General features: G+C 46.6%; 2 long non-coding RNA genes across 2 annotated transcripts; both read right to left on the bottom strand.

Moving 5' to 3' along the window:
- Window positions 1-33,186: 33,186 nt before the first annotated feature.
- Window positions 33,187-35,749, bottom strand: LOC126037410 (uncharacterized). The gene is made up of 3 exons (XR_007505690.1): window positions 35,643-35,749; window positions 34,362-34,415; window positions 33,187-33,292 (listed from the first exon to the last, which is right to left on the bottom strand). It is a non-coding gene; the product is annotated as an uncharacterized LOC126037410 (long non-coding RNA).
- A 14,096-nt stretch (window positions 35,750-49,845) lies between these two features.
- LOC126037409 (uncharacterized) lies at window positions 49,846-51,249 on the bottom strand. Its single transcript, XR_007505689.1, has 4 exons — window positions 51,141-51,249; window positions 50,700-50,811; window positions 50,258-50,370; window positions 49,846-49,929 (listed from the first exon to the last, which is right to left on the bottom strand). It is a non-coding gene; the product is annotated as an uncharacterized LOC126037409 (long non-coding RNA).
- Window positions 51,250-71,635: the final 20,386 nt, after the last annotated feature.

Here is a 71,635-nt window from a genome sequence, read left to right as displayed (position 1 = left end):
CCCACATGGCAGCAGGATAGGTATCAATACACACATGCACAGAACGCTTTGCACCAAACCACATGACATGGGTGAAATCCATTTGCCACAACTGCAATGGCAAAAGACCTCGTCGGTTAACCCCACAGCCCAAGCCGAGCCCTTCCTTTTGACAATCAGGGCATGCTTTAACGATACCTTGGGCATCAGTAAGTGGTAAGTCAAATTGCTTTGCTAACATCCTAGCGGGTTGGTGCAAGAACGCATGCGATTGCCGTGCTTTGTTGAAAACGATTCCCTGGAGGAGGCTCCCGTGGCGCTGCAACCAATTGGTCAACTCTGTCATTTCCCGTTTCTCATCTGCACAGTGTTCTCATACCCAAGAGTTCTACCAGAGGGGTCATATTGCCATTAGTGATACCGCAAAGATTCCGCACCCACTGGATATCTCCCACAAGCTTCTGGACATCATGTAACATTGAAATTTCTCATGTTATTTGAACCTTCTGAGGTTTAACATTGCTAGCATTTATGTGCCACCCCAAATACTTCCAAGGTGCTGCCTTTTGCACCTTTTCAGGAGTGATTATTACTCCGCGATGGCTTAAGATGTCCTGCAATTGAGTTAAAATCTCATCCTGTGGCAAGTTACTGAGGTAACTGCTTTCTTACAGGCTCTGATGCCCAGGCCACATACACCTGACGCATCGTGGGGGAATTGCGCATTCATTGCGGTAACATGACCCAATGGTATCTCTTATAGGGTTCTGCCTTGTTAATCGATGGTACCGAAAAGGCGAACCGTTCAGCGCCATCTGGGTGCAATCTTTTAGATTTATAATTAACAAATCCCATTCTTCTGGAAGCATAACTGGAGATGGCAAACCTGGCTGCAGGGCTCCCATACTGTGCATCACCACATTCACAGCTCTGAGATCATGTAACAGTCTCCGCTTCCCACTTTTCTTGGGAATGGTAAATATTGATGTATTCCATGGACTAGTAGAAGGAACAACTTGTCCCGCTCTCAACTGGTCCTCAACTAACCCTTGTATTTTTAGTAGCCTTTCAGAATTTAGCAGCTACTGATCAATCCAAACAGGTTCATCTGTTTTCCAGTTAATTTTCAGAATCGGCTACCCCTCAGTGACCGCTCCTAAAAAGGATGCGTCACTAACATTGCCTTCATTTGGCTCAATAAATCATGGCCTACGAGGCCAAACAATTCAGTTGGGGTAGTCATGACATACGGACACGTCGTAATGTGTTCACCATCGGGGAACACAAATGTAATTGGTAGCTGACTTACTAAGGTGGCTTGTGTGCCCCCTATCCCTGCAATACCAAAGTTTGGATTGATCGATGGCCATGATGGAGGCCAAATGCATTGTGAAATAATCATAACATCAGCACCTGTATTGATTGTCATCGGTTTCTTGACAACAACTCCATCGGGCCCTTCCAATTGCACTACCTTTTCTGGTTTACCTCTTGTTGCGTCCATGGCAAAGTATACCTGCGGTTTCCCTGTGGAGCCGAATCCACCATCTCCACGTTGTACTTCACCTGGGTTCGGAACACACGACCTGAATGGAACTAATTGTGCTATTCTGGTACCTTTAGGAATAGAAACAGGAGGGATTAAAACATGAATCATAATTTTCACAGTCCCACAATAATCTGCATCAATAAGCCCTGGGAGCACCAGAATTCCTTCTAGAGCTGTTGAAGATTGCCCCATTAAAAATGCACTAAGTCCAAACCCCAATGGTCCCTTTATGTTGACTGCGGTTTCCACATCCACTCTGGAGCTTCCTGCGGTGGCGGATCTGGTGGTTGCGAGGCTGCCTGAGGGCTGGCAGCTCAAGCCCCTTGCATTCGTGTCGTCGCGCGAGGGGCCTTCGCAGTCGGTGTAAAGTTTCCCTTCTTCCTGTATTCTTGGTGGTATGGTTATCTTTCTTACACTTGTTGCAGCACTTACTGTTAACAGTACCTGTACATTTGCTCCTAATGTGTCCACGTTTGCCACAGTTAGAACAGACCAAGGGTGTCTTACTGGCCTTGTGTTTCTTTGTAGCTCCTTGGAGAGCTGTGGCAGCATAGGCTACTTTCTGTGAGTCCACTGATCGATCCGTGTATTCTATCATATCAACGATGTCTGCATTTTTCGGCAAATTACACAATGCTTTGCGTGTCTTTTCAGTAGCATTTTCAAAAGCGAGTATTTTGAACGTGTTTTCTTTCATGCCCTCGTTCATGTCAGGGTGGTCATAAATTGTATTCTCCTGTTTCACCTGGGTAAAAGCATGGCTGTACATATTGTCTGGTACGGTAAGAAAAGCTTGATACGCCAAGATCTGTGATAGATGATGAACCTCAGTGACACATTGTAACTGAGCGTTCCCTGATGCGAAGGGTCCAGTACCCATCGGCATCTGCATGGTTACTCCCCATAGTGGATCTGTTTGTTGTCGTGATGTTGCTTGTTCCCTATCACAGAGCTTCTCCCACTGCCAGAAAAACACTAACATTCGGGCGGGTGTCAAAATCAACTGTGCTAGCTGTTTAATATCTTGAGGTATCAGCGTATCAGCAGAAAAAATGAATTGCAGTATTTGGTGAGTTAACGCAGATTTGATTCCGTACTGACTCACAGCATTCCTTAATTTCTCAATGACCTTCCAGTCAAACACCTCCCATTTTTTCTGTCCATTTGATGCAATAACTGGGAATGCTTAGAGCATAGTCCCTTCTATAATGGCATCTGTTATTACACCCCTCCAATGTCTCTGCCTTTCTTCTGCAGCGGCTATTACAGGCGGCTCCGCGTCTGTCACGGGTGCGGTTGGTTTCCCCGTCTCTTTTCCCCATTTCCTTTAACAATTCTAACATTGTCTCTTTTTGTTCTATTATTAGAGTAGCCAAGTCCTTGTTTGCATTATTTGAATCAGGGTGTATGCTAGGTATAATTTGTTCATGTTGAACGGTGGTATCTGAGGGCTGGTTTTTCGTAGGCAGATTTTTACTCACTCCCTGATTCTGTAGGGTTTCCTTTAATCGTACGGTTAGGGAGGCTTGGGAACTGTCGGATGGCTGATTAATATCGGCAGTCCCAGGGAGTGGAGCAGAAGTCAAGGGCACGAGAGTAGGCGAACAAGCTCCAAAAAGTCTCTCTCGCTGCATTATGTTTTTCTCCCCGCTTTTCCCTTTCGCTTGCGGTTGGAGAGAGAGAGCAGCAAAAGCAGACGCAGACGCTTTACGATCTGCTTTCATTTCTTACAGAGTTGTCTTAATCAATTTCCATAAAGTTACAAGATCTTTAACTTCTTTAGACCCGTCACTAATTTCATCCCATAGGGAGGTTCCGATAGCATTCCAGGTACTAAGCTCAAAAGCTGTACCCACACTAATTGAAAGGTTTCTGTCCTTGCTTCATTAGTTTTTTAGCTGATTTATCATCATCAGTTACCATATCCCATAATACGTCTCCTAATCTACACCATTCACTCTCCTTAAATAATAAATCCGGATTCTTAAAGCATCCCTTAACGCGACCCAGCGTGACTAACCCCGAAATTTGCTTAATGCAGTTTACTCCCCGCTTTTCTAAAAAGCACTGTAATAATTTTAGGGCTACCTCTTGATCCATTGCCGGCCGGCTTCTTGATACTCCTGGGTGCTACCTTGATTAAGGCACCTCGGTTAAAAAGTCTTTGCAGCCTTTTTCCAGTAGCCCTCACTGACGGCGAACCCCTTTTGGACGGTCCAGGCACGAGAGTTAACACACCAACCAAGACGATCAGCGTTCGGTTAATCTTTTGCCCCCCGGTCGCTGCTACCGGTGCTTCTCAGTGTCCGTCGCTCCAATTCCCCTTTCTTCGGTCCCCGTTCGGGCGCCATTTGTTGGAGCGGCGGAGGAATGCACATAAGTCGACCCAATATGAGTGATAGAAGTGATTCAACTTTATTTGCACGGATAGCTCATATTTATACAGTTTGCGATAATTATGCCTACTAGTCCTAATATGATTGGTACATTGCTAATGTTTATTCATTACTAAAACACACCCACTTGTGGTTGGCAGCTACGCGTGTTCAGTAACTTTCTCATGAGAACTTCTTCAAAAGTTACTTGTGAAGTTATGCCAAGGTCACACCGTCCCTGTCTTTCTCCTGATAACAGCGAGACCAGCTGTTGTTTTCCTCCCAATATCAGTAAAGCTAGCTATTTTCAGCCAAGGCCTAGTCTTGTTGCTCAAACTGACATTCTTTCACACAGAACTCTGCTCGCACAACTTTTCCACAGGCCCATGTCCTTTTTCAGCAAGCCACTTCCCAACAAAAGGTATTCCTAGAAAAAGTTTCCCGTTTATAAAGCAGGAGTTTGTTGGGGCTGAATTACAGTTCCTTTGTAACTGAATTGGGTCAATATTCCGAAAAAGGGGAATATGTTTATTTTTGAAACAGGTCGATACTTGCATGTGTTGTGCTGGCAAGGAGGAGGCTTCTTAAATGTAGAACTTGTTAAATTTAAAAGCACACCTCCACTCTCCATAGTATTGCTTCTATGTTAATTCAGGGTTAAGATATTCGTTCACTTCAGTTTCTGTGAATCTGTTAGGGCAGCGTGCTCTAAGGTGATGGGAGGGAGCAGGGGGAAGAAGGGGAGGAGGAAAAGCAAAATATCTGGAACCTGCTCTTCCATGACTCCTGCAAACTGTAATGTTATTTTTTTTTTCCCAAGCCTGAAAACTGTACTTGGCAGTGGGATTGTGGCTATCTTGTTAATATTCTTCCTTCCTTTCTTGTTTTGGCCTCTCCAGGAAGCGATTCGAGTAATCCTTGGAAATCTTGATGATTTACATGCATTTTCTACAGACCACTATCTTTCTGTGTACCCTTTCTTTCCTACTTGTAAAAGAAAAGGTCCAATGACTTGTATCTGTTGGGCATTGCTTAATTTGACATTCCTGCCTAGTAGTGCGCAGATCTTTAGCTGGAGTACGACTCCTCTGAGCTTCGCAGTTTTACATTAGCTGAAGATCCTCCTCAGTTGTTGCCTTCACCAGAGAACTGATGTATGTAAAAAGAATGTTTTGCAGTGTTTTCAGATGGCCACCCCTGCGTTCCAAATCTGATTTAGCCAGAGAAAACGAACGTGCATATATAAAGTCCCAGGAAGCCCACGTAATGCGATTGCAAGGAAAGCTAGTGCGTTGTTTCAAAAGGTTAATAAAATGTAAAGCGCTCCTTACAGGCGCAGCAGCGTTGGCCCTCTAGTAGAGAAGACCGCAGTAGTTTTCTTGTAAGGTACATTAGGATTAAGTATTGTAGTTGCTGTAGTGTAAAGGGTTACGGAGAAGTTACTCTCCTGAGGCTGTTGTTGCAGAGAAAAGTAAGTTAGTGGAAGGAGAAGCCTTTTCAGTCCTAAGGTGCGTCAGTTTGTGAATCGGATCAGGCCTTTCGGCATCATCTCCTCCCGTGATTCCGAGTGCCCAGGAGTAATGAACACCCGCGTGTTTCCGCCTCCAAGGCATCCCCTTCCAGTCTCAGCAGACTGCGTTATTGCCACCCCTGGTCCTAGCAGGCAAGAACGAGATCATCCTCTTTCTCTGTCAGAAGCTGGTAGGTATGAGAGCAACTTATTCCTGTTGCTGCCAGGAAGAGAAAGTAGCCCAGAGCATCGTCAGACAGGAGGCACCCAAACAAAGGAAGCCTCGTTGTTGGTTTGCTTCGCTAAAGCGCAGCCAGTTTTGCCTGCGTGCTTGAGGAGGGTTTGATTCACGAGCTTGTATTTCTGGAACTGGGAAGTCCATCCACCTGCTCAGGCAGCACCGGGCCCTGCGGAGAACTGCAAGCTCAGAGGCCTGGCGTGATGAGTTGTCCTGCAGTCTGTGTGTCGGGCTCCTCGCTGTAGCATACCTCTTAGTTAATCGCCAGCTGTGGGAGTCCTTGAAGCCAAACTCAAACGAACAATTTCATCCCTTAAAGGAACTGACTGTGTCATCTAGGCAAATCTTGGGCTTCATCTCTGGTCCTCAGGATGCAAATGGAGTAAAAGTATTCATGCTATCTGTTTCTTCCTGAGGTCAGAGGCACGTAAGAAGGCTGCTGCCTGGCGTCACCCATTCGTGCATGCATGAGCTCCTAGGTGTGCGAACTGCACCCCCAGGAAGGAACGTCTGTAACTGTGGCGTTTGTCATGTCAATTATCTTTTGTTCTCCCATTTTGAGGAGGACTGTGAAGTGAATGTAATGATGCTAGTCCTGTGAATCCTAGTCCTTTTCAGGTTTAAAAATAATTTTTAAAAGAATTACTTTTTAGTTAGGAAAGCTGATGAGGTTTTCTTCACAGGGTTGGGAGAGCCTGGCATGTTGTTTTTTGCGGGAAGATGTGAGGACTGAAGCCAGATGCAGTTAAGGAAACACAGTGCTATGAATGCAAGCAACTGATGGGAGAGTGTCACCTGGATGAGTGTTTCTTGTAATGTGTTACTAGCGTATGGTGTCTCCTCACATCTCATTTCTCCGCTGTGTAGTTCGATGTGTCACTTGTTCAGCTGCTGCTGCTCATTAAATATAAATCTCCATTGGCAGGAGCAGTTACAGGGTCGTGGATCTTGGACCAAGATCCTCAAAACCCCCTAGCTATGCGAGGTTTCCCTGCCGCACGCGCACTGCCTTTGTGTCCTGACGCTCTGTTTCTCCAGAAATGTCCGTATTTGCGTGGGGAGTTTCAAGGACCTGCCTGTGGACGCGACGGCCCCTACACCCCTGATGTATTCTTCTGGTGCTGCATCCTCTTCTTCGCCACCTTTGCCCTGTCAAGCTTCTTGAAGAAGTTTAAAACCAGCCGCTACTTTCCAACCAGAGTAAGTAGAAGGAGGTGGCCAGTGTCCATCTCCGCACTCGTTTCCCAAAATGGCTTTCCTGGAGCACTAAGCAGTATTTGCCCTGCCTTGGTCAAGCTGGGAAACGTTGGCCTTGCAGGCCAAGCTCTCCAAGAGCTTGGATGTCCCACACTCATTTCCATGAGTGCAAAATCATCGTAGCGTTTCCCACCTGCCTCGTGACCTGCCCCAGATTGAAGATTTTTGGGGTTTGATTTTTTTTAATTTTTTTTCTTCTCCTCAGGTAGTAGGAAGTCAGGTTTCCCAAAGTTTTGGGGGTTGGGGGTTTCGGTTTGTTTTTTTTCCCCTACCTTCTGCGCATTATGTGCTCGAGTGGAAAGTAGATTCGAATGAGGAGCTTCCTTTTGAGGACTAAAGGATGCCTCAGTGCCTTGTTGCCATTGTAGCTGTGAGTGTAGCTGTAGTGGCAGACATGTGTTTTCTTATTTTTAATATTATTATTATTATTTTTAGATTTTGACTTAAACCAACCCTTGTTGGCCTAGTTAAGCTTTTTTTTATTGTCTGACCCCAGATCTCACAGGGACAAACACAGCAGCAGTATCTAAGCAAGGGATCAGGCTGCATGTGCTCAGAGGGGTGGTGGGATTTGGTTAAGCAGCCTTAATGTTGTGGATGTCTGCAACTCTTGCATCTCACCTTACGGCCCTGTTTGCCATGCCCCTCTCACCTCTGGTTTCTCGCCCCAGGTACGGTCCACAGTGAGCGACTTTGCTGTTTTCCTCACCATCGTCATCATGGTGCTCCTTGACTTTGTGGTTGGGATCCCATTGCCGAAGCTCCAGGTCCCCCATGCGTTCAAGGTAACGGGGTGTTTTGGCACGTGGGGGTGCCACAAGGTGATGCCGGGGCAGGGCAGGGCTGAGTCTGGAGGAGATGCTGGTGGTGTGACCATCTCCTCTTCCACCTCCAAGTGCCTTGCTTCCTCCTGGAAACGAGAAGATGGCCCCAAAACTAGATACCTACAGGGGAAGTATCTAGAGCTGCTTGCAAAGAGGAGACTGGCACTGCTGAAGCCCCCGGGAGAGGGGGACATGAAGCCAGGGCTGGGAGGTGCTCTGACGCAAGGAGGGAGGGGAAAATGAAAGCCAGTGGAGTGCCTGGGCTGGGAGACAATGCTGATGTGTGGGCTTTGTTGCAGCCTACCAGAGACGACCGCGGGTGGTTCATCAACCCCATAGGACCCAACCCTTGGTGGACGGTGTTGGCTGCGCTCGTCCCAGCTCTGCTCTGCACCATCTTGATATTCATGGACCAGCAGATCAGTGCCGTTATTGTGAACAGGAAGGAGCACAAGCTGAAGGTAAGGGCCTGCGAGAGATGACCCCAGCCCCTTCTGGGCTGCAGGTCTGGGGAGAAGCTCTTATTCCCGATGCTTTCTGAAGGCATTGGTTTGGGACAAGGTCAGGCTGCGTGGCAGGATGCTCTCCTGGATTAACGATGATGCAGGGAGCAAGTGACAGGGCAGTATAGATGAGCAACCTTTTGGGGGAGCAAATTAATCTTGGAGCAATAGAGAACTGCGTTTTTGTTTTAAAATGGCAGCAGCAGCAGGTGTGGGGAATGAATTGTTTTGATGCGCTGCCAGGGATAACTCAGAGTCACACCTTCCTTGCAAGTGGTACAGTTTTCTTTGTGAGTGGAAAAAATGGTTTGGTGCTTTTGGGTTGTGGCTCGTTGTTTTTTGGAGAAGTATTTAATGCACAAGCTCTGCATATCCATTGTGTCTGAACTCCTGCCAGATTTTCATGCCAGGTGCTTGTGCAAAGCCTGCATACACCCTTGCTTGTTTCCATTTCTTGTTTTGAATTCTGAAGAAGTTGACTTGTGCTCGAGCAGGGTTTGAGTCTGACTTGCGACGTTATCCTTGCTCTTGTGCTATGGGATGCTCTGTTTCTTGTTTTCCTGCCTGCAGAAAGGATGCGGGTACCACCTGGACCTTTTTGTGGTGGCCGTGATGCTCGGGGTGTGCTCTGTGATGGGGCTGCCCTGGTTTGTGGCTGCGACCGTCCTGTCCATCACCCACGTGAATAGCCTCAAAGTAGAGTCTGACTGCTCAGCTCCAGGAGAACAACCCAAGTTGCTGGGGATACGAGAGCAGAGAGTCACTGGCTTGCTGATCTTTGTGCTCATGGGCTGCTCTGTCTTCTTCACTTCTGTGTTAAAGGTGAGAGGAAAATGCAAACCACCCAACAACCGTGAGCTTGTTGGAGGTTACAGAAAAACAGTCCCCTCTCTGCAGGCCTGAGTAGTTAGTTGTGGAGCGGAGGAGGAGGAGGTGGTCCCAACCCTTGGGGCTTGACCAACGGTGGGAACCAGCCTCGGTTAGGTTTTGCAGCCCTTCAGGCCCCCGTTTGGTGTGCTCGAGGCGAGCAAGCAACGCAACTGCTTGAATTTTTGGGTGTCTTTCAGGCCCACCCATGTTTATGGGTTACAGTTGAGCATATTCAGACGAGCACATCTGCTCTGTTTCAAACAGGCAGCCCTTTAGTGGCTGCAATTTGCTCCCCAAATGCCGCGGAGCAGCCGTTCCCAGGAGCTAAACACACTGAGGTCATCCCTGTGGGCTTCCTTGCACGTTCCTCCCACAAAGTAATCTCGTCTCTAGGCTAAAAGGAGGCCTGTGGCCTTTGCCTGTTGCCCCAAGAATAGGCAGAAGTGTTTCTTCTACCGCCAGAGAATGCGGCATAGGGTAGCACGGGTGAAATCGCCTATTTTCCTCCAACCTTTCTGGAAAATAGGATTATTCTGAGGAGAGATAACTCCCAAGTTCAGCCTAAAGCAGAGCCTTAGCTCACTCGTGTGCACAAAATGGCAAAACAATGGTTAATATCTGACCCATCTCTAAGCCTGAATGGAAGCTGGAAAGCTTCAAGCAATTTTAGGCAGTGCCTGTGGAAGAGGGTGGTAATACTGAAAATGCAATACAGAAAAAGAAACGATTGCATTCTTTCTTTTTTTTTTTCTTCCCCCCCCCAGTTTATACCAATGCCTGTGCTTTATGGCGTCTTTCTCTACACGGGTGTGTCGTCGCTCAGAGGAATTCAGGTACGGACTCTTTTACAGCGTGCAGCATGTCGGCTCCCTGGTATTTTGTCTCTGTAGCAGCAGGGAAAAAAGCAGTGGCATGGGAAAAACTTCTCGCAGAGCAAGCAATGAAACTCTTTTGTGTAAGAAAAAGATTGGTGGAGGCACAGGAGGTATGGGAGGACCAGGCAAGTTCAGCGCTCTCTGTTGCAGGGTTTAGGGCAGGTCAGTGTTTGGTTACGTGAAAAGCGGGGGAATTTGGTGCAAAGGGAAGGCAGTTTCTACCACTGGTGGAAATCCTCATGGGGGGATTCAGTGGGCCGAGAAATGCTAATAATGGAATGGCATGGCATAGTTGCCGTTTGGTGGGCAGCTCTCAGGGGCAAGCCGGTTGCTAGATGGAGCGAAGGGAAAATGGGTGCTGCTCCCAGGAGGAATGCAGTGGGATCCAGGATTTCTGACGGCAAGCGAGATGCTGCAAAGTGCCTCCACGTCTCGAGAGGGCCAGCAACTTGCCGCAGTCCCAAGGTGGCAACCTTTCCCTTTTATTTCGCAGTTCTTTGATCGCTTGAAGCTGTTTTGGATGCCAGCGAAGCACCAGCCGGTTTTCATCTACCTGCGGCACGTGCCCTTGCGAAAGGTGCATTTCTTCACGGCGATCCAGCTGACCTGCCTCGTCCTGCTCTGGACCATCAAGGTGTCCCGTGCCGCCATCATCTTTCCCATGATGGTAAGAGCTGCCACCGCTCGGCAGCGGGGTGTTTGCAGCGTTGGAGTGAGAGGTGGCATCGTCTCTGAGCTCACCGCATCTTCCCTCTTATTCGTGAAGGTTTTGGCTCTCGTATTTGTCCGGAAAGCGATGGATTTCTGCTTCTCAAAGCGAGAGCTCAGCTTTCTGGATGACCTTATGCCAGAAAGGAAGAAGAAGTTGGACGATGCCAGAAATGAAGCTGGAGAAGAAGAAGAGGTAAGGCTTGCTGTGTCCTCGGGGCTGGACATCTCCGTGTGTCTGTGAGATTGCCTGTTTCTCTTACAGCTTGTCTGGAAATGTTGGGGGAAGATCAGCACTCAATCGAAATAGATCCCAATAGCCTGTAACTTTTGTAACCTTTGTTTCCTCAAGTAGCAGTGAGCTGAACGCTTGAATACAGGTGTAATTTTTAAAACGAGTCATTTTTCACAAAGGTCATTATCATTATGATGATTATTATTAGATGCTGCTGCGGCTGCTGCTGCTGGCAAGACTTGCTCATAATCGTGTTTTGAACACACAGTCCCCCTGCCCCGAAATCTTTGGAGTGAACGGTTTCTCCCCTGCTGCACTAATACCTATAGCTGCCAAGGGGCAGAAGCGGAGGGCAGACTGCTAAGTTTGTGCTGGGCATTCAGCTTATCTCCACTTTGATCAAAGACAGAGAACGTGATTTGTCCCTTTTTTACATCAGGAGTCCAGGAGGGCCATGGAAGCTGCTGCTGCTGCAAGTTCAGTTCAGCTGAACGTGGGGAAGACCAGTGACGTGGATATCCCAAAGCAAAGCAGTGACAGGTAAAGCTCCACCAAGCGCCAGGAACCCCGGCAAGATTAGCTTGAAGGTGTTTGGCAGAGTTTTCTCCACTTGCCTCTTTGTGGGGCATCCCACAGAAACCAGCAGGCAGCTTGGTGGGAAAATCAAATTTGGGGGCAGGGCTGCAGGAAGTGATTGCAAGGCTCTGACCGCAAGCAGAGTGGCTGCAGCACTCGCGTTTGACCCCCAAACCTTGCCTCATCAGTGCTTTTACGGTAGCTGGAGATCCTCATACTTAACACATGAGGAGTTGCAGGCGTGATCTGTACCAGCAGTGGCTTAGGAACCCGGACCGGGGCTAAGCCCCAGCAAGAGCCTTTGCACAGAGCTGTTGCTCTGCAGCTCCCGGGCTTGCCTCCCAAAACTCCTCATCCAGCAAAACCTCCCACACTTATGCAGAGCTTTGATTCTCGGGGCTCCGCTGTTCCTCTTGCTGATGCTAATGCCCTTGGTGGCATCAGTTCCCATAATCACGGATTGTTATGTAAAATATTTATTGCAGGACTGATCCTTCTGAGATTGTTATCCTGGATGAAATGTCACAAATGACCGTATGGAAGGCTCTCACTTTGAAGACAGAAACCCTTTGAATCCAGGGAGGAAAAAGGTAAAGGATTGCACGTGAACGTGACCGTGCTCCTCTGCAAGCGACGGCGCACACCTACGCTTTTCCCACGCTTTGGCCGGCAAGGCTGAGCAAATGGCCTGTCCCTGGGAACAGGCAGGGAGGTCTGTGGCATGCAAACCAGCTCCTCTCTGCTGGGGTGGTCCCCCGAACAGGGCTGAATCAGCAGCAGCTGGCAGGTCTTCCACTGATGATGCTCTCCCTCTTTTTCTCTTCCCTTCACCTTTCCCCACTCCCGCTTTTCACGTTTAGGAATCTTGACTTTGAAGGAGAGGAGTGAGAGCGTGACTCGGGGATGTGCCAACGCAGACAGAGGGAGAAGGCGCTTTGTTTCAGTTGGAGGATTCCCATTAAAGCCATGCAGATGTTTTCAGTTATCCTTGGTGTGCTTCAGGCATTCAGTATCTCTAGACCAGCAAGCTGAGGGGAATGTCACAGTCAAGGGGAGTTTGGTGGTGTTAAGTCTGTGTGCGTACGTGCGTGTGGGGGTGTGGGTTTGTAGTGGTAGAGGGACTGCTACTGCTTTATCATTCAGTGCTCTTCTTTTAATACCTAATTCCTCCTCTTTGTTTTCCTTCTCTTTTTTCCAAATGTAAACTGGGAATGTCCAAAATAATTTTCTGTTATATTTGATGCATTCTCCACTTTCTTCTTGATCACGACTGGGTTTTTGGTCTGGTTTGGAGTTCTGGCTTTAATTCACTCTTATGTCTCTTACTGGTACAAGAGGGATGCCCTCTGCAGCAGGGCAGCATAGAGAGCGTCCGAGCAGTTGGCCTAAGGTGAAAGAAAAGCATTTGCTCCCTGCGCTCCAGTTTTACCTTTCTTGGTTGGTTTGGCAAGTATCACAATAATGTGTGATGAACTGACCGTAAACCCCATTCACCGTCTCCCTGTGCCACTGGGGGGGGTTGGTAGGGAATCTGGGAATGAAGTTGTGCCTGGGAAGAAGGGAGGGGTGGAGGGAAGGTGCTCTGAGATTTGGTTGTATTTCTCATTACCCTGCTCTGGTTGATTTGTAATAAATTGAGTTAATTTTCCTCAAGCGGAGTCTCTTTTGCCAGTGACGGTAATTGGTGAGTGATCTCTCCTGTCCTTATCTCAACCCACAAGCTCTTTGTTATATTTTCTCTCCCCTGTCCAGCTGAGGAGGGGGAGTGATAGAACGGCTTTGGTGGGCACCTGGCATCCAGCCAGGGTCAACCCACCACAGGGGGAAATGATGTACTTAAGAAATTATGTACTTAAGCCACACGAAAAAGGCCACAAAGCTCTTGTGAAACAAGATCCCCTTTGTATGATCAACGCATGCCTTGCTAACAACTGTGCCCCTGAAGAAGAACTAAAAAACTGAGAAGAAGGGAACATCCTACCCCAGGAGGCGCCAAAAAGTTGAATAATTGCTAATAGGCATGAAGTCAGAAGCATCTTCGCAAACTGGAGGAAAGGTAAAGAAAGGTGGCAGGGGGAGATCATGACCACCAACTCAATTCCACACCAAAAAGACTTACCCCCCCACTCTCCTTGAGCATGCGCTGTAGAAGAAAAGAACACTGGACCTTTAATTCCAAGCAGGGAAACTGTAGCCCAATAGAAACTGTGCGAGATAAGCTACTCCCGGCAATAGTTTTGGGAAGAACTTTGGAAATCGAATATGTATAACTGAACTGTATAAATTGCTTGCCCCTTTAGGCATGAGGGGTGCTAGCGTTGCGGATTACCACCTAGCCCCCATCTTTGCGTAAACATGAACTGGAATAAAATACCTCTGCTCTGTATTTATATTGGCATTTTGCACCCCGGGTAAACGACCCCACTTTTGGGACAACAGTGGGGCAGGCAAAGCACCGCATCCCGCAGGCCGAGGGGCTCAGGCACCCACGCCGCTGCCGGAGGACTGCCGGCAAGAGGTTTGGCATCTGGCGAGGGGCTGCTGGGCCAGGGTGCCCAGGCACCCACCCCACTCCCCCAGCCGCAGCCACGAGTGCTCTCAGTGCTGGGGCAGAGGCCGTAGCAGCTGCCTGTGCCCAAGCCTGTCCCGAGCGGAGGGAAGACTTTGCCGGCAAGGAGCAATCCAGTGAAGGCATTGCTGAAATTGCTGGGCTTGAAGTTGCTGCCGGGCCAGGAGGGGGCCGAGGGGTCCTTGTGCAGCACGTCCTGCTCCAGGGGCAGCAGCTCTCAGGCCAGCAGCAGTCTGCTGGGGGGGACGCTCAGCAGGGACTCGGGGACGGGGACCCATGATACCGAAAAGCCGGTCAAAGAAACTCTCTAAGACTCATTTTGGAGTTTTAGAAAGTAGGCATTCCTACCCCTACTTCCCACCCCGGCTGGCCAACGCAACGCGCTGCCTACCTTCTTGAAGGACAGCAGTGGTTTGATGCTGACGAAGCCCATCTTGTTCTTCTGGACATGTTTCAGGAGGAAAGCATCCTTGGCCAGGTTCTCGTCAGAGAGGTGGAATTCCACCTGGGACACAACCCTCCTGGCCAGCTGCCGGTCAGGGACGGAGTAGCTGCAGTCCAAGAGATCACCCCCCAGAACATCGCTCGCATCGCAGAAGCTCCCGGCAAAGCAGCAGGGACACGGGTGTGACTCGGTGGCCTTTGGGATGTGCAGCACTGCCCAGTCCCAGCCACAGCGGTGCAGATGGCAGAGTCTTGAGGAGCGGGGTGGCTCAGCTGCGCTCTGAAATGAAACGGAGTTTTATGCTTTTAGAAGCGCGCTTGCCTTCACGCCCCCAGCGTCGGTCCCTGCCACAAGTTACGCGGCACATGGCCTTGCACAATCTTGCAGCCAGAGGTGCCTCACGAACAGAGCGCAATCTCTTTGATTACCAGGATACAGGCCAGGAGAGATCTTTGGCCTCCGGTTCACGGCAGTTGTCCCGACTCCCCCAGGCCACACACTGTTCACACAGCGGGAGCGAGAGGCCTGTGTCCTTGGTACCCTTGGGGTGTCCTTGCTAGCGCCGAATCCTCCAAGCACGAGGAGGGGATGTACTAACCCCATCCCTGGGATCCCGTAGAGCGCAAACAGCCCCAGCGCCCTGACACCGGACGTTGGGCAGAATCCAGTCCTTTCCTGGGAGCACGTGGTGCGTCTCCTCCGGGGTGTCATGCACCCAGGGAAAGGGCTGCCCCCTCCCAGGGGGATCCAGAGCTGCTGCTTTTCCCAGCAGGAGACTGAAAGACCTGACAGCACTACTGGAGCGAGGGCTGTGGGAAAGCGTGCCACCGAGCGACACCGCGTGACCTTCCTTCGCGCCTTCGAGGTCCTTTTTCCTATTTCTGCCTCGCTCCGGTCAACGCAGCGAACAGAAGCGCGGGCAACGGTCACAAACGCATTTGCCATCTGGCGCAAGGAGGCTGCGGCTGCAGCTTGGTCCCCGCTTCGCTCAGCTGAATCAACTTGTTGTTCTTCCCCCACCGGAAAAATACTGTTGAAAGCCAAGAGCATTTGTACCCGCAGACCCCGAGAGCCGCCTGTAGGCCCCGGGGCCACCCCAGCCTCCCTTAACCCTTTCCCTCCCCAAGAGGAGCTGGGGAGGCTCTTGGGGGTGGGGCAGAACACAGGGAGCCCCCGCATTCCTTCCGGGGAGACACCAAAGAGTCCTTGGCAGCCAACAGCCAGAAGGGACCATGGCGCGGCCACCAATGCAGCTCCCACTGCCTGGGCCCTGGGGCCCCCTGGCGCCCCAGCTTTTCCAGCCATTCATGCTCCCCAAAACCTTCTACCCTTGAGGTAGGGACCGACCCCAACCCCTGCAGCCCAGGGACGCTCTTTGGGGGGGCAAGAGCAGAGGAGACCGCCGGCCATCGCTCCTGTCTCATTCTCTTAGGCTCAGCCAACCCGTGCCGCCTGCCCACGCGGGAGCAGCCCTTCCCTGCAGCCCGGGCCCCCCAGGCACCACCAGCAGGTATGGCACCCCAGTCTGCTCTGGCACCTTCGCCATCCCCATCACACCCGTTCCCCCGGCACTTTTCGCATGGGGGTTCAGCAAGCCCCAGTGAGCATCCTTGCCCTCGCCCGGGCGGCGCGTGCCCAGTAAAGCCCATCTGCAGAGAATTCCCCAAATATTTGGGGCCACCTCTCCCCTTTCACCTCCTAGATGCCAGTCTCCTCCCCGATTTGCAACCCCGTCCCACCAGCACAGCAGCTCACCCTGTGGGGATCGCCCCGGCCACAAGCTCCCCACGCCCCTGGCCCAGAGCTGGGGGATGTCGGCCATCGGGGCCGGCTTGGCGGGTGCCCCCAGAGAGTCCCCCCGGCCCAGCACGGCTCCCCCTCACCCACACAGGTCTGCAGAGGGCTCCATGTGGCTGCCTCTTCGACCCCCGGGTCTTCTGCATCCAGTGGACAACCACCGACCTGCCTCCACCGGCCACCGCCACGCTCGGCCAAGGCGCCACTTCTCTGCCGGGTGCTGCCCTGTGGGGTCCCACGGGCTGCGGGGCCCCCCTGGCCTGGGCAGCCACAGGGACCCCCCAGGGCCAACCATGATACCTCACACCCTACAAAAATCAGAGGAGTGGGGTGGCCCCAGACCCTCTGGAGCTGCCAGTGTCCATCCCTGGCTACCAGCACAGCGAGGGGCAGCTGGCACAGATCAACATCCCCAGCACGGCCACCCCTGTGGGGGCACCCCCAGGCAGCGATGTCCACACCAGCCCCTGCGCTGCCACCAACAACGAAGCCCTTGGGGACACTGCAGGCGACCTTGCAGTGTCCGAGGAGATGGTCCTGGAAGAGGCCCTAAGGCTCTTCGGTTGCTCCCTGGATGGAGTGGGGGTCAGCCAGGATGCTCCCAGCAGGAGCTCCGTGCCCGAGGACGCTGGTGGCACCAGCGCAGATACCCCAGACCGCGACTTCAGCTCGCTCTCGCTGCCTGAGGAGATGCTCACCCCCGACTACTGCATCCCTGAGCTCAGCGACACCATGCTGAGCCTCAAAATAGTCAACGGCGGCGGGATGGAGCCCCAGGAGCCGTGGCAGGACGCGGGGATGGACCTGCCACCATCCCCACCTGCCACGGCCGGCAAGTGGAGGAAGAGGCAGGCGCAGAGCTCCTTGCCAATGGCACCCAGCAAGCGCAGGGCTCTGGCAGCCAACGTGAGGGTGTGTGTGGGGGGGGGGGATTAGACAGGGGTGAGAGGGATGGAGATGGGGGGAATGGGGGGTGGGAGTGGAGGGGGGGGTATTTGTCGAAGGGGGGGCCGGGGAGGGTGGTAGGGAGGGGTTAGACCAGCTTGGATGGGACCTTTTCTTTTGTGTTTCCCATTAAAAGCTCTTTCTCCAGAACCGCTCCGTGCCTGTGTGGGACGGGGAGGGAGTGCGGGGGGCACCGGGAAACAGCCCCCAAGAGGTGCAAAAGCCCCGCCGAGCCCCAGATCCAAGCCAGCAAGCCCCAAGGGGAACCCAGCCACCCCCAGGCCTGAGTCACCACCAGCGCGGCAGGCGATGGTGGGGGGGGGACGGGAACGGGAACAACTCCCCGTTCCCCTTCCCCAGGGGAAGCAGCCCTTTGGTGGGGAAGCCAGGACAGACAGGTCCCTGCAGGACTCACGGACACGGCCCCACGCAGAAAGCAGCACAGAGCCCCTGCGACAACGACAGACCTTGGGGGCTGGGGGGGACACGGGCACACACGACAACAAGGGCTGCAAGGCCTTCGTCTTGAACACCACCAGCGTCCCCTCCAGCGGGGACAGGGCTCGGTGCACAGCCCTTCAAAGCCTCAAGACCATCACGGCCTTCCTCGGGTCCCACTGACCTCAGCCCCCAAGAGCCCAGCTTTGCTTCACTGACACAGCAAAATAACCCCAAATCACCCTAAGAATGGCGAGGGAGGGAGCTGCAGGCCAGGCAGGGACCCTCCTCCACTTCTCTGGCTGCGCCTTGGGCAGCTGCAAGACCAGGAAGGGGGGAGAAAAAGTCAGAAGGAAAAAAAAAATAAAAATCACTGCACCGGCCAGAAAGTGCCTGAAAACTTCATCCCTCTTCATTGCCCATTTCCCATGCGAGCTCCACAACCTGGGAGCAACGCAGCCAATAGAACCTTCGAGAAGCAGACTCACAGCCTGCTGCAGCTGGCCCTGCTCAAGCAGCCGAGGTGGGCTGGATGATCTCTAGAGGTCTCTTTCAGCATCCATTCTGTGCTGCTGTGACTCTGTCTCTATCATGGTTTAAGCTATAAAAATGAGAGCTATAAAAATGGAACGCTGTGTTAAGAGCACAAGGCTCTGCTAGCAACGACCTTGCTGTGGCTCCTTGCTGTGCTGAGCCCAACCGCGTTTTAATTTAAGAGTAGATTTTTAGTGTGAGCAAAAGTGTGATTATTTTATTTTGTAATTTATGTAAATAAAGTGGGTTTGGTTTGTTTTTTTTTTAAAAAGGATAAGTCCTGCAATAAATATTTTACATAGCAATCCGTGATTATGGGAACTGATGCCAAGGGCATTAGCATCAGCAAGAGGAACAGCGGAGCCCCAAGAATCAAAGCTCCGCATAAGTGTGGGAGGTTTTGCTGGATGAGGAGTTTTGGGAGGCAAGCCAGGGAGCTGCAGAGCAACAGCTCTGTGCAAAGGCTCTTGCTGGGGCTTAGCCCCGGTCCGGGTTCCTAAGCCACTGCTGGTACAGATCACGCCTGCAACTCCTCATGTGTAAGTATGAGGATCTCCAGCTACCGTAAAGGCACTGATGAGGCAAGGTTTGGGGGTCAAACACGAGTGCTGCAGCCACTCTGCTTGGGGTCAGAGCCCTGCAATCACCTCCTGCAGCCCTGCCCCTGCCCAGCTCCCTCCACACAGCCCCTGGCATGGGTCCCTGCAGCCCTAGAGACTGGACTACGGCTCCGCAGCAGCCTGGGGCCACCAAAGCTGAAACGCTGAAGCCCCGACAGGCTTCCAGCCAGAGAGGGTGGCTGCCCTCCTCTTCCCCTGGGGTGCTGAACCTGCTGGCAGCATCAGTCCCCAGCTGGTGCGTCTTGCGTACATCTTTCTCAATTAAATGTACAGTGGATATCTTCTCGTTCAGCTAGTCTGGAGCTTAAAAAGCAGCTTAAAAATACGGGACAGGGTAATTTTTGGTGGACATGGCCAGAGCCTGCATGTTCTTGAGAGAAACTTTGGAAGAAGACCTAAGCCTTAAGGCACTGCCCTGAGGGGGTCTCCTTCCATGACGCAAATGCTGCTCTGGAGCATGGCGAGCTCTGTCCCAGCAGTGCCCAGTGCCTTTCCCTGCCTGCTGTCACAGGATGGCCACACGGGAGAACTGTGGCCAAGCTGCTGGAGCACTCCGGCCTTACAACACCAGAAGGGCTCAGGAGGAGAGTGTGGCGGTGGAAAGAGCAGCTCTGGACACAGCAGGCGCTGGGGCTCCCTGGCAGTGCTGCTGTTCCGGGACTCTGCACACAAGCACTGCCCCTGCAGTTCCAGAAGTGGACTCGGAGAAAGGATTGTGGACAAACAGGTCGCTGCAGGATCCTTTGGGGCGGCTCCTCCTTCACACAGGCTCTGGGTCACACTAGATCGGTAGATACTGAATTAGAAATGGGATGGATAATGACATTTCTTTGTGGACAACATGATTCCAAGGAAGAAAACCTGGAAACACAAAACAAACCGACTACCAACCACAGGTAGTCATACTCGGGCCACGCTCGGAGCTGGGCACCCCAGGGGTAGATGGTGGCTGAAGAAACCCTCAGGCACAGGGAAGGGGAGGGAGTCCATGCTGACCAGCATGCTAGGAGGCAGCAGGCAGTGCTCAACAGCCCACCCCTCGCCTCCTTCTCGGAAAACACCCCACTGGACTCTGCTTAGTCCAACCTGGCCCCGCAGCACTCGACGAAAGGCAGAGCAACAGCAGAGCTGGCCAGGAAGCAGGGGGCTGCGGCTGGACCCCCCAACCCCTCTATTACTTGCTCTCTCTAGTTTCTGCAGTTGCAGAAGCAGTAGCAAGAAGTTACACCAACCCACTGCAGTAGCAGAAGCGGAGGCGACTTCACATGAGCCACTTCTTTGCTTAGACCTAACAAGTAAAACCACAGGAGACGTTAATTCCTGCAATGGAACGTCTTGCTCAAAGTTACTAACCGTACACAATCTCAACGCAGAGCTGCTCCTCTTTAAGGAGACTGATCATGCATCCCTCACCCCCTCCAGCTGGACCTCCAAGCCACACACACAGCAACCAGCTAAGAAAGCAGACAGAAAACAGCAAAGTTTGCAGGAAGTCTGGCATCAAGGAGCCTCCCTCACCTTCAAGTCCAAGGTATTTTCTGGCTCTGGTCATCTTGTGTTCAGCACAATCACAATTAAATACATTCAGTATTGGGTTTAGGGTCTTAGGGGGATGCATTGTGGCAGAAGCAAGAGAAAACAATGCATTTGTTACTAGGGTTTGTTTTAGTTTAGGCATTTACTTACCTGGGGTTTGTCGATAACCCTGAGGATCTTGCAAAGCTAGCACCGATTGCTTCGCTTTTCAGTAAAAACAAAAATGAGAAAGAAGGCCACATACAGCTTTTCTCTCCTTCAGGTATTCCAGAAAGAACTTGCCCTACTACCAGCTCCATCTGGCAAATGAATAAAAACCTCTGTCCCCAGATGATCAGTGATAAGACACTATGCCAGGAAGCGATGTGATGATGCAATTGCTAACAGCTAAGAAGCGCTGCTTCTAGCACTGACTCTTGGTGACCTGCGCTGGACCAGATTCAGACAGGACTGCTAGAGCCAACAGCAGCTGCAAAGTTATAACCACAGATGTTTCCCAGAGCATAGAAAAGCCTGCTGGAGGGATTCACCCTAAAGGACAGGAACCACGCTTGGCAATACTGTCTCTAGCTTGGGCTGCTTCCTTCTGAGTATTGTAGGGAGAGGAGTCTTTATGCATGAGGAACTTGCCTTTCAATCACTTTGACAGAAGACTTGCTCCATAAACAAAGGAAAACACTTCAGTTGAACTGGTGCAGTTTGAACTTTATTTAAAACAGCTGTAATCTAATCTGCATAGTGCTGGGGCAGCATCCAACCTCTGCAATAGCCAGGGAAACTCCAGAACAGCAACATCTCTCTGCACGCGGCCAAGCGCTGAGTCAGGGTACATTAAAATAAAGCGTGTAATCTGACCCATGCTGGATCAAGTCCAGGAAACTAGTAACCTGACTTCTTCCTAAACTTCTTCTTAACACCCTAAGAGTGAGGGGGGGGAAAACAACAACAACAACAACAAAGCACAATTAGAAGATAATTCTGCAAAGCAAGAGTTAAAAAAAATAAATCCATGTACAGGCATATACTTTGATATCAATTAGCTAGGTTAGTTTGAGACCAGCTGCAGAAATGCATGTGCTGACTAGAGGTTAAGGGCACAACAGCCTTTAACAGGTCAAGTGGAAGAATTTGTTTAAAAGCATGGTAATATTACAGGCTTGTAGACCATTACAAAACACTTTTCATAGTTGCTTTGCCGTTTATCTTATCACCTACTTCAGCTTTAATTCCTTCAAATTAACGATGGAGTTTTATTTACACAAGTGCTGAAGTTGTATACCTACTGTAACTAGTACACAGACTTGACAGTATTGAAAGACCATGGTTTTAACCCAGGTCACAAAACCAAGGTAACCATTTTATAAACTCAGGGTGTAGCTCTGCTAAAAGCCACTGAAGTAACATAGGTTCTCTTTCTTAATTTTAACCTGTGAGTAAACCTAAGCCTTGCACTCTTAAGTTTTGGGTTTTTTTCGAGGGGAGAAGGAGGAATAAGACCTCTCAAACCCACTAAGGCACATTTTCTAAGAGATGAATTGCACTTGAAGCAAGCTGGAAGCCAGAGGTAATAAGGAAAAAAGGTAAGTATACGGTCATGGTCATGCTTTCTCCACAAGTCTGGAATACCAGCAGTAGGGGGAATGCTGGAGAATGAAGACCGTGCAAGGTAGCTACATGCCCCTTCGGTCTTGTCACTAGGGTTTGAGGTGGATGCTTAAAATGATCAGAGCTCAGAATTGCGGTTTAAGCCAAGCAACTAATTTTAAAAGAAGTCAGGGGTATCTGTTGTCCGCACAGCAAAATGGGACTTCAGCTGTCAGCGCAGTTTGCAAGCTGCACTATTCAGAGGGTGTTAATTCAAAACCTGGAAATACTAGAAGCAGGAAAGCAGTGTTCCTAGTCTCCTCAAATTTACTCTACCATGACATCATCACTTTGTAGAACATACTTTTTCTGGCACTGCCCTGCCCGCCTTACATTTGGTTTACTTGTTTGGGGTTTTTAAGCAGATCCCACGTGCATTAAAAAAAATTAATAATAATTAAAAAAAAATCTTTTTGGAAGACAGTATTTTACAGTACATACGAAAATTCTCTGGAAAAACATACAACTTCATTTACAAAAACACCAAGTTATAAAGAAGTTACAATAGAGAGAGAGCACAACATTTGTTTCATGGGATCAGAATTTCTCCCCACCCCTCAAAAAACCCTCATGCACTTAACTGGGTAAGCAGTGTTACCAGTTTACAGAACCGGAACTTCAGACTACTACAAGTTTTCATGTAACCACGTAGAACAGCTTTCAGGGTTTATCTGAAAACACTCTCTGCATGCCAATTCCTTTCAAGACTCTCCCTTGCAGGTGGGTAGCAGTGCCACAACAGCCTTGGCTATTGCAATGTTTAAGTACATCTTCAGCTGTGTGTTCCGAGTTTAGCTTTCCTACCCAGCGACAACAAAAAAAGCCCTCAAGTCTCATGCTGGAGCAGTCTCAAGACAAAAATCAGATACAACGGCATGGGACACGTCTATCATCTCCATACCTTGGTAGCATCCTCTGCTGCGTTGTCTTCAATACCACAATTATTTATGGGCCTCCATGGGAGGCAATACTTGTGTAGCGCGTGGCCGTGTTAGGCAGGGGACAGCTGCTAGCTGAGGAAGCTGAGCACCATTCTGATAGATGCCCAGGAGTGTATGTGCCAACTGGGAAAATAGTTTAGGAGAAGAACAATATATGCACATGCACTAGGAAAGCACAAATGAATACAAGCACGTTCAGACACACTTGACACCACAACGTGGTTGCAGTAACTAGTTAACCTGTTTACCTACATTCTGAATCCAAGTCACAGGGCAGCTTGGTTTTTGTGGCTTTTTCCAAAGCTGTTTCAGCTAGTGACAGTCAAGACTTTTAAAAAGACTAATAGGGATAACTCTTACAAGAACATATTTGGGAAATGAAGGCTGAAAGAAGTTAAACTAAAAAGCATATTTTTGTTTACATCAATAAACGCGTAGAGTACTGATGTGAGGTAGTCTAGGCACTAGCAGAGTCCATTCAGCTTTTCAGTTAGCCCACTGAGTAAAACCCCTTCCTAATTACATTGTCTGTAGATCTGCTGCTGACATCTTCTGGACTGCCGCTGCCTTTGAATGCTGAATCCTGGCCAGTTAACTAGAAGAACAGAATACACAGACTCAAAATAATTGCTATACTGAAGTTACCTTCATATTTGAGTACAGCTTCCAGTCAACACATTAACTGTGTTAGTGGCCATTCTTAAAACAACATTTAGACAACACTACCCTTACCACACAGGAATCTCAAGCCTCGCAAGAAGTCGTACTACCCAAACCTTGAAATCTGTACCTGAAGTATTCAATAGTAGGTAACAGTTCTGCAAGCTGATTCTTTACAAGTGTCAAAATGGAGTTTTTTCTAGTTGTTCTTTGCCTCAAATCAGAGGTCAAGCCACACAAACAGCTGTTTAAGGAGAGTTATGTATAGCAAGAAAACAAATCAAGCATTAATCAAAAGCTCCCACAAAACCCAGATTTAACAAGCAACTCCACACGGTCGTTTCAGCAGTGGACAACCTGTTGAGTAGGCTGCTGATTTCTAAAGCAGCAAAACTATCAAGAGGCATTCGAAAATCATCTGCCAGAAATCAAGATTAGCTCATACGTCTACATTTATAACATTCATGTCCTCTTCCTTTTGAGATTTGCGTTTTTTTCTGAATGAAGAACTGCTTCCAGTTCATTGAGCAATGGGTCAGTGCAGTAATATACAAGTACAGTAGTATTTAGAGAGCCTGCCACCAGACCAAAACCAGTCACTAGTGCCAGATCTCGGGGGAAAAAAATTGTTTAATAGCTATACAGTACGTTCAAGACAATTTCTCACACCTACATCCTAGTAAAACTAGCATTATGCTTAAATTTAGATTCCTGAATCCATTGGGGATGTATATATGCATTTCTTCTCGGTTATGTCATGCATTGTACATCAAGAATTAATTCTACTTCAAACCCTCCCTGGCCTAGCCCCCCTTCCTTACCTTTTCTCCGTCTGCTAGTGTTTTGGGGCATTCTTCTGATGGAGGTGAATGAGGTCCTTCAGTGGTCACTGAATAAGGTCGTTTAGGTGCACTGTTCTTAGGATCTATAATTCCAGTCCCACTTAATTCATGCTGTCCTTGGACAAAACGTCCTCCTGGTTGAGAAACTGTGTTACGTCCTGGAATGGTGCTACCAACTGGAGGTCCCAATGTTCTTATTGCAACTATAGCCTCCACTTCTGTAAGAGACACCGCGCTTCTAGAGTTCAGCCGTGAAATTAAAGACTGCATTCCACCCACCACGTCAATACATACTTGAATCAGTAACAGGAATGGAGAGTCCCTTAGACACTGATGGCTCAGCTACACGAGGTAGCTTCTCTCTCTTGTTAGCACCGTTAGATTTCTGGTATGCAGCATTTCTGTAAGAGTCAGATGCTAGAGTTATAAAAAGCTCGTTTGTAAAATACTATACATTTCCTTTCCAGAAAGCCCATGCAAGACAAATGTCTGTCTTCTTAGTTCATTGTCACAGCTCTACCAAACAACAAACTCCCAGGCAATCTAGCACGAGATCTTCATTTTGACCGCTGAACTTCAGACCGCAAATTTAAACTTCAGCGTTTTCTTTAGTCAGTCTCTATGTACTTGCACTGTCTTCCAGCTTAGTACCTCCAGCACTCTGTACTGCTTTCCATGAATGGATCTGCTCTACCCATACGGGCATCCCATTTTATTTTAGTTTTAATGCCACTCCTCCAGTACCAAATGGTCTGAACACAGCAGGCATTACACATTTGGTACTCTTGGGCTATTACTCTCAAGATTACATATTCCTCCTGGGCTGAAGTAGCTTATGAACAAGCAGACCTCCCAGGAAGTGACACACACTTTTACTGCCCGAGTTGTCATACTGCTGCACCAAGGCAGCAGCAGCTCTAGTGTTGCTGTGATCAAGATCAGCACTTCGTTAGAACATCATACTGCTTGGCATTAACCATACTTTTTGTTAGAAAGAACAAAATTACCTACATGGAAAACACTCGGGCTTCAAGTTACACACTAACCCAAGGAGATCTACATTCAAGACCAAATAATTCCTCCGGTATCCACTTCTCCTTTCTTCCGACATGTCTTCATGGATATTAAATTCATTTTTTCAAGGATTTCTTTAACCTGCCTCCCCCCACGTGCCCAAAGGAGATGACAGCTTTGTTCCTGAAGCCATTAGAGCCCTCCACGTGCTTATGAACAACACAGATTCAAACAAGAAATCCCAGACCTCATTCCCATCGCGAGTCAGTTAAAAAGCAGCTTCTTCACAGCTTTAAGGTTATGGTGCTAACCTTTCTCTCTCCACCTCTCTCAGTGGAGAGGTGTCCACTTTAGCAATCTTATGTGATGAAGAGGAATTTTCCGGTGTTCTGGAGCCCGTGTCTCTGGAACTGTCCAAACAGCTTCCAGCTGAAGAAGTCCTTTTGCGCTGAAGCCCACCAGCATTTTGACTAGTACCTGGCATGCTTTGCTGAAACAACAACATCAAAATAATGAAGTCTTCAAGTAATTATTAAAGGAAAAAAAAAATATTGCCAGAAGAGCCCAATTTTTAATATACCTTCTTTCTTTTCGGTAAGGTTTCTGCAGGCAAAAAATGGTGGAGGTGCTTTCTCTTCACATGAGCTGCCTCAATCTTCACACCTTCCTTTAGCACATTGAGGTGGTTAGCCTGGCTGTAAACTAACAGGAAATTTAGTGTTGTAGCTTAGTGGGAATGTTTGCATTGGGTATTTGTCAAAGTTGTTGACGTGATTTACATTTGCCACAACATTCAAACACAGTGCCACTGGATGTAACGTACAAGACAAGCATCGGTTCGGGTAACAGTGCAAGTCTGAGGAAGTCACCCCACCTGGCCTGAAACTCAGACAAGCGTTTTGATGCCTCTTTTCTGTGCTTGTCTCATATCCCAAAGCATGAGCTAAAAAGAAGGTCCGCTTTTACTGCATTTACTCATGTTGTCTGAGCAACACAACACACAGCTCATGCTGGTACCATGGAGAAATGTTTGTTTGCACTGATGAAGAGTTTAAAGGAGTCCACTGCTTAGAACTTTTTGTCCAAACACACTCGTCACTCCCGAAGAGTAACCCGATTTCCTTAGTTTGTCATTACGATAGCAAGGCACAAGCCTCACAGCACACGTGCACTTCTGAAAGGCACAAGAGCAGTCAGCTTGGGAAGAAGTAAACCGACTTTGGAAAAGACCTGTACTTTCAAATGACTGCTCCCCCCCAAGCCCCTTTATTCTAGCATTATCTAACAACGCTTGCGATATGACTTTATTTCTGCATCTATCAAAAGGAATAAAGGAAGATGAACACGGAGCTTGACGTGCAAGACTGCATGTCATTACAATGTGACCACTCACTGCCTTTCAAAGTTCTGGGATGGTATCGTACAGAAACTGTTATTTTGGAAACAATACTGTCAGCAGGCATTCACAACTTCTTTTAGAGCCTGATACAGTTAATTCCCACTTCCAAAGTTCAGTAATTGACAACTGCTTTTGACAAGTGTAGCTACACCCAGTAAACGGGCATCTCTCTCCTGGCTTCACACCTGACTGTCCACTTCAGGAATCGCAGTTCCTTTCTGATCGTTCACTATGATCTGCAGAACTGTTATTTCACATATGGGATATGGTACATAGGGCTGTAGTACACACTTCTGTTTCAAGGTGGACTTACATTGCCAAGGTGTCAAAATAGTATGTTTCTAAGGCTAATCTTCTACGTGTCACGCTCTACAGAAATAGCTAATAGCTAATACCAGAAGGAAGCACAATTCACTTTGTGAAGCAACTTGCACTAGAATTAAAAATCGAAACCCTACGAGACTAGAGCAAAATAGAGGCTTACCTGTATCCTTGAATGACTGTATAACGCACGTTAAATCAACGTTAACACTTTCTGCATTCTCCACTTTCCTAAACACGATTCCAAGAAACCACATTGACACATATCCACTCCTAAAAAGACAGAGTCACAAATCTATCATTTATGCACAGATGCCAGTTATTTGGGTGCTAGCATCTACTCTCAAGAAGGGATTAAGCAAAACAGTTTAGTTGTACGCAGCAGCTAAAGATTGGAGTCAGCCCATACTCAAGTTCTCCGAGAACTCCTCCCTCAAGTTCTCCCTTCTTTAAAAAGATCCTACATGCTCAGAACCTTGCCCGGCAGACCTCGTACCTACAAAACAGTAGGTACATAACTGAACATCTCTCACAGGTAAGCTGAGGTGAAGGAATATAAACAAGGTACAATACATCGGCCAAACTCTAGTTCAGAAAAGTAATGAAACTCACTGTTTACAAAGTTCTCGGCTGCCAGGGAAAGACTGTGGCTTTACATGTGCAATAGATATAAATTCATTCCTCTCCAAGTTTCCAACCAGCACACGAATTTTAGATTCCACAAGGCCAATCCTGATAAGAACAAGAGACATTTACTCATTTTTGACTGTATCCAGCACAGTAGTTATCTGCCTTCTTATAATACAATGCTAATACCAAAAATGCTAACCAGTCAGTAAGTAAGTAGTAAGTTTCATTCAGCTCAGCAGATACTAGATATTTATATCACACACACTGGAGTTGGAGATGTTTTCAGGGACATTGGAGCTTCAAAGTTTCCAAAGACAGAGGCAGTAAGTAAGTTTAACTTGTACTCTTAACAGGTCAGACACAACACTTCAACATATAACCTATGATGAAAATGTCAACAAGAAGCAGATTCCCAGCACCTCTGGCTGCATTTTGAAGTGCAGCAAAGCTCCTTTTTACCCCAAAGATCAAGGAGAACAACTGTTTAGAAAAGGCTCAAGCACAACTCTTCCATTACACCTGAGTAAAGATGCTATTCTTCTTGCAGACTGATCTGTGAAAAGAGTTTACCCTCTTCCAGCCAAACTGAAAAATATCGTTCCTTTAATAAACAAACGATCCAGTCAACACAGTCTCATCAGAGACTTACCCAAGAAATGTATCATGACCACCAAGGCTATTCTTTTAAATGAAGTACTGGCATTTTACCCTTCTACCTAAAACACTGCTACCCTTGAAAGCAGTCAGAACTCTGTACGTTCTTCACAAGTATCTTATGTTGATGAACAACAGAGATGTGCCATCTATTCCCAAATCCATTCAAGAGTTGGTGCACTAAACTTGTTCTTATAGCAAACGGAAGCAAGTTTGTCTTCTGCTTTTCATTTTCCCAGATGCAAAACTAAGCCCCGTTTGCTGCCATTTCTGTCACTGCAAAAACGTCAGCTTTTACTGCAGCCAGAACTTTCCTCATCTTTATTGTGAGATACAATAAGCCTTCTCCACTTAAAACATCTCACATTAAAAACTATTTGGCTCTAAGCCCTCTGCCCAGAACTCCTTGTTGTATACCTAACTGCGACTGACATCAAGCTGTAGCTGACACGATTTTTAAGTGAACAAATTAACAAGTTCAGGTAAGAGGTATTACCTACTAGAGCTGTTTTTAAACAGGAAATAAGGTGTCTTTCAGAGGTAGCTCAAGAATTCAATCATTTGCCTTAGACCGCAAGCCGAACCCTGAAGTATAACCAAGGTGCCCTCAGAACAGGGGTCTGGTACACACAGCTATTTTCCTTGCTTACTTGAGCAAGGCAGGCAAAGCACTCGTTTCTTCAGAAAAAGAACACCACACACATTACAGTACCTTAATTCCTCACCGTTTCCCCTTATTTCAAGACTCACAGTTAGTCACCCCATTCACACAGGTTCAACAAGTTATTACTGGCATGTCTGCCTTGAGACAGTGACAAATACCACGTCAGCAGCAGTCATTTTCTCTAACCACAGTTGAAGGGGTTCTCACATTACCTTTCACAAAGTAGATCAGCACTCCTGCAATTTACCTATCCACTACCAAGCATGCCGAGAGGATCATTTCCAGCACTAAACACAAGATGCCTGAGCACACTACTAGATTAAAACGTAGTAAACACTATTTATCAGCATTCAGGTACTCTGTGCAGACGGTCAGGTTTCACCCCGATTAAACAGCCTTGTTTCACTTCACTGGAGAAAAGTAGGCTCTGGAACAGGCGGACTACATTACCAGAGCAACTTAGCGTTGAGTGCAGTCTAGTCCTAAATTAAATATTGCATCCAGTAAAAAAGCTATGAAACCAAGCCTTCTAAGGCTCTACAACAGTCATCTTCAAAGTGTCGGAGGGGGATGTACCCCAGGGGGTGCACAAGACAATCCACTGGGTCCGGGAAGAAAAGATTAGAACTTCAGTAATGTGTACGTAACTTGTAAAGAAGTAGACATAGACCGCAACTATGTGTTCAAAAATTACTTTTTTTTTTTTGTTTTGCTCACAGGAGTGCACAAAAGTTTGGAGACCACTGCTCTATAAGTCAGTAAAAGATCAAGCTCTCCAGTGTCCACTACACATCTGATGACATCAAGTAATCCCCATTTACTTCAGTCTCTGCAACAAGGAACATCTTCCTAACTGAAGTAGCCTTGGGTAAGTAGTCTCCTTAGACTCCTAAGGAGTCTGCTTCTCCAGATGGCACAGAGCATACGCACGCTAACCCTCTTTGTTCCTTCTCATCATGACTTAGGTCTTTAGCTTAACTTCTTAAACAGCAAGATAACTTACTTACGCTAACTTCCCTTCACAAGAAAGCTTTTAGTTTTGCTGAGGAACTGTCTACTTACCTCCCTACTGTATTCCATGCTGAGCTGCACAGTCAAATACTTTAGTTTTGTGAACTGTATTAACCAAATGAAGCGCAACACTGAATTGAGCGTCAATGATGTATTGAACCCACACTCAAAGCAAGACTTACCACTCTAAGTGATGCTCTTTAGTAGAGGCACTAGCAGTCAGCACAATATAATGTCTAGAAGAAAAGAAAAAGTAACATTCTAGCTCAGGACTTGATATTCCTTCAAATGAAACCAAAACGGCCTTAAATGTATAGAAAATGACTTCCAGACAAGACACATTATATCCTGCAGGCAGCACAGTATTAACTGAAGAAAAACTGATTACATCCTTCATAATCGTGTTCTGCTGCATTCTAAGTATCAGAGCTGGTATTTTTGTTAATAAAAACAGTGTCAGTGGCAAAACACAAACAGTTTTTCTATCTTCCCTATACTTATCCTTACCAAAATTCCTATGACTACCTCCAGCTTCTGAAAAACAAACATATCAATGCCATCTTGTATTTCGACTGCAAGCTAAAAGTCACTATGCTAACCAGTACGGCAATCATTTCAAGTTCAGGTAACAGATTTCATACATACTTGTATTTCTGAAAAAAGTCCAGTGGTTCAAAGAGCTTTGACCAGCCTGATTTTCCTTGGAGAATCTCATTCGTAACTGCAAGACCTACAATTAAGGTTGAAAACCTTACTACCATTTTGTTTTTAAGACTAGCAGAGCGTGATAGAAACTTTACAAGAGAAAGGTTTTGAACAGTAATTGACAGATCAAAAAGCAGGAATTCCCTTGACACAATACACGCCTACTACAACAGTTCATTGTAAAACTGCTCCCTTGTTGCCTGCAACAGGTAGACTTCCCAGAGAACTCTTCTGCCTAAAAGGGCACAACACCGCACGGAATATAACCAAGTCAGGTAATGTGGTTTCATATTGCAAGAATGACACCTTTTAAGCAGTTAATAAGCATGGAAAGAACTTTACCATGTCTGAACTCCTCCACCATTACCGCTCGCGTTGATGTAGATACGTTGTACGTAGAGTTCTGCTGCGGATAGGCTGGGGTGATGATAGGCATTACGAGGTATCGGTCTGATGGGTTCACCTGTGATGTTAAAACAATTGTGCTCAGCACCAGCAGCTTAGCTTAGAAGAAAGGTTCAAGGCTTCCAAATTCCATGTCTACATACCCTGGGGTCCCATACTGCTAAGTTAAGATTGCTCTCTTCCTGTTGTTTCAGCAATACAGGTCTTGGCCACTCCCTAAACAAGAAAAGCCAGGCACTGACTCTGCCATGTAATTCAGGGTAGGACTGAATGGTGTTGGTCTAAATCTTATATAAAGAACCACCTCAGAAAGTGTTACTGCTTTACGCAAATCAAAATAGTCATCAATAGCTCTTACCATTCTGAAAAAACCAAGAAGAACTTGTTCACCAGAGTAGAAGCCAAAGCGTTTGGATAGAGTTGACACGTTCTCGCTACTAGCACAGCACAGGAAACCCCACCAAGAAATCCCAGCACGTTGGAGTAAATGCCACGTCCTACAATGCAGACATTGTCGTTGCCCTGTAGTCTTCCCATGCCCAAGTATAGTCCTTCAAATTTACAGCACCACCTTCACAATCTATAGAATACCTAGCACCCTTCAGCCTCCAAGACAGTTATTTTTGCAGTGCAACGAGGCCAAAACTGTTGGTCCTTACAGCGATGCGAAAAAGAATCGTTACCACACCACTTCCCAAAATACCGCTACTCTGAAATTTGCCTGCACTGCTACAGCTACTGCTTCGCTCCAACTTCCCTTGAGAAGAAGGTTCTGCCATTCTTCTAGCACTTGCTCTAGTCACATGCGCAAACGGTATTTTCTTATTCCTTATCTATCAAGCTTTTATACTTCACTGGGCATTTTTTATCCTTTCTAGTCAGGTTCCTGGTAAGCAGTGCAGCACCTTGTCTTGTAGGCACTCCCCTCATCTCCCCACTCCACCCCCATTAAAAAAAAAAACACAGAATCTACCCCACAGACAGTCCTTGAATCTAAACTAAAACACAGGTTTTGAACTAAAACCTGATATTTAAACAGCTATCCAAAGATGAAGGACTTCTAGTGCCATTGTTTTTTCAGCACGAGGTGCCTCTGGAAAGTTTAAAGATCACAAACAATCACATTACTCACGTTTTGCCCACAGTTTAATTGCACGGAGCGTGAGCCGGAAGGTCTCTTTATTTGGCACTAGGTGCAGGATTTCGTCAGTAACTCTGCAGCCTGTAAGAAAAAACAGTTGAAGTACAGCACTTCCTGGTAACAGGTACGAGTCAGTTCTGTGCTGTACTGGATCAATAGCTTACAGTTTCTCCTGCAAGTCTATGAAAACAAGTTTGCATTACTTGCTTTGTATTACCTTAAAAATCAGAGGTTACACATAATCTTACAGGCACATAACATAACAAATTAGAGGTTACACATTCCGTATCACCTCAGGTAACTGGTACCCTCAACAGCTTTTTCATACTTTAGACTACAGCCAACAATTGTCAGTAAGGCCCTTCGACAGGATTCCGAAAGCTAGGTTTCTTTCGACAGCCAGGAACAATTAAACCAGTCAGCGTTAAACAGTGAGCAACTTCGGCTTCAGGTATTTTAAATATCCTTTTTTTTTTAATGAACTACCACACAATCTTCTCTATCAAGTGCTCTACCTATTCACCTGAAGCAGTTTCTGTAGCAAACTGGAACACCACACCCCCCCCAATCGAAGAAACATGAAACACAGGTCTATCTAAACACACAACTTGAAACAGCTGAATTTAAGCCCACTCGCCACCTCCTCAGATCTCAAGTATACAGGGGATCAGTTTCTGCATCCTGTACAGAAACTTGGGGTGTGTAACGTGCATTCCATACCAACTTTAGTAACATTTTCTTGTTAAAGATGTGCAAATATGCTTACCATTTAAGCTCCGTATACATCTTATATCCAGGCTTCTGAGACACGAGTTGTCTCTGAGATCAAGATTATCAGCAACAATTGGCACAGACAGTCTTGCAAACACGAGATCAATCTTAAGAGGCAAAAAGTGCCAACCGTTAGAATGCCCCGCAGTTTGCAAACAGCACACTGGTGGGGGACAGTTACTCAAGTCTAAAAAGAGTGGTTAACATCTGTATTTAGAATTATGTGACTATAGATACATCTCCCAAGAGATTTACTTGCCAGAAGACTCAATACAATTTCTAGAAGTTCCCAATTTTATTTACAAAGCCTTCACTGCATCACCCCTTTCTTTTTAAGCTAGGGAAAGGAAGAGGGCATTTTAAGTTGGAAAAGATTACTCTAGACTTAGAGTTTCAGTTAAAAGGGAACTTAAAATTATTCACAGAATTAAGACTTAAGTTCAGTCACCTCAACTATACTTCAGCAAAGGAGAGAGCATTTCCTTTATGCAGTAAGCCCTTTTGATCCTGAAGTATCTGCTTTTTAGTACAGTCTGAGGCAAGAAGATTATCCTGTGAAAGTCTGTACCAGATGAAGGCCACAAAAAGGTCACTGAATAAATCTCTTTGTGATAGTGATACCAAGCAGTAACTTGCTTAGGGACTACAGCAGGCAGGTCTTGATTCATTGTATAGGATGTATTCAAGATAGCTGGATTCCTGCAGCTGACAGACCCAGGCGGGAGTCAAATGAGTACTTTCACTTTCCATTTTCCAGATTGTTTGTCCCATGACCACTTCATTTTGGATGTGCAGCAAAACATTTAGTCTGCTCACACGATTCGTACAGTGAACTACACTGTACACATCCCTCTGTAGATACCTAGCTTGGCAGAGCTAAGAAGACTGAGCAAGGACACCGCCTCTGCTCCCACTCTGCATGATCCTAGGGATAAATGCTATTCAAGCAGGCTACCCTGGTCTACAGCACAGGCCTAGAAAAAGATGTCCCTGATGCTCCCATGCCTGCTAGGCTCCCTAGGGGCTTATTTTCCTATAAGCTCCCATTCTACTGCAATGTCTTCTCCTGGGATACTTTGCGGTCCAAAATAGCACAGTCACAGCTCCCTGGAAAAGTTATCCTATTCCAAAGCAAGAAAAAATTTACTCACTTAAAAAAAACCAAAAAATGCTTACCTCAATGCCATCAAACTCAAACTTGACAACTGGTACATATGCATCTTCAACTGCCTGGAAAGGAGAGGATAACTGTGTAAGAAAACATGGCTTGCTACTTTAATGTTTCTCCTGAACTACGATCAAATGCAGAATTTACACTGCTAACTACTCAGTATAAAGACTGAGTTGCTTCCAAACCAGAAGAATTGTTCATAAGCTGCAAGCGGTATAGCACTAAGACGGTATAATACTAGCTTTAACAAGTTATTTAGCCAAGAGATCCGGAGGCTGATCACGTATTGTAATGAACAAACAGTGCACAATGAGCCATCAGTATCAGAGGTTGTAAGGTACTTACCTTGGTGGTGAGGAAGAAAAGCAAGACATTTCTGTAGCTATCTTACTCCTGGTTAACATCCAGAGAAATCGAGAACATTCTGTCCGCGTTTGACAGCGCGCACTAGCCTCCTGTATTTTTATTTTCTACCATGCCTGAGATGCTATCAGCTACCTTATGGGACAGTTTTCAATTTTGTAGCCCACTCGTCAGAACTGTGCCACAGCCCACTGACCCTGTCTTCGGTCACCTAAACAAAGGCTCATTAGCTATGCACGTGAAGTCTTTCAAAATGTCTGCACAAGGAAGACCAGCCTGAGAGAAACACTTCTCAGGAGTTCGGTTCTATATGCAAAGTACACAGCATATGCACCGGAGGGTCATTTTACAAGGCAGTTTTGTACATTCACAGCACAGCTCCTATTGACTTTATGCAAAGCTGACTGTGCATCTCTTCTACAAAGTCTCGGGCTGAGTAGCCAGAGAAGAACAGGACCAGAGAAGAATGAATTAGAGGTCCTAAAGTACACCCAAGGAACACCATGGCAAAGGTACTGACAGAAACCTTTCCACATCACATTCAACTTCCTTAGCTCTCAGGCTGCCCCTTCCTCTACCTGCATGCAGTTACTTTCTTGCCAAGCCCCTTACTACAGCTAGGATGAAAGCAAGGCTCCTAGGCACAACCTTGCTTTTTGATACTATAGCCCACTCATTCCCAAACCATGGGTAGGAGAGAAGTGAACCACAGAGATTCGGATCGGACATACAGTCACTGGGGAAGGGAACCAAAAGCTTGACTTCCACACTTTCATGCTGCGTAGACAGTATTTTAGAAGGGGCTCAGAAACAAGGCCCTTTTTAATGTTGGTTTGTAAGACAATCACTACCAATAGGAGTCTTTAACAGGAATATTCTTATTGTCAGAGTTGCACAATCTATCAAGGAGAGAGCTTGCTTACTCTTAGGTTTTTTATTTCCTCCTGACGTTTCAGTTTTTCAAAGAACGACTGAAAGAAATCCGATCTTTCTACATGTCTAGGAGCAACACAAGCCACGTCTATGTCAGCACCTGCAAAGAGATGCCATTTGTTCTGTTACTGTTGGAAGACACTTTCAAACATTACAACTATGACCAGACACCAAAAGTTTACCTTTAGTGTGTACTCCAAGCCTGTAAGAACCAAATGTAAATATTTTGCCACCAACATTTGCTACTACTGAAGGGGGAAGATTCTGTGGGTAGAAGAGAAAGAGTTTTCTGGAGAACAGAAGATACACGTTGACCTACGTGCAAGTTTAACTAGCATAGAAGTTACTTAGAAAGACTACAGCAGCCTCCATAAACAATGTCTTCTCCCTCCCATACTGAGTTGTTAGTCTAATAGACTGATTCTGTTTTTCTGAAGGGAGTCCTGGCAACTCACAAACAACAACAACAACAAAAAAGGTAGGTAATGTAGCAGTCGCTTCATCAGTTTAAACAAAGACCTATTATCAGTCTTCCCTGCAGCAGACCCACATAAATGAACACCATCTAAGAGCCATACCAAAGGCAAGTCTAGAGTAATAATTTCAAACTAGATTGAGTGCTGTAGGCTGTCTGGGGCAAGTTTACTGCCCTGTTACCATCTGTCTCCCCCCACAATGTCTTGTTTCAGCTTTGTTAACCGCTACAAGTCAACTGACAGAGCCACTTCACAAACTTATTCAGTGCCCCAAGGACTTGAAGGTCTTCATCTAAAGGATCTTTTATACATTATTTCAATGGCTCTTACTACAGATCTCCTTGATACTTAAGAAGGAAGTTAAATGTTGAACTTTAGCATAAATCCTAGTAGTATCGCCTTTGAAAGAAACTAAAAGGCTTCAGCTGTTTTGATAAGAACCTATCAAAAAACCTTACCTGGCTCTCACCAAGTTCTGAAATCCATTCTTTGACCAAGTTATTCAGTCTGCCAAGAACGACCAGCCTGTAAAGAAAACTCATGTTAAGTTTGCCCTAAAAAAACCCCAGGACATTAACAAATTTTACAGTCTTGTTATACCTGTGATTCAGTTCTTCCTCCTCTTCAAATACCCCCAATGCTTTCATCGCTTCAAGCAGCTTCTGAGTATGAATGGAATCTCTATCCGTAGGAGGAGCCAAGCTAATTGCAGAAGTCATTCCATAGTGCCTTGGAGGCTGGTTCTGCAGCCTAGGAGTACTGGGGGAGAAAATAAAATACCGAAGACTCCACAAAAGAGAAAAACAAAACCCAACAAAACAACAACCACCACCTTACTGCAAAACACCCTTCCACTTACAGGTTTCCAAATCAGCTTCTGCCCTTTTGCCCAGCATTAATATAAATGAGGGAAGAAAGATCCTGCTTATGGTTTTTAGATAACTTGACCTAACTTAGAAGCAACTTCTTTAAAAATCACTTGTGGATATAAGAAAAGATCCAAGTTGCTACTATCTGAAGACAGCTTATTTGCATTGCGCTAGACAGTTGGAACTGATCGCCAGGAAATGAAAAGGTTTGAAATCCACTAAGGGCGACACTATGTACAGCACAAGTTTTTTTGGACCCATTTCAGTTTCACAGCACTTTTGACTTAAGGTTATTCCCATCAGCTTCCCGATCACATTAAACAAGACAATTTAACACTGGCTTCTTTTAGTTCAATGTATTGGCTGTGCTTCTACTGATTCTGAAAGGACATTAGAGTTGATTGCAGAGCAGGGACAAAGTGGTCTGTTAAACAGAGTTGTTGCAGTAAATTCAGCATTACCTTGGTTTTGTCTATGGAAGAGGATGAAGGAAAACATCAACCAATCTGCAGCTAACGTTGCTAGCAGAGCCTTGTGCTCTTAACACAGCATTCCACTTTTATAGCTCAGAGGCTTAGCTCTACATACATCTGGTTTAATCTAAATCCAAGAGATGTACATCAGCACGCAGAGCAGCACAAGTTAAGCTCTGCTTGTAGAAGGTGCTCAAATCTGCTTTCGCTAGCTCACTGCCCAGTCAGGCAGAGCATTACCAGCTGAAACCAGGAGAGAGAAAGGAGGGGCACCGGAGGTAAGAACTGTACTTAATGGATCAAGGGTCTCTACAGAAACACTAGTAGCAAAAGGGGGACACCCATTAAAAAGGTCTCTACAACTCATCATGCTTGTCAAAGAGTCCATATCCAGACCCTAAGGCTACAGGGATTAATGATGGCATTATTCAAACCGGCTATTTTCCTACTTCACAAATGGATGGCTTCAAATCTGAGCTGGGTTAGTCAAGAGACGCTTAGAACTATTTAAGGTATCTGACCCACTTTGGCTGGAATGGGATGAGGAAATGCTCAAAGGACAGCCTCAACACTTGATTTTAAAAAGATAGCTTATTACAACTCCTGATTTCTAATTGTTGCCTTTACTCTGCCACTGAGGGAAGATGGATTTCTCTCTCGCAGAGTAGCTTTGTCCAACTACAGACGTAGCTTTTAGTCACCTAGTGGGCTCCCCCACCCCCCTTCTCTATGAGCTCATTTTTCAAACTTTTTTTTCTAGGCGTTTTCCAAAAAGCTGGCGGGGGTGGGGGGGTGGTATTAGGACTGTAGTCCTATGAACTACTCTCCCCAGTCAGAACGGCTGTTTACTTTCAAGTGTAACTAGGCCCTGACCTAATTTGCCTTGCCTTCTTTATAGGCATGTCAACTTCCACTTCATAAGTCAAAATATTCCTAATAAGTATTTTCCTTCTTATGATACCATTTTCATAACAAATACAGAAGGAAAGCCAATGAAGCGGGAGTGTAGTGGCAAGCACTTCTTGTTCTGAACTGAAGCCTTTTTCTCCCTGCTCTCTGTTCATTTGAGACTACACTCATTTCTTGACCCTCCTACTTGCCTTCCACATCCTCACCCCCAACACTTCCCTCAGTCTGCTCTCCTCAGACTCAGCTTTGCGACTGTGGATGGAGGCTGCCCAGGCTTAAAAGAGACTCCCATCTCGCATGTGCCCACACTTCTTCACGCTTCTGATCTGCAACGTACTGCACAGATAGTAACTCATCTTCTCCCAAACTTCTTTCATCTTCTTCCACGTACGCTTCCTACATCGTTGCCTCACCATGATGTATTTGGCCTGCTCTTGTCCCCGACTTGTTATTCTCCTGCTTACTTGATTGGAGATTTTAGACAATCTGTGGGATGGATCCTGGGGTTTGTTTTGATTTATCTTAAGATTTTATAAACACAGGGCACCCTTACAATCTACCTATCTAGAACACATATATACTAAAAGGAAGGACTGACCTGACCCTGCAGTCACAGATAAAACAGACTCCTCTCTCGCCAACTGAGAGAAAGCAGCTTGGCTATTTGGGCTGACTACATTGAAGACATTCAAAATGGTCATAACAGAGCAGTGTTGACTTTTCCAAGAATTTGCTCAATCAGCATCAACTAAGTTGTTAGAAAAAAAGAATGTGGAGGCTGACTCCTACTGGGAAATCAATTTCTACAGTCCTGTTCAGCCAGGAACCAAAAGGGTGCCTTTCCACTTGATCCTTTAACTGTATTTAATTTTGATAGGTAATTCTGGTTTCCTCAAAAAAGACTTCCTTTGTCAGAGTCCTCTTCTCAATCAGGTGCTGGAGGTTTATTTTAAATAATTTCACTGCAAGCACAGATCCCCTTTGTTAAAGCCAGTTCAAATTAGGCCATTGAAAAATTAACGACCACTTGTATTCTCCACAACTATCTGTGCATACGTACTTCACTATGAATCAGCCGTTGCAGAAGTCAAGTGCTACGGCCTCGTTTAACAGCTTACAAGTAGTAATACATTGAATTTCTATATAATACTTACAGTTCCCAGCCTGGTCTGCCACCTGCTGAGCCAATTGTACTGCCTCTCCCCGGATGACCTTTTGGAGTGGAGAGAGGAAAAAGCAAAAAATCCCATGCAGTTTATCTGAAGATAATGTTTTGAAAGGAATTCTAAAGTTACAGTTCCTTACCAGTGGTGGGTATTGACTGTCCTTGGGGGCCCAGACGACTTGCTAATGCTGCTTGTCTTCGCACAGGAAGCCGACAGCCCTTGTGAATAAACGCAGACAGTTGGAAAAGAAGCTCTACTACAATATAAGAATCACTGCATATGTTGAAATAAAGCTTACCTTCTCTTCCAACAAACTGCTGACTGACAGAGAGGAAGATGTAGATGGTTCAGCGGCACTCACCAGAACAGCGGGAGGTCTAACAGTCATGGGTGGTGGTGGAGGCGGTGGCGGCTGCTGCTGCTGCTGCTGTTGCTGCTGAATCTGCTGATGGAGCCTTTTTGTGTAGCTAGTTCCATTTTTGAAGTTGTTCACAGCCTAGAGGGAGAAAAGCATTTACAAGAAGCTACGATGGAACTTCAGCAGATATACGAACAGAAGCCTTCACAGAGGAAAATTACTCATGTATTCCGTAAATGCCATCAATCCTCAAAGAAACCAACATACAGATGTATGAACACGTCACATTGAACACTGATACTAATGACTGGTAGCTCAGAGGACCTGTATTTCAAGTACTTCAGCGTTAACGCCAAATGTGAAAGCGAGGCAATCGTGTTCAGTAAGAGCGGGACCCGAATTTGCCAGATCATCTCTAAAGAGTCGTAAGCTTCTGTGACAGCAGCAAACAGTGCATTTGAAAAGTCAATTTAGCCTTATCAAATTACGCCTTGCTTAAGGAGATGTAAATTAATATTTTCTTCCCTTTCCGCTTTTTACAAAGAGCCTTTTCTTACAAGCACTTTATGTAAAAGTCGTCATGTTACCTGGCGTATGCACTTGTTGGGAATTAAAGCATCAGGTGAAACATCTGTCTCCTGACACGTTGGGCATACATGTTCCTCAGATTCCAGTAATGCTGTTCTAATACCTGCATAGAATTAGAATAATCAAAACAGTATTTAGCCAAACTAAGGAAGTTTTAGGGGTTCTCACCAATCATAAAGACATGTCTATGATTAATAGGTGAATATAGTCTTGAACTGAGAGCATGAAGCTATAAATGTTCAATAGTGTAAAAAATTTCTAGTATGCAGCAAATAACTATACAGTTTTGTATTTCACCATTGGAACATCTGCAGATGTAGCATAGGCTGTGTCTTGATGTTGCAGCTAGTCTTTTTCCCCACTATCTAGTACAGCGAGAAGTCCCCAACCTCAAGGTTAATGAACAAAACATGTTTCAAAAAAACCTCATTAATAGGTTCAAAAAACCATTAGGAGGTTCGAGTTCTGAAGGTTTTAACCAACTCTCCCGTGGAGAAGAATGTGGATTAAATGCCTAACTATCCGTTTGTTGCAGACCACTCTAAGTCACCAGAGTCGGCTATATAATTTTGTATGAGACAAAGGGCTGTGGACCAACTAAAAGCATTCAGTGTCTAATACTGTAATCCCCTGCACAGTTAGCCACTCTCCTCATACTCGTCCTTCCGCTTGTAAAGAAGACTTAACTAGATACCTAAAAAGGGGAAAAGGCTTCCTGGCTTTTTTCGCCCTTGATACCAGAAGAGCCCTTTCCCGTCCAGGGTATACTTCAGCATAAAATAGAACTGGTAGCAAAGTAATTTTGTTCCCTCCTCTTTCTGCTTTCAGAAAATCAGATGTGATGTTTAGAATTAACAAACACGGGTGTAACACTTACATTTGTCACAATAACTGTTGCCACAGCAGGGAATAACAGCTGCATCAGTCATTATGTCCTTACAGATGAGACATGACAACTCATCTGGAACGGGAGCATCTGAGGTGGAGGAAGAGGAGGAGGAGGAGGAGGAGGAGGAAGAAGAAGATGGCTCCTCTGGTAAAAAGGGAGGCTTCTCCATCCTTCCTCTAGCATAAGCTTCCCTGGAGGAGGGGTGGGGAAGGAAAAAGAAACGAGTTAAAGATGGGTAGAGGAAAACTTTTCCAAGCTTTGCATTTTCTCAAAGCAAGAGAAGAGATGGAATTCTTCTCGCTCCACATGAGCCTCCTAAAAGGTAGGCGCTTAGTTTAAACTACTTTTCTATAGCCACAACACTAGAAGAGGGAGGGAGGAACAATCTTCCTTCTGCAGAACTCTCCCATTCATTGGAGCAACTAAGAAAGAAGCTCAGACTAGAAAATTAATCTTTTCACAGCTAGAAAGCAGGTGAAATGAATCCCACCTCTCCTTTGCCAGAGGATACATGTAAATTGCAGGCTCAGCATAACGTTAGTCTCCGAGCAATTACATTTTATAAAAGCAAGAAGTCGATGTTACAGCTTCTACAAAAGGAGATCCAGGACGGAAAACCAGAAGTGCTACCACGGTCATTTTAAAAGAGCCACTCCTGTCAGCACACGGCAGTATTTTCTCACTGTATAGCAACAGGAAAACTTCAGCCTGTTTCACACATGGGATTTCAGAAAAGTCAGAGGGGGAGGAAATCTCAGTCCAACAGCCATCTGTTAGACTTGGCAAGAAGCCTTTGAAACATAAAACAGAAGCAAAATGAGCTTTCAGTGACTACGGTTAAATGGCATCAATACTCAACCAGGGACTTAGTGCAATTAAAACACGCAAATATTCAATAGATGGGGCAGAGAGAAATGTCTTGGTTTTGTACAAAATAATAAAAACTGTGAACTGCCATTAAGAAGAGTGGAAAACAGAAACATTTCCACTAATACTGAAAGATATAAAAACATGCACGAGTGTTCACCCAGAAAGACCTATGGATATATTGAATGTCTACGACCTAGGAAAAAGAAAATTTCACACTTCTAATTCCAGCTTCCCCTGGAATTTTGAAGGCCTTTGCAACATTGCCATACAACCTCTGCATTTCACCCCAACAGAAACAATTCTTAATATGAGGATTCATGTATTTGTTACGTAACTGCCAAGGCAAAACAATTAAAAACTAAGTAACACCACAAGTCCCCCACAATCTTACCCCATTTGTCGGGCAGTTCTTTATGTAGTGGCCACGTTTTCCGCAGTGAAAGCAAGTAGATGATGGCGGAGCGGACCCAAGGGTTTCTTCAGGTAACTAAATGGTTTGGGAGAGAAAACCAAAGAGGTAGGCATGTGTCTCTCTCGTTAAAACAAACATCTCTGCAATTTTTCCACAATCTGCAAAGATCAGATGGGACACAATCAACACTTACTTGACTGGGTCGTATTCGCAGCAGGACCCTATCTTCAAAGCTTTTATTTCACCTTCTTCGGAAGCACTGGCGTCAGCCACACTGGCAGTCTGTTTAACAGGCAATTATTTGACACGCACATTAGAAACACATTTAAGCCCACACAGCCAAAGACAACACCGCTCACCCGACCCTGCAAAGAGCAGCACAACGCTAGCTGAGGTTGCATGAAAACAGGGGCTTGCATAAAATATAGCTGTCCTGAAGATGTTCTGGGGAGTCCTTACGTCATTACAGGGTGTATATGTGCCTGTTAACCTACTTGAAAAGAGCATTCTAGGGCACTCAAAACCTTAGGCTCTCTTTGGGCCTCACATAAAGACTGGTGTAACCAATCCAATTTTCTTCCAAGCAGGCTCTGGCCATGTCCACCAAAAATTACCCTGTCCAGTATTTTTAAGCTGCTTTTTAAGCTCCAGACTAGCTGAACGAGAAGACATCCACTGTACATTTAATTGAGAAAGATGTACGCAAGGATCATTATTTACATTTTTGCAGCATTAAAAGGACACACAGCTTAAAGAGTCGGGGAAGCTGTTTTTTGCTTGTGGAAATTCAGCTTCTAACACAGAAGCATCATTCAACCTTCAGGCGCACAATCTCTCTTACATCCTTCACAGAGCTGATGGGGATAGGCACACCTTGCATCCCTGAATACCTGGGTCTGGGAAAAGACCTTGTCAGAGCATGCCTTCACAGCCTTAAAAAGGATGAGACATCCAGCAACCATCCTTACCATGTGTATTCTAAGATAAAAAGAAATACTGGCAACACTCTTTATCATGGGGACGAGGAATACAGCTGGAAAACTACTGTAAAAAAAAACATGGAACAGCAACACAGCATTCTGGCTGCAATGTGTGTTACTTCATGACAAATGACATGAAATAAAAACTGATGGTTGGTGGGACTTGTGCATTGTAACATGTAGCTGGGGTAGGTTCAGAATACTTTAACCAGGGAATCCAAAAGCTATTTGAAATGTTGGCATAAATAATTCAGATCGTAACTCAAGAGCAGAGCACAAAAAAATATCTCCTAAGGGAAGACGCATAACCGGCTCTTTCATACGCATGGTATCTCTTTCTGTGGAGGTGAAGCAGGCTGAAAACCACAGAAGACGGCCAGGAAGAGCAGAAAATTTGCTGCAGTAAATACACCAATTGCAAAGCACGTTCTAGCTTGACCTCACACCTATTTTAAAACAAATACTTAAGTGTGTCCAGCGTGTACAGCGTCGGTTTCTCTTTATTGGCTCATATTCCACACTGGATTAGCAGAGGAGAGAAAAAAACCTGCTTGAATATACAAAAATAAATTTTTTGCACTAATGATCACAGCTATTGCCATCTTCCATACCTGCCTCAGCTCTGACCTCTAAACCCCAGTGCCCTTCTTACACCAGGAACTCAGCCATCTTTTCCAGATGCAGGAGCACGTCCCCACAATCCCCAGGAGACCTGCATCTCTATCAAAAGGCACTTGGAGCTAAAAGATGAATTGGCTGGCACAGGTCTCACCCTGCCCAGCAGCCTGGAGATTTGGGTTCACAAATACAAAACACTTTAAAGCCAAAACACTCTCTCTAGCTGCTACTTTGCTTATTCTTGTTTGAAAGAAATACTTGTCAATTTGAGCATCTTTTCCACATCAATTCAAGCAGATTTGTTTACATTCAAACTTTAAATCAAAAATGTATAAAAACCCAAACTAAAAAAACTGCACCGTGCTCTTCATTTTTACCTAACTTTTTAAGCATCTTTTGCTCAAAATACTTCTGTTTTCATTATAATCCAGTATTATTTCTCGGGAGTTATAGAGCACTTTTTTCACTTGAGTGCAATTTAGTTAGCTTATCTCCTAAAAGTACTTCATTCCTGATGACTTAACAAGACTCACAGTGCAAAATGAGATGCAGCATCTCCCTGTGCAATGCTACGTGCCTTGGGCAGTGGTCCTCCGAAACAGGACAAACAGAGAGTGCCTAAGCTTATCAGGGATGAAGCAAAGAGGAAAAGGCATCTAATTAGACCTACTCAAAGATCCAAGCACGATCTTCAAACACAAACTTTCTTCCGCAACCAAATGTCTAAGACTGACTTTCCTTTCTGTTAAAATCAATCTATCAATCAATGAGAGACTGTACTTGGCTTCAGTAAGGGCTAACAGCAGAGTTGCCAGAGACCTGATGAGGAACACAGGAGACTGGGGTGTGATTCATCTGACTAAACGTGGATGTCTCTAATGTAGACGCCCACGGCCGAGCCAAACTTGGTCCCATTTTTAGGCAACACAGAGTTAAGTCCGTGTAACCAGTGCTTCAAGGGACCGTTTATCTTATCCTAAATAAACATTTATATATTTGGTCAGAAAGACCGCCCATTAGATTCACTGATTTTATTCACTACGTCTCCTTTAAAATAAAACAGGACCTCATGCCAGTCGTGCAGGCAGAGATGATTGCAACTGCGTTACAGATACACTGTTGAGGTCAGACAAATCACAGTCCACCTCTGCTCCATCCAGGTTGGCTCAAGACCGGGAATTCACATCTCCCTCACCTCCAAAACGGCTCCCGTAACCCCCAGAAGAAGGGAAACGGCAGAGTCGCCTGGTAAAGCTCTTCCTATGAGCAATGACACCAGTCGCTGGACCAGAGACAGAGAGCCAGTCCCCACCCACAGCCCACAGCTCCTGAAGGTCACCTAAGGAGATCTGCAGATTCCAACTTTACCTCTTCTCAAGCCCAAACGCCGAGGGATTTATGCCAGAGAGAGGAGCTCCAACGGGATCTTCTGGCTGCGCTGGGTCCGTTGACCCAACTGGGAGGGACCATTCAAAAACTGCCACAGGGACCCCAACATTCTGAAGCATGCGGGGGGGGCTGGGCTATGCAAATGACGGAACCCCCAACAGCTGCTTCCACCCCACTGCCACCCACCTCACAGCACCGACTGCTACAACACACCAAACCTTCGTGGGGTGATGCCCCTCCACGCTCAACTCCAGGACGCAAGCTTTGAGGGTGGCATGGGCTTGAGATGGCATCCTTGCTCCTGGAGGGCGAGATGGGCATGTTCACCCCCCTCCGAAAGAGGGAAAAATAACATCAGAAACTCTCAACCGGACACAACAATAGCTTGAACTCATTGAAACCCGACACAGAAGATGTCTCCATGAACTTCTCCTCCTACTTTTTAACAACCAAAACACATTACTATGCTTCAGTGGTACGCTTCAGACAACCATGATTAATTGCAAGAAATCACACGAGATCATCTGAACGCCACTGTGAAGGCTGTTTAATGTTTAAGCAAGCTGGGAAGAGATTTTGTCAGCCAGGAGTCCATCAGTTAGCACTTGCATCTTCAAGGGAACCAATTTTTGTAATACAAAACGGGTATTTTTATTCCTAAACCCATTTACTCTCAGCAGGGGAAGGTAATTCACTGTATACCAGCACTCAGCTGTTCACACACACTTCCCCAATTTTAAAAAAAACAAACAACCCAACAAGTTGCACTAAGCAGTATTTCAGATGGAAGGCAAATGTAGGTAATCCTTCCTGAAATAGAGGCAGCTCAAAGCAATTGTCCTCCTGTCCCACAGGGAGCATCCCAATAGAAGACTGAACGCTTTAGGACTGAAGGCCACTTTTTAGAGTACACAGCTTCGTTTATAAGGCCCAAGTACACATTTTTCTGTCCCAAAGCCTTGTTTTGACTGTCCAAATACTCCTTTTCGCGTCCCAACCCTTCTTTTTTGTGAACAAATCCTCATTTTGATGGTCCAAAGCTTTATTTATAAACTCCAGAGCCCCATTTCAGGCTCCGCAACCTTGTTTCTAAACTCAAATTTTGAGGCTCCGAACCTCAGTTTTAGGGCCCAATGCCTCATTTTCGGGGTCCAAAGAATCGTTTCCACAATCCACCCCTTCATTTTTAGGGTCCTGAAGCCTCATTGCAGGGGCCCAAATACCCATTTGTAAGGCCCAAGCCTTCCTTTTACAGCACAAACCCCACCGTTAGAGCCCCAAGCCTCATTCTTTACCTTCCAAAACCTCCTCTTCAGGGAAGAGAGCCTCCTTTCCAGGGACCACAGGCTCATTTTTAGGATCCAGTCTGCAACTAGGGAGAGCCCAAGGCCTCATTTTGAGGGTCCAAATATTCAATTGGAGGGCCCAAAGCCTCATTTTAGAGGCCAAGCTCCTCATCTGGGGTGCAAGGCATCTCTTGTTTAACGCACAACCCCTCATTTGGAGCTTCCAAAGACCCATTTCTAGGGCGCAAAGCCCTCGTTTTTGGTACTGAAGCATCCCTTGAAGGCACAAAACCTAATGCAGGGTTCAAAGCCTCAGTTTCATTTCCAAAGCCCCACTCTTAGGGCCCAAACCCTCCACTGGAGGGTCCAAAGGCCTCTTTTAACAGCTGAGGGCCTCCCCTGGAGTGACCCAAGCCCTCTCTTTGGGACCAAAGCCTCATGTCTTAGGGCCCTATCGACACCAATAGGTTCCCCTCCTTTGCAGAGCCCAAAGGGTCACATGTAGCATCTCCCCCACCATTTTTAGTGCCCAAAGCCTCATCTGGAGGGCCAAACTCCTCATTGTTCTGGTCCAAACCATTTGGCCTTTTATGACCCATAGCTGTTCTTTAGGGCCCGCAGTTTCACTTGGAGGGTTTAAACCCTCAGCTTTAAGGCACAAAGCCACGCTTTTAGGCTCCAAAGTTACACTTACAGGGCAGAAAGCCTCGTTTTCCCTTCCCAAAGTCTTAGTTTTGGCTTCCAGAGCCCCATTTCAGGCTCCAAACCCCCATTTTGAGGGTCCACGGGCTCCCTTGCAGTTGGCAAAGTCTCCTTTTTAGAGCCCAAGGCCACTTTTTTAGTTGCCGAACTCCCATTTTCAGTCTCCAAAGCCTCATTTTTAGGATCCAGCCAGTCGTTTTCAGGGTCCAAGCCACATCCTGAGTTTCCAAACCCTCATTTTTATGCTCCAAACCCTTCTCTTAGGGCCCAAAGCCTCATTTTGAAGGCCAGTCCCTTGTTGCGACACAGACAGGACTGTCGGGGGATGCAACGGGTCTACAAAATGCCTGACAGTTCGAGAACAGCGCGACCTTGAGCAGCTTGTAGTGTATCCTTGAAAGTCTGGGAAGATCCGAGAAGAGCGGTACAAAAACAAGATAGCGATAAGAAGAACCGTTACTAACTAAACCAATCATCTACTAACACATACTCTGAAGTAGGGGATAAAAAGGTGTGTTAGAACAATAAAGGAGCCATTTTGCATGATCTGTTACTTGTCGTGTCCGTCTCTACCGCGACACAGGACTACCAACGGGCCTGGGTAGGAACCCCAAGGCCCATCAGGAGGTCGTGAGGGGACGAGAGAATAAACACACAGAACAAGGCGCAGCCTTCAACAGCGCCCACCTATGGGACTCACAGAAGGCATGAGTACAGCTTTACAGAGCTGGACCAGCCCCTCCAATAGCCCAGCCACAAAGCTTTCTAAACAAGGCAGAAACATTGACTCCTTTTCTCGTCCCTACTTAAGATTCCCTGTAGAACTGGGTCTTGGCCTGACCGAGGCTGTAGGAGGGAGGAAGACGAGGGAAAACTTTGCAGGGAAAACACCCAGACACAGTATGGCCTGGCATCAATAAATGTAGGCACAAGCAAGCCCTTGGGAGCAAACTCTTTATTCTCTGCCTGGGGGAGCTGCCTGGGGGCTCTGTGGCCCTGGAGCCACACACCTCCTCAGGACATCCTCCACAAGGCTCCCAGCTACCGCCCTCTTCAACGACTCGGGCTGCACGGGCTCCTCCGGGAGAAGCTTTAAACGCACTGGTCTGTGCCGTGCTCCTGCCTGGGTAGGGCGCTTGGGACCCGCTGGAGGCATGGGCTCTCTTGGAAACTGGGGGCCCATGGAGGGAAGGGTGTCTGCGGTGCTCCCTGGCCGGAGTATACGCAGAGTTTCCAGTGCAGGCACTGAAGACCTTGCTGTGGCTCCTTGCTGTGCTGAGCCCAACTGAGTTTTTAAGAGTAGAAAAAATCACTGCACCGGCCAGAAAGTGCCTGGAAACTTCATCCCTCTTCATTGCCCATTTCCCATGCGAGCTCCACAACCTGGGAGCAACGCAGCCAATAGAACCTTCGAGAAGCAGACTCACAGCCTGCTGCAGCTGGCCCTGCTCAAGCAGCCGAGGTGGGCTGGATGATCTCTAGAGGTCTCTTTCAGCATCCATTCTGTGCTGCTGTGACTCTGTCTCTATCATGGTTTAACCCCAGCCAGCAACTAAGCACCACCCAGCCGCTCACTCACTCCCCCCCCACCCAGTGGGATGGGGGAGAAAATCCGGAAAAAGAAGTAAAACTCGTGGGTTGAGATAAGCACGGTTTAATAGAACAGAAAGGAAGAAACTAATAATGATAATACTAATAAAATGACAACAGCAATAACAAAAGGATCGGAATGTACAAATGATGCGCAGTGCAATCGCTCACCACCCACCATTCACACCCAGCTAGTCCCCGAGCAGCGATTCCCCCCCCCACTCCCCAGTTCCTATACTAGATGGGATGTCGCATGGTATGGAATACCCTGTTGGCCAGTTTGGGTCAGGTGCCCTGGCTGTGTCCTGTGCCAAGTTCTTGTGCCCCTCCAGCTTTCTCGCTGGCTGGGCATGAGAAGCTGAAAAATCCTTGACTTTATCTAAACACTCCTCGGCAACAACTGCAAACATCAGTGTTATCAAGGTTCTTTGCATACTGAACTCAAAACATAGCACTGTACCAGCTACTAGGAAGACAGTTAACTCTATCCAAGCTGAAACCAGGACACTTTTAACCACTTAACCTTCCGTGACAAATACCCCAAGAGCTCAAGAAGAAAGAGCAGAAAGACAGGAGACAGGTGAAAGCCTAGAGCGCCAGCTAGACAGAATGAAAGACCCTCTTCCTTCTCTAAAGCTTCAGCAAGGCTTCCTTCACCTGCTTGTCTTGGAGTCTTGGGTCGATCCCGGAGAAGAGAGCTTCCTGCAAAAGAGAAGAATCATCTAGGGTAGCCTCATTGGTCAAGTCTGGGGCTGCTACCTGGGATCTCCGGTCCTTATAAGAAAAGGCCAAAAGACGCTAGGAGACGTCTGGAAGGAATCACAGGGGATCCCGGAGGGCACAGCTTCCTCCAAAAAAGAAAAAAACCTCAACGGTAGCTTCCTAGGAGGAGTCTGGGGCTTCTACCTGACCCCTTAGTAGGTAAAGCAGAGGACAGAAGACTGTGGGAGATGCCTGGGAGGAGTCTCAGGTGCCTGTCGGAGTTGAGAGATTTCTCTACAGGAGAACAAAAATGTCTCGAGCTACTTACTTGGAGGAGTCTGGGGCAGGTAGATGGGATCTCCGGTCCCGAACGCAGAGGTCAAAACATTATGGGATGATGCCTGGGAGGAGTCTTGGGTCGATCCCGGAGAAGAGAGCTTCCTGCAAAAGAAAAGAATCATCTAGGGTAGCCTCATTAGTCAAGTCTGGGGCTGCTACCTGGGATCTCCGGTCCTTATAAGAAAAGGCCAAAAGACGCTAGGAGACGTCTGGAAGGAATCACAGGGGATCCCAGAGGGCAGAGGCTCCTCGAAAACAAGAAAAAACGTCAACGGTAGCTTCCTTTGAGGAGTCTGGGGCTTCTACCTGACCCCTTAGGTAGGTAAAGCAGAGGACAGAAGACTGTGGGAGATGCCTGGGAGGAGTCTCAGGTGCCTGTCGGAGTTGAGAGATTTCTCTACAGGAGAACAAAAATGTCTTGAGCTACTTACTTGGAGGAGTCTGGGGCAGGTAGATGGGATCTCCGGTCCCGAACGCAGAGGTCAAAACGTTCTGGGATGACCCCTGGGAGGAGTCTTGGTCGATCCTGGAGAAGAGAGCTTCCTGCAAAAGAGAAGAATCATCTAGGGTAGCCTCGTTAGTCAAGTCTGGGGCTGCTACCTGGGATCTCCGGTCCTTATAAGAAAAGGCCAAAAGACGCTAGGAGACGTCTGGATGGAATCACAGGGGATCCCGGACGGCAGAGGTTCCTCCAAAAAAGAAAAAAACCTCAACGGTAGCTTCCTTGGAGGAGTCTGGGGCTTCTACCTGACCCCTTAGGTAGGTAAAGCAGAGGACAGAAGACTCTGGGAGATGCCTGGGAGGAGTCTCAGGTGCCTGTCGGAGTTGAGAGATTTCTCTACAGGAGAACAAAAATGTCTCGAGCTACTTACTTGGAGGAGTCTGGGGCAGGTAGATGGGATCTCCGGTCCCGAACGCAGAGGTCAAAACGTTCTGGGATGACCCCTGGGAGGAGTCTTGGTCGATCCTGGAGAAGAGAGCTTCCTGCAAAAGAGAAGAATCATCTAGGGTAGCCTCGTTAGTCAAGTCTGGGGCTGCTACCTGGGATCTCCGGTCCTTATAAGAAAAGGCCAAAAGACGCTAGGAGACGTCTGGATGGAATCACAGGGGATCCCGGACGGCAGAGGTTCCTCCAAAAAAGAAAAAAACCTCAACGGTAGCTTCCTTGGAGGAGTCTGGGGCTTCTACCTGACCCCTTAGGTAGGTAAAGCAGAGGATAGAAGACTGTGGGAGATGCCTGGGAGGAGTCTCAGATGCCTGTCGGAGTTGAGAGATTTCTCTACAGGAGAAGAAAAATGTCTTGAGCTACTTACTTGGAGGAGTCTGGAGCAGGTAGCTGGGATCTCCGGTCCCGAACGCAGAGGTCAAAACATTCTGGGATGACGCCTGGGAGGAGTCTTGGGTCGATCCCGGAGAAGAGAGCTTCCTGCAAAAGAGAAGAATCATCTAGGGTAGCATCATTAGACAAGTCTGGGGCTGCTACCTGGGATCTCCGGTCCTTATAAGAAAAGGCCAAAAGATGCTAGGAGACGTCTGCAAGGAATCACAGGGAATCCCGGAGGACAGAGGTTCCCGTGTCCCCAGCGCTGCGATAAACAAAGTGCCTGCTTCTTAACTTCACGTTGGCGTTAAGGAGTTTTATTCTGGATTTCGGTAACGGTTTTGGCGACCCAAATGGGACCTTGCGAGTGAGACTGGACGAGATGGCGTGTCGATCGAGCTCCGGCCGGCACCGAGGTATTCTCGGGGAGAACCGTCACCCTCGACACGCAAAGCTCCTCGCAGCGCTCCCTGGAAAAAAGCTAAGGCGCTGCTTCTTTGGAATTTGTTTGGAAAGCCTGCCCGTGAGGCGCGGCGAAAGCTTCCCAGGGTTGGGGCTTGGAGGGTAGCCGTCTGCAGTGGAAGCCTAGGCGTCTGCCCGTAAGTCATAAGCGAAAGCTATTGCTGGGTTGGACTTTGTGTATTATTTGGGACAGCTGTCGTTTGCATTTGTTTGGTATTTGGTATTTGAATGTATATAAGTATAATGGCATTAGCAAAATTGTTTAAGAATAAGAGTGCAGGAAATAGAACTGCTGATGAAAAGTTACCAGAAACATCACCGCTGGGATGTTTATTGGCACGTTGGGGTGAACTGCAGGAAAAATGGTAAACAAACAGAACTTTGAGTTACAATACTATATTGCAATTACTGTTGTTTTGTAGGAGAGAGAGTAAATGGAATAAAGTGCCATATGTAGATTTGTTCTTTTTAAGTGAACGTATCGGACGGGGACCGGAGGGGAGTCTCCCAGCAGAACCTCTGGTTACAGCTAAACTGGGAGAACAGAAAATTGAATTTGAGTTGACACTAGAGTCACCTTTTCAGTTTTAAATACCTCAGAGGGAGAGTTAAGTTTTGAAGAAATTGGTGGTGTTGGTGCAACAAGCGAACGAGAAACTAGACCCTTCTTTAAATCTTTAACAATGAAATTAGGAAAGCAATGGGTCACTCGGCAGTTTTTGTATGTGCCAAATTCTCCTAAACTCCTGTTAAGGAGAGGTCTATTTGAGAACTTAGAGGCAGAAATTAAATTTAAAAATGGAGAGCTTAAAATTTTAATTCCAGAAACTAAACGTATCGAAGCAGCGGCTTTGTTGTTAACAGGATGTTTACCAAAAGCAGAAGATTATACCGGTCCAAGTGTAATGCTGTCATTCCAGTCGTCTGGACTGGGAAGTTCCCGGTAAATCCAAAAAGCAGAACCTGTGAGAGTTGATTTAAAGCCAGGATCGAATCCGGTAAGAATGAAACAATACCCCCTAAAACCGGAAAGTCGGAAAGAGTTAGTAATGGTAATACAAAAATTTTTAAGATACAAATTGTTAATAGAATGTGAATCCAGATATAACACCCCGATCTTGCCTTTTAAAAGGCTGATGAAAAAGATGATAGATTAGTTCAAGACCTCCTCAGAGCAATAAATCAAATAGTACAAGGTATTCATCCGGTCATAGCAAATCCTTATACTTTGTTAACAACCCTAACGGAGAAATGAGAATGGTTCACAGTGTTGGACCGAAAAGATGCCTTTTTCTATATTCCCTTGGATCCCAATAGTCAAGAGGTTTTTGCTTTGGAATGGGAAAATCCTGAGACTGGGAGAAAAACACGATATACGTGGACAGTCTTGCCTCAAGGCTTTAAGAATAGTCTTACCATTTTTGGAAATCAATTGGCACGAGAATTAGAGATTTGGAAGAAAGAAAATAATCAAGAAATCTTGCTGAAATATATGGACGATCTGTTAATGGTAGCTGAGACGGAAGAACAATGCACAAAGTTAACTCTTAACTTTTTGAACTTTTTGGGAATCAGTAGATATCGAGTGTCAAAAGAAAAAAACCCAAATAACCCAGAAAGAAGAAACTTAAATTTGAGTTTTAAAATCCTAAAAGGACAGAGACAATTGGGAACTGAGAGAAAAGAGGCAATGTGTCGTCTCCCCGAACCTAAGACTAAAAAAATGAATGACAAGCATTTCCGGGAATGGTCGAGTGGTGTCACCTGTAGATTATAAATTGTGGCTTGCTGGCCTGACCTTTATAGGAGCAGCTCAAAACCTCAAACGACGGATTGGACCGATGCCGAGAAAGCTACCTTCCAAGAATTGAAACAGGCTGTAATAGGGGTGCCAGCCCTAGCGTCTGCCAGATCTCACAAGAGACACTTGAACTTTCTGCTCGTGAAAGAAGAGGTAGAACTCTGGGTATCCTGGCCCAATATTTAGGGCCAAGTGGGCGAGCTGTGGCCTACTTCTCGAAGCGATTGGGTAACGTGAGTCTGGGATGCTCTGGTCGTCCGAGAGCCGTCGCTGCAACTGTGCTACTGATCCAGGAAGCTCGTAAGTTCGCCTGAGGAGAAAGGATTACTGTACGTTTCCCATATGATAACTGTTGTGCTAAAACGGAAAGGGGGGCACTGGTTATCCCCTAGCAGAATGCTGAAATACCAAGTGGTGTTGTTGCTGGAACAAGATGATGTTTACCTAAAAACTACTACCGCCGTTAACCCTGTTGCGTTTTCAACAACTGACCGAGTTAAAGGAGAACTGGAACGTGACTGCTTGCAGGCAATCGAAAGAGTTTACTCCAGCTGACTGGATCTCTGAGATGTGCCACTAGAAGAAACAGATTGGGAACTATATGCCGACGGAAGCGGTTCCATCTGTGAAGGAAAACGTTTTATCGAGATAGACAATAACTACTGAGGAGGTACTTGCGTTGCCAACTTTGCCTTCGATGATCTCTGCCCAAAAGGCTGAATTGATAGCTCTTACTCGAGCTCTGGAACTAAGTCAAGGAAAGCGAGTCAACACTTGGACAGACTCAAAGTATGCTTTTGGAGTGGTACGTGCGCATGGAGCGATACGGGGAGAAAGAGGACTGTTATCTGCACCAGGAACCGCCGTTCAGCACGCAGAACAAATACTGAAATTGTTAGAAAGCATTCAAAAACCAACAGCAGTCACGATGATGCACTGTAAAGCACATCCGTTAGGTAAGACCGGTCCTAACGCAGGTAACCGACTGGCTGATAAAGCTGCTGAAGAGGCTGCAGAAAAAGGCATCCTAGCACTAGTTCCAGAGAAAGGTATAAAATTGCCTAAAGAAACTCCAAATTATAATGAAAAAGATGAAGAATTAATTATTAGATTGCAGGCTAACAAAATGAAACAGGATAGGCTGTAACACCGACAGGTCGAATAATAGTCCCACCCACAATAATAAGAGAAAATGCCCCATTGAACATCACAGAGTATACTGGGAAACAGAAAGCGAAATATGACAAAGATTGTTTAAACAATTATAAGTGGATGTGAAATGTATATGTAAAATTATCCCCGAACCAGTAATAAGATCATCTTTGGGATTATTAAATAAGGAAATTTTTTAGAAGAATATTAGCAAATTGATTTTATAGAATTGCCTTGAAAATAAGGATATGTCCTAGTTTTAGTTGATATCTTTACTGGGTGGCCCAAGGCTTTCCCTTGTCGCACCAACAAAGCAAGGGAAGTAGTCAAAGTCTTGCTCAAAGAGATAATACCAAAATATGGGGTGCCTGTAAGAATGTCATCTGACAATGGCCCTCATTTTATAGCAAAGATTATGAGACAAGTTGAGCCAAGTATTATCTATGGATTGAGACTATCACACCCCACATAGACCACAAGCAAGTGTGTGGGCAGAGAGAGAGAGAGAGAGAATGAACTATATCCTTAAGCAACTGTCGAGTAAAATTTGTCAGGAAACCTCACTCCTCACATGGGTTAAAGCGTTACCCGTGGCTCTATTAAGAATCGGAGTATAGCCAGAAGAGAAAGAAAAGCCAAGTCTTTAGGAAATGTTGTATGAAAGACCATATCAAGAGTCCTGTGTTCTGAGTATCTTGAGTGCCTTTGGAGATATGTTTTTAAAAGGTGTTATGATTTCTTTAAGCAATTCTTTTCAAGAACTTTGTCAGTATGTCTCCACAGCTGGACCCTTAGAACTGGACGTAGCAGCGCATCCCTTCCGACCAGGAGACTGAATATATATAAAATCACCGAGAAGTGGAAAGGACCGTATCGAGTCATTTTAACAACACTTGTAGCAGTAAAGGTCTGGGAGAAGAACCTTGGCTTCATTATTCGAGAATAAAGCAAGCACCCAACAAGAAACTGGAAGTCTAAAGAAACTGTCCCTTTAAAACAGAAAATCTATAAGTAAGTTTCACGTTATCTATTTGGGAAAACAGTTGTGTAAAGTTTATAATGTTGGGGTTGCTATTAGGAATATTGTCGAGGGCAATAATCTTTTTGTGTGTTTAGAGGGTGTATGTGTTTTTTTTGAGGGGTTCTAAACATGAGATAAACAAAATGAAACAATTATTGTTTGAACTATTCATCTTGATATTAACCGGTTTTGTAATTTGAATTAAAAAAAATAATCTAGTTTTGTAACTGATTCAAAGTTTTGTAAAGACACAGAATTTAACCTCGGTAACAGCCTGCCTTTCCGATTCCAAAGTCAGATGAAAATCTAGTTCCGTGGAGAATACTGACATTGAATTTAACCAAAACTTGAGAAAAGAGGTAGAACAACGAGAATCATTTTAGCAGATTAAATTGGATGGATTTAAAAGGCAATTATTTTTTTTTTAATTTGAAAGAAGGAATTATAGCGTTGTGAATTATAACGTTACCAAACCATCCACCTCACGGACAAAAGAATTAATTTACTCGCCCTTCGGGAGAAACTTGTACAAGCATCCCTCGGGGCTGTCAGCTGCCAAAACCGTAGAGACAAGTGCAAAAAGGAACTTGGGATCATGTTTAAAATATAAAACGATGTTTAGAACTTACTGGAGTTCCAGGATCCTTGTTAGAGCCACCCAGAGTCGGGACCATCTGTGGAAATTTAGACCGGTTTAGACAACCAGAGAAACATCACACATCCTAAACAGAGCTGTATGAAAGTTTGTACTTGCAGCTAGCTCCTCTGACCCCAAACTCCCAAGACCTTCTCTAGTAGCTAAAGCTCCAAGATGGGGGTGTATTTGTAGAAAGGATAATAATACTTCACATGATCTTTGGTCCCCTCTTAATAACGGGAAAAATTTAGCTTGGAGTTGACAGCATTAAAGGACAGGTGAAAAGTTCAGGCTTAACTGCTTGGGTGACTAGTGATGCTATATGACCCACTCACCTCTTCATGAAGGAGAAAAGCAAATCGTGGTCTTGAGACTTAATAACTCTATCCTCTCTCTGGAAGAAATCTCCCTTGTGGCCTCGCTCGCGGGTGGACCTGGGGAAATTGAAAAGATGATACCTGGCAATCGCCAAGTCTTAGAACTAAAATAAGATGGGTATTAAAATCTGTATTTTGACCCCAGTTAACACCTCTTCCACATCAGATGACTCTTGACATCTGTCACTCAGTCAAGGCAGTGCCTGCTGCTTCACTTCACCTTGGTGGTGAGGGGTTTGGTTGCGGGTTTCGGTACCACAGCTGCGGGCCGGGGCTGGAGGAGCCGCAGGTGCGGGCAGTGAGAGGCTGATGGCGACGCCCCCTCCCTGGCAAGGGGAGGGGCTGCCGGGGGAGGGGCCGCCGGGAGCCCAGGCAGGAGCGGAGCTGAGCAGTGACCGGGCTGCGGCTGCCCCGAGGGAGAAGGTGAGCGGGGCCGGGCGCCCCTCGGAGCGCGAACGTCGGAGGCGGGGGTGCCCCGGGGGCGGTGGGGGTGCCCCGGGGGAGGTGGGGGTGCCGAGGCCGAGGGGGAGCCCTGGGGGCTCACAGGGCGGCTGAGAGAACGTGCGCGCGGGGGTGGGGGGCGGGGCGCTGACAGGGCGGCTGAGAGAACGGGCGCGCGGGGGTGGGGGGGGGCGCTGACAGGGCGGCTGAGAGAACGGGCGCGCGGGGGTGGGGGGGGCGCTGACAGGGCGGCTGAGAGAACGGGCGCGCGGGGGTGGGGGGGGCGCTGACAGGGCGGCTGAGAGAACGGGCGCGCGGGGGGTGGGGTGGGGGGGGGGGGGCGCTGACAGGGCGGCTGAGAGAACGGGCGCGCGGGGGTGGGGGCTCACCGGGCCCCGTGGCGGGGCTGCGTAGTCGGCCGGCGGGTCCCGGGGAAAGCCCCGAGGAGGACGGCGGGGTCCGTGTTGCACGCACGGAGCGGCAGCGGGGCCGCGCCGTGCCGGAGCTACCCGGAGCGGCGCTGGGGGCTCGGCGGGAACTGCCGCTGCGCCGGCGTGGGGAGGTGGGGGGGAACGGAAGCGGCGTCCCCTCGGCGTCAGGCAGCAGGGCAGGCTGCCTCCCGGGGCATGCCGGGAGCTGTAGTTTTCGCGGACTCGGCGGCCGGGCAGCAGCGTGGCTCTCGGGCGCGGCGTAGTCCTCGCGGCCCCCGGAGTCCGACCAGGTCAGACTCGGGAGCGTTGCCGGTTTCGCGTGGTTTTCCGCGGGCTTCCCGCTGCGCCCGCTCCCCGACCAGCCGTGCGGACGCGCCTCCCGGGCGCATGCGCCGTGCTTCGCGTTGGGGCAGCCCGGCGTTCGCTCGCCGGCGCAGGCGCCGTCCCCGTCCCCGGAGGTTTGTGATCTTGGGAAGCCCATGTCCTGGATAGCTGGGGTTGTGCCTTGCAAGCTTGTGGGTTGTGGCTTGCAAGCTTGTGACTCCCACCAAGTTCCCAACAAATTCAAACGTAGAAATTGTGCATCAGCCCTCCTCGCCCCCTCCGAGCTGGTCTGTTCTCTGTGGTCACCATTAGTAGCCTCGGTTTCCCACCTGTGGTTCTCCACAAACCCCGAGCCTCGCAGCTCCATGCTGAAGGGAGTGGGGAGCTACACACGGAGAAGGCAGAGGCCCGAGTTTGTCTTTTGGGGATGAGAAGTGGGGAGGAACTGCCATAAATGGGACGCATCCCTGCTTGAGGCATGGCTGTTTCAGCTGTGCACATGGAAAATCCTCAGATATGTTGCATCTAGCCCTCCTTTCCATTGACCCCAGGAGAACTGGCCTCCTGTGTCCCCCACGTTTATTTACTTCATGCTGCAGTGAAGTGGCTATTTTTCTTCTTTTTTCTGAGGATTTTGTGGATCTGGGCGTGGGAAGGAGTGCCTTAATGCTGGCTTTCTCAGCCTACTTCTGGGAAGCCAGGCATATCTGCAGATTAGAGCCGGGGGAGTGGCCCAGACGCCTTTTATTCCTCGGAGGGCAGTGGATTTGGGGAGTTAGAGCAAGGCATGCCTGGATGTTGGTCTCCCTGAGGGGGAGGGGGTTTACAGCCAGATGACTGAAGAGCCTCCCCCAATCACTCCTGGGGAAAGGGTTGGGGGGTGGCTTTTAATGTACCCACGGTATCGATGTGGCAGGTGAGCATACACCCCCCTCTTGGCTGGGGGATCTTATGTGGACGCCTGCTGAGCCAGGGCTGGAAGCCCCTCTGCACACCCTGGAGGAGCTGGGTGCAGACTGGGGACGTGAGGGCAGTCGTGACATGGGCACGGAGCGCCAGAGAGTCCTGCTCTTTCAGCAGTTAACGGTGCTACCGCGTGGTCAAAATCTCAAGTGCACCCGTCCAACTGTGCATTCTCTTTCCTGGGGTTTGTTTGTGGGACAAATAAACTGCCCAGCACTAGATGAGAAGGTTGTCTGCACTCCACCTCAAATCAGGTGCGTCACCTCTCCGTCGGGAAAGAAGTATGGGGCTGGCCATAAAAGGAACAGTAACTCCAACGTCGGGATTCTTTTTGGCTCTGGGCACAGAGCAGGTAACCACAGCGATACAGAGAGGGAAGGAGGTGCTGATGGGTTTGTACCTTGGACTTACACTGTAGAGGATGATCTGTTCAGGACATCCATGTCATAGAGTAGCTATTGCATGATTTATACTCGTAATCAGGTTCCTACTTGATAGCCTTAACTTTGCGTGGATTGCGTGTTGAACTTTGCAGTAGTTTGTTTGTTTTTACATTTCCTTAAGGTCTAGGCAAAGGTTTAGAAAGTTAGCAGACTTAAGGATAAGTATTTATTACTTTGTCCTGCCACGTTGCCATTTGAAACCCGTTCTGAGTGTTGGTGGTATTCAAGAAATTGGCCAAGATTTAGAGGGTGAATCTGTATCTTTAGGTGTACTGAGCAGAAAAGTACAATGGATCTTTTTAGTTGCCAGATAGCTTTCTTTATCCAGGCGGTCAATTTGTCAAGATCAGGCTGCAGTGTCCAGGGGGCCGGGGAGGGAAGGTTGGTGTTCAAGCTTCTCATTCCTATCAGCGGTGACTCCGCTTGCACCACTAAGTGGTGCTGTGTACATACGCTTAATTAAATCGGGAGCTGCCTGTGCCTGCCTGCTTGTGCAGTTCGGAGTGGTCATTTTAGAGAAGATGTTCTTTTGGCTGCATTTGTTCTCCTGTGATACAAAAACTTGACAATGATTGGGGGCAACTACTACTTTAGGAGGATTTCTATAAAGTAAGAAATTGCTGGTTTTATTTTGTCGTGATGGGCAAAACAATAACTGATTCAAAATCACGTCCACTGCAGCTTATGCTTCCGTAACACACCACTCAACTGATTTCTATGCGTAAATGTCTTCGGAGAGGAATCACAGGTGCCTGCTGTGACTGTAGGGACAAGCAGTATGGGCTCACAGGAACAGAACATGCTTTGCCTTCCCATCACCAGAAGAAAGAGAGAAAGAAAGAAAAGAGGTGAAGAAGGGTGCTCAGGAGCAAGAGGCTGCAAGGAAGTTGCTGTACATGATCCTTTTGCCTTGCTTTATCTGACAGAAAAGCTGCCTTCTGCTAGTTGGGTCTTGGCTTGAAAGACAAGGGGGAAGAGACTCCTGCCCCTCTCCCAGGGAGTGTGCTACTTTTGACTGGCTTGTTCTGACTATGTGATCTGCAATTACAATATTTAGGTTGCGTGCTGACAGTCTATACCACTGACTCCCTGAATGGTTTTTCATTTCTGTCCCTGCTTCCTTCTCCAGCTTTTTTCAATATATCAATTTAAAAAAAGAAAAAAAATAATAAAAATTTAACCTTACATGAACATCATGTGTTGGCTTTGGCCCCAAACACTTTATTTCCTAGAAATAAGTTGAGTCTTTTCATCAGAATACGTAAAAGATTTCTAGCCACTGTAGTACTATTGTATTGTTTGTTTTTTTAAATAAGATTCTGTCCAGGTTCCAGCATGTGCACTAAATTTCTACTGCAGTAGAAGAGAGTCTTAAGCTGAAGAGAGATTTCATGCTTGGGAGAGAAAAAGAGCAGATCTTGACTCAAAAGTAACTTTTCCAAGGGAAAGGTAAACTCTTTTGTTTCTTTGGGGATTTTTATTCTGATAGCACAAGCATCTTGTTCTCTCAGGATTTTGTAATCTCTGGGAAAAAAACCCTTGGTGTTGTGTCACTTTCCTCCTTCCCTGGTTGTGTTTTTTTCACTCCTTTCAGAGGAAGTGCTAATATTGTTATAATTTAGGAAGACATTTTTAACTTGTGACTCGGAGGTCTGCAGACATCACTGTAAAGACAGTTTCTGTGCATCCAAATGCTGTTAATCCCTTCAAATACTAAATGAAAGATGTGTAACTTGGAGCTGAGATGTCAGATTATTCCAGATGGGTCTGGTTTACTTTGCATTCAGTGTTCCTGTAGCCTGTTGCTTTGGAAGGTGCAGGTAATAAGCTTTTCAATTGAATAAATGAGCGGTAGTGGTTTTTTGTTTTCCTCCCCTAGAAATGTAGTGCTTGATCAGACTGCACTGACCTGTAGAAGTTGTGGGCACTGTGGTGTTCTCCAGAATGCTACTTGGGCTGCCACTACAAGTAGGCCATTTAAAATAATAACCTTAGACTTTAAAAACACATAAAAACTTCATGATGCTTAAAGTATAGAGCAGAGTAGTCATCAGGTTAAAATAACTTCATGCTTATGACATGCACAGTGATGGTTCCTTTCAGGTTTTTTGGTGGTTGTTGGTGGTGGTTGTTTTTTCTTCTTTAAGATGGCACTGGTTGCAGTGATCTTCAGTTTTACGGCGCAGCTAACTGTCTTAGTATAGATATGGTTCCTTTCTGCCTACTATTTCCGTTTACTGGCAGACATAGTTAAGATAGCTCTTTGGAGTTGTGGAGTGCGCGTGTGTATATAGATATATGTGTGTGTGTGTGAATGTGTCTGAAAATAATAAGGCCTAAAGTCCCCTCCCCACATCATTAGCTTTCGCTGCCCTGTATTTCAGTGTTACCAAGATTTTAAAGTGACCCAAGTATTGCTGTTGCAAATGTTTCCATGTTTGTCTAACTATTGTGATGACATAAAAAAAAATAAAATCAAAACACTAAATGTTTTATTACTTGCCCTATAAGTATATAGGCGTTCCCTGTCTAATATCTATTTCTTTTTTCAGGATTCACTGTATTTATTTTTTTTTACCCTATGAAACGGAAAGAGATTTCTGGCTTACTGTTGGCTTTTGATAGACGTTTTATCCTTGGGGAATTGCCCACCAATTACTTCATAGAGTTTGGAATTTAACTGAAGGACATTTTGCATGCCCGTGTTCAAATAGCGATGCTAACAGGCCACCATACGGTTCATGTTGATAGCTTTATGGATACTTAAAGGTAGGCAATAGTCTTATTTTTTAATAATGCTTAACCTTTTTCTCTTTGGCATGAACAAGCAAGTCTGCCTGGTTTTGTAGGACTTGCAGCTTTTCCTTAACATCAGACTTTAAAAAGGGGAGAACCAGTAGTATCAGGTACGCAGTTAGGATGGCGATTTTTAAAATACTAAGCTGCGTAACAGTCTCGGGAAGAACATGTGTGACTGGGCGTGAGAGTCTGTGGTACAGCATTACTAACCTTTGCTAAAAAAAGTTTTGAAGAATGAAGCATTTGCTTTATGAACGGTACTTGAGGACGAATTCTGATGCTGCTGCTAAAGTTTATTGAAAAATAGGCACTGATTTCAGTGATGATGCAGGTGTGGTTTCTGTTCATGCCTTAAATCTGAAAAGAAGAGAAGAGAAACCTCCATTTGAAGGAGGATTTTGTATGAAGGGTAATCAAACCAGTAACCTGCTTTAAGAACGACTTTAACATATTTGGAGCATCGGTTAAAGGCAAATAAGTCAAGTTTATCATATCCTCCTACATAAGCTGTGACTATTGAATACAGTCGGCAGTCCACCTCAGAACTTGCTGGTGTGCAACTGCAACGTGTTAAGTTGTAAGACTTCACAGCCACGAGCTGATGGGCCACAGTTCTCTCCGAGCATAAAGCGCTGTAAGTTTTAGTTTCTTGCACAGCAGTGACTCTTTTCAACATTAGTAACTATACAACAGGGTAAAAGGCAAATTTAGTGAATAATAATGTGTCGTTCTCAGAGTAGCTGTTTGCATTTCACCATGATGCAGATGCTTTTTATAGCAGTTGTGTTGGCACATGTGTTAGAATTCGGTTAATTCTCTCCTGAACTCATTTAAACTTTTGGCTTCAACTGCATCACTGGCAATATGTTTCAGAATAGAATAATTATTTCCTTTAAAAAAAAACGGGGGTGGGGGGGTAAGAAGAAGGGGTGGAGGAAGCGGGGATAAAAAAATCTGTTGTCTGCCAGTGCTGTGGGCTGCTCACTCATTTTTCTGTAGAACTTCTGGGGGTTTGTTGTTGTTGTTGTTGTTGTTCTTCTTCTTCTTCTACCTTAATGCTAATAGGCATTTCTACCTTTTCTACCTTGTTTTTCTACCTAATGCTAATAGGCATTAGCCTATCCTCTGCACCTTTGGTCATTTCCTGAAGTTTGTCTGTAGTTTCCTACATTAGTAGGTAAATGTATCTATTTTACTTTACAGAGTTTTGCTAGTTTTTTAAATTATACAAGAAATTTAAGTCTTGGAACAAATGTCTTTGCTTATTGATTTTTGTGAGTAGCTGCAAAAATCTTATGTATTAGTTGCCCCTTTTAAAATTAAAATAAAAATGAATGCTATGCAAGAAATAGGTTGCAAGTAACTGTTAGGGTCTTACTACTGCTCGCTGTTGAGAGATCGTGGGAAGTGCAGAGAATTTGTGTTAAAAGTTACGGGCATTTTTCAAGATAGTTTTCCAGGTCTGAGGCGTGCTGAAATATCTTTTTCCTATGATAGTGTGTTTAGTTTCGTTGACTTCAGCGGAACACACAGAATACATTGACTTAAACTAGCTGAGAATCTGATGATAAGGTTTTATACTCTACCTAACATAGTGTTGTGATGACCTGTCCCCTGAACTCAAAATTATGTTTGATGATCGTAACAGGAGGCCGGATCTTTGATCTGGAAATTATGCTGATAGCGACATTACAGAATCCAGGCTTGTAACTTCACTGGTTTCTTGCAGCCCCTCAAGTTCATGAAGGACAATAAAGACCCATTCTCTTTTGTTCTTGTGCTATAATCAGTGATGGAAGTATGACATTGTCAGTTGTAAGAAGTGGCTTAACTGCTGTTGGAGTCTGCTTTTATGCCTGGAAAACCTGTTGATTTGCATGGGTTTGCACAGCTTGTGCTAATGATATGGCTGGAATGAGACAGGATCTTGTGTAGTCTGCAAGGGCTGTATATGGTCCTGGTTTATAGCTGGGTGGGAGGGATTGGTTCAAGTTATTTCTGATTTGCCCTATTTAATATCTTTGTTTCCTAATGGCAACTGGCAACAGACAATGCGTATGGGTTTCAAGGCCCTGTGGAACCGAGAAGGTAGTTTGCCAGTGTTCTTACTGCTGTTGCAGACGTCGTTTCAGTGGATTGAAAGTGGCACATTCCAAGTACCTTTTCCTACCATTGCTGCATTTTGTTTTTTTTTAAATCCAGAAGAATGTTTCTGTACTTCCCTTCCCTTCCCTATAGGTGCATGTTGATTTACATTGCATGCTATTGCAGCGTTCTTAGTCTACCAGTTACAGATTACTCCTTTCAGTTCTTGTGCATTTCTGAATGTGTATCTACCTACTAAATTCACATTTATTCAGACATGATATGCGGCTGCGTGGTCCTTTGTTACCGGCTGGGCTGAAACCACGACACACTTGTATGCAGCTTTTTTTTTTCCCCCTTTCTTTTTTTCAGGTCAGTAATTTTGTTTCGAGTGTTCTGTTTCTCGAAATGAGCATTCAGTGATGGAGTTAAGTATTCTTTATTGCAGCGCTGGAAGAACGGAGGATCGCTCCTCCAAATGTGCTTTCTGGCTGGGACTAATTGTATAGGTTAAATACCTGCCTTACATACATATTCATAAAATTTCTGAGAAATAATATACATATTCATTGATTTTCCGAGAAGTCATTAGCATATGTAAATGTCCTTTATGCATGCGTGTTGAAGGTCTTCGGTGGTCTTCTGGAGTCCTCTGGTGGTCTTCCATAGTCTTCCTCACTTGTCCGCTGTTTGAACTTTGTTGTACGAGTTTGCGCAGTACGATCCCCTTCTGGGCCCCACAAACAACTTCTCTGCTTATCACCTAGCTTTTGGCTCAGTCACCACAAGAGACAGAACATATTTTCTTATCAAACAGAATACCTCCTCAAAGAGGGCATGTTATTTTGTCTTATATTACAGACACAGGAATCTTGTGCTTTATGTCCTTGGCTTGTCTACGTAAATCAACTTACAGAGGCAGTTGTTAACCTTCTAACAAATTCCTGAGTCTTTTATTTAGCAATACACTGAGTCTAAACATACGTTCTATTTCTACATCTACTAGGCCTAGTGTCAGTTTCTGCATCAGTTCAGGGGTAGAAAGATGGTTTAATAGTATGCATTGTTTGGGGTTTTTTTTGTTGTTTGGTTTTTTTTTTAGTCTTCATGCATTGTGTTTTCCTGCAATTCCCAACTTTATTGAAGAAGGAACGTTGGGTTTTTAACAGTTCTGCTGTGTAAGTTGTTATCTCTCTTAACGGGACTGATGGTGACATTGTTTAGCAGGGGTTAGGGTGAGCATCTTGTATGTATTTGTCTATGGAGTTTTAGTACTACTGATGAAAGCAGAAGGGCCGTGAGGCACAGTGCCCTTCAGGGTTTGGGGTGCCTTTCCTCATTGCCCACAGAATGCCACGTTGTCCTTAGAATCTTTGCAGCTGGTGGCAGGCCCCTCGTAGATTACAAGGCTTGGGACTTGACTTTCTTTTGTGGGCATGTAGCAGAGCTCAGAGTCTCTGGGGAGCTGTAGGTTAGGGGGTGCCCCCAGAATTTGGGATGTTGCTCAGAAGAGCGGCTCTTGAGGAGTAGCCACTGAAGGGGGTTCAGGAGTGCAGATTGAGGGCAGGAGGTGTCAGGAAGCAGTGGGGTTCCTTTCCTGACAGTTGAGGAGAAGAAAAGGGGTTTCTTAAGTTTTGGGACTGCTGGGGAAAGGGAGGAGGGTTCACCAGCCCTTCTCAGAGGAGTTTTGCAGTTGGATTTGAATGTCATAGAATCGTAGAATGGTTTGGGTTGGAAGGCACCATAAAGATCCTCTAGTTCCAACCCTCCCCCACGGACGCCGTCCGCAAGACCAGGTTGCTGAAAGCCCCATCTGACTTGGCCTTGAATGCTTCCAGGGAGGGAGCATCCGCAGGTTCTCTGGGCAACGCGTTCCAGTGCCTCGCCACCCCTAGTGAGAAACGTCTTCCTAACGCCTAAACTAAATGTACCCTCCTTAGGACTAAAGCCGTTACCGCCTTGTCCTATGGCTGTACTCCCTTGTAAAAAGTCCCTCTGCAGGTTTCTTATAGGCACCCTTTACGTACCGTGAAGTCTGCTATAAGGTCTCCCGAAAAGCTGCATGCCGGTGAGCGGTCCGAGAAGGTGAGGCGGTCGTCGGCCGGGTCGGTGTTGAATAGCAAAGTATTATGGGGCTGCTCGGTTCAGCCTTTACCTTCTGTTGTGGAGGTGCTGTGTGGGCTATCTTTGAATTGGATGAGCGTTTCAGGTGAGCTGTGGATTAGCGAGGAGGAGTGTGGGGCCGATGGCTTCTCACGAGTGCCACGCTAACGTGGTTTCTCTCGGTACCTTAGATACCACGAGTGATGATGGCTGCAGGGTCTGAGTCTGGAATGAGCGGGGAAGTGAACACGGTGGCACTTGTGAGGAGGGGGGAGTTGGGGAAGTAGTTGGCGTTGGCCAGCGGGATGCTTACTCCCTTTTCTGATTTGTTTGTGTTTGTTTTTTTCATTGCAGATGTTGAAGAGCAATGTTCCCCTTGAGGAACATCCCAGTTAGCCCGTGTGGTTTTGTGGAGGATGGATTTGGACCCTCAGCCCTCTGAAAGCTAAGTTGAGGGACCAGGCTGAGAGGAAGGGACAAAGCTGGGAATAGCAGGGAGGAGTTTTAAAGTTAGCGCAGGAGAGAGGGCTGTCCCAAAGCAGTCGCCTTTGCGCAGGAGAAGGGAGCGGGTTGCTTTTCAGCACGAGACCCGTGTGTGCCGGGCAGGGCAGTTCCAGCCCGTGTCCGCGGTGGCGTGTAGTTTGTGTAGTCTGTCTTGTGTGCTTAGACCTTCCTCGGGTCTCGATGTCCTTGTCGCGCTTTGCGCCAGAGGAGCGAGGCATGCGCTTCGGGTGCTGTCCCTAGGGTTTTGAATGCTCTTACTCATTGGCCCGGTGCCAATCGGGTGCTTCTTTTCTTGCGCTCGGAGCTCTAAAGCATGGATCGGTCTTGGTGGGTTCCGGTCAGTGCTCTATGGCAGCATTTTTTTCAGCCTGCATCGGCAGCTCTGCTCTCTAGCCGTCCGTTTTCTCGGAGTGGGACTTCTTCCCCGCATCCTGACATCCTTAGGTCTCGACGCCAGGCTTCTGGCGCATCTGTCGTCTGGGTTTTGACAGTGCTGTCTTGTAACGGGCCGCTCCGTTTGACTCCTCTGGGTCTGCTGTGGAGCCTCCTGGCCTCGCGGTTGCGGCCCCGTAGGTCATCTTGCCCGACGGCGCCTCCCGTCCGGGGGTCATTCTTCTTGCTGAGAGTTTTCTCTCTCGTTGAATCACCTCGTTGGTGGCGTTCCACGTGGTGACGTTCCGCACACGGTGTGCTTGGCTTGGAGCTGCTCTGCCTGGGGGGGTGTGGAGTCAGGGGTAGGTGGAACAGCGATAAGAGTCTACGGGTGAAACGTTGATGTGCCTAGACCGTTTAGGCGAGGGTTGTACAGTCGTCTCGGCTCGAGTAGCCATCAGCGGCCTGCGCGGACAGCCGTGCCGATAGTGTTTCACGGAGACAATTGGAGCCGTGTGGCAGGGGTTGCTGAGGGGCAGTGAAGCGGATTTGAGTCTCTAAGGTGTTAAGACTTGCACGTGATGGGCTCCAAGTTTGGCCCTGGGTTTTTTTGGTTGGTGGGGTGTAGGGTTTAGGGTTACTCCGTGCGGGGCCCGGATGATAGAACACCAGTATGATGATCAAAGTCGCCCCTTTATTGAGCTTAGCTGATCATTCTTACACAACTCTCTAAGTTGTTTAGAAGCTTTGATTGGCTGCTGCACGCAAGCATGTGGTGTCCACGCGCACAAGCGTAAGCGGTGATTGGTTACATCGATACTGTCCACGCGTAGAAACATAAGATACAGTTAGTTATACTCGCTCTGTACACGTGCATACACACAGGATATAATTGGCTATGTTAGAGCATGCAAAACTTGTCTTAGTCCAACTGGTCGAGATAAGCCCCTGAATTGAGGTCGGTTGTGCCAAGTTCCCTTTATCGTGGAATGTGCACCTGTGTTTTTCTAATTGGGATCTTTCTTCTTCTATCTTCTTGTTTGTTCTGTTCAGAGCCTTCAAAGGTGTCTGGAACTCTCTTGCGACCATGAGCTACTTTCAGGGCCAGTAACGAAGTTCCATATAATTGAACCCTACAGTGGGCAGGGGGGTGTGTGTGTTGGGTTTTTGTGTTGTTTTTTTGTTTGTTTTTTGGTTGTGTGTTGTTTTTTTTGTTTGTTTGTTTTTAAAATGACAGGCTGTAGCTGCATTCCAGATGGTCTTTGTAGATGGAATCAAGACCTCTGGAGTTGTGAAGCTCTTGCTCTGCATCCAGGTGACTCATTCAATATGTTTGGTTGTTTTTTTTTTCAGATGTGGAGGGACAGGATGTGTCCCACAGAGCGATGGGGGAAGGCAGCAGAGCACTGTAAGGAGTTGAGTCCGTGGGTGGACTCTGAAGGAAGATGCATCCGGTGGCTCTATGAGACTGCTTTGCTTTGCTGTGTTTTGCAGTTTTCTTGCATTGTATTGGTCTGTATTTGCCTTTGCCCTGTGGTGTTTTGTTGTGTATTTGTATCGACTGTCATGTGAGACTGTCTCGCATTGCCTGGCCCTGCATTGTGTTTTGTATTGCAGTGCTCTGTACTTGTATGGATTGCCACCTGAGACTGCCTTGCCTTCTATGGTTCTGTATTGGTTTTGTATTGTTTTGGTCTGTACTTGTATTGACTGTCACGTGAGAGTCTCTTGCATTGGCCCTGTTCTGTTTTGTCTGGTATGGCAAGGCTCTGAGTTGTTTTGCCTTGACTGAGGTAAGAGTACTGCCTTGTATGGCATTACATTTGCACGTGAATTACATGGCTCTATGTTTGTGTGTGTCTTGTATGGCATTGTAGAGGCAGCGTAGAAGGTTTAATGACTTCGGGCTCTTTGCATGCAGAGTTGAGGGGATCGCAATTGGACTGTGAACTAGCATTGAGTAAGGCAGGAACTGGGCAATGGTGTTCATCTTGTTTATGCAGATGCTTTGTGGCAAGTCTCTAGAAATGGTCAAGGCCTTGAGGTCTAAGTAGCAGCGTGATGGGTCTTGGAGCGATCGGTAACTTTGGGACAGCTCTGTGTTTGTGATGCTCTGGTTTTTTCAAGTGTCATGGAGGACACTGGCTGTGAGGATGTGTTATTTTTGGAATAGGTGGGAAGCAGGGTAGGGGAGTGGTGGAGGACTTCTCTCTCGAGGATGAAGTGTCTGTTGACAAGCTTTGTGTGTTGTTTTTGCAGGTGATGACAGGGCACGAGAGGTGCTTGAAAGAACCTTGCGTTTAGGTGACATGGCGCTACGGAGGTTGGACTGTGACACGTGGCACTGTGAAAGCTAATTATCGGGTTGAAAATGCACGGATGGTGGAGATGATGGTGCGTGTTGAAATGTTGGTGTAACGGAAGGGCAGTTTGTGGGGAGGTTGGTTGGAAGGAGGTTGGGCTGGGGCCTGGGTTTTTGCAGGTAGGGTGCTTTTTTGAGGCCCCTGCTGCTGCAGACGGGGTGACGGCCTCTTGAGGCCTGTGGACGGTATGATGGATGAGTTGAGAGTGAGGGCTGGCGTTCATGTGATCTGAACGAGTGGTGTGTTGTGAATGTCTCTAACCTTGTAGGGTTCTGTGGTTAAGCCTTTTTGGTTTTTTTTTTCCTTTCAGGTTGGATGTAGAGTTGAGATGTTTTTCAGGGAATTAGGAAAAAAAACCCAAACTTAGAATAAAAAACCCCAGCTGGGATATGGGTTGGTTTTTGGTGTGTCCTCCCCTGCCCCATTTATTTTTTCTTTTCCCTGGTCCCAGCTGCTCCATGAGGCAATGTTGATTGCCAATGTTTGGACTGGGGTCTGCCTCGGGCCTGGGTTTTCAAAGGCAGGGCGATTTTTTTTGTTTGTGGTTTTTTTTTTTTTTTTTTTTTTTTTTTTCCAAGGCTCCCGGGAACGGTGTTCCTGTGGAGCGCTCCCCTGGAACCTGGTAATTGCCAGTCAGCACAGAGAGATATGTTGTTCGGTGGATGGTCTTTGGAAGACAGTTGAGGATTTTGTGGGGGGAGTTGGACTAGATGGCCAGCATGGAGTAGGCCAGGGTTGTGAAGTGCGTGAGTGTAACTGTATTTGTCTGTGGTGGGTTTGTAAAATATTTGGTTGCTCTTTGTAGCTTGTGATGTAATGATATTTTTCAATTTCTGGTTTTGTGTCGAGGTGTGGAAGTGGACGGTCTGTCAAGATGATTGGAGGTCACTCGTTTGGTGCCCGGGAACAGGGATCATGGCGGTAATGTCACCTCAGGGAGTAAAACTTCTGGATGTGCAGCGATGTATGTAATGGGAGCGAGGAATGTGGAAAAGACCACTCCGTAGAGCATTGCAGGTACTAAATAGTGGCATTTCTTCTTCAGGTAATGCTAAATTTTTGGAGTTTACATGTATTTGTAAAAATAGTGATTAAAAGAGGACTAAATCTAATAGTGTCAAATATTTGACGAGTGAGGCCATAAGTCTTTTCTATATATTGTAGAAAAAGTACATTGTAGAATTGGATTGAAATACTGACATAGCTGAATCTATGTGGAATGAGTAATGGACCAAATGAAGCACTGAAAATAAAATGTAAAAAAGACAGGTAATTATGTGTCCTTGTGGGAATTACAGTACTAATGGCAATCACAAAGGGAAGCGTAGAGGGAAGCATGGGCGTTTAGTGCCCATAGGTAAACTTAGCTGTTGAAGTAAGTGAAAGTGTCTGTTGGAATTAGGCATCCAAGGGCGAGTTGTAGATACCTTGAGGTAAATGTAGCTGCTGCTGGGTTAATGGAAAGGGGGTGCATTCCTTCCTCTAGTGATTGCAGAACTTTGAAATTGGAGCTGTAGGTAGAGACCCGTGAAATGGGCTCGGGCGCGGTGCGGCGCCGAAATGGGCTCGGGCGCATGTGTTACTTTTCTTAAAGGGGCTGAGGTACTGTGTAACTCTGAAATGGGCTTGATGAGTGGATAACATGTGTGTAATATGTGAGGGGTTTTTTTATTCTGTTTTCCTTCTCTTTCCCTGACCCTTTGTGGTGCTCTCTACTCTTTTCATTCATGTCTTCTCTCTCTCTCTCCAACCTCCTGTGCTTTTCATA

The sequence above is a fragment of the Accipiter gentilis genome, unplaced genomic scaffold (assembly GCF_929443795.1).
Source record: "Accipiter gentilis unplaced genomic scaffold, bAccGen1.1, whole genome shotgun sequence".
Classification (NCBI taxonomy): Eukaryota; Metazoa; Chordata; class Aves; order Accipitriformes; family Accipitridae; genus Astur; species Astur gentilis.
The sequence above is the reverse complement of the archived record's forward strand: the minus strand, read 5'-3'. Positions and strand labels throughout refer to the sequence as shown.